The sequence below is a fragment of the Panicum virgatum genome, chromosome 9N (genome assembly GCF_016808335.1).
Source record: "Panicum virgatum strain AP13 chromosome 9N, P.virgatum_v5, whole genome shotgun sequence".
Classification (NCBI taxonomy): Eukaryota; Viridiplantae; Streptophyta; class Magnoliopsida; order Poales; family Poaceae; genus Panicum; species Panicum virgatum.
In genome coordinates this window covers 57,467,578-57,528,525 of record NC_053153.1, presented here as the reverse complement: position 1 = coordinate 57,528,525, position 60,948 = coordinate 57,467,578, and the positions used below count along the sequence as shown (strand labels likewise).

At 48.0% G+C, this 60,948-nt stretch overlaps 2 protein-coding genes, 1 long non-coding RNA gene and 1 pseudogene across 11 annotated transcripts; 1 reads left to right on the top strand and 3 right to left on the bottom strand.

Moving 5' to 3' along the window:
- Window positions 1-10,497: 10,497 nt before the first annotated feature.
- On the bottom strand, window positions 10,498-16,644 carry LOC120690691 (putative pentatricopeptide repeat-containing protein At1g77010, mitochondrial). Of its 9 annotated transcripts, none has more exons than XM_039973442.1 (9): window positions 16,350-16,644; window positions 13,972-16,228; window positions 12,994-13,879; window positions 12,668-12,771; window positions 12,440-12,571; window positions 12,256-12,375; window positions 12,027-12,090; window positions 11,639-11,739; window positions 10,498-10,712 (listed from the first exon to the last, which is right to left on the bottom strand). In XM_039973442.1, the coding sequence occupies exon 2, from the start codon at window positions 16,187-16,189 to the stop codon at window positions 14,081-14,083; it is 2,109 nt and encodes a 702-aa protein (XP_039829376.1). In that variant the 5' UTR covers window positions 16,190-16,228; window positions 16,350-16,644; the 3' UTR covers window positions 10,498-10,712; window positions 11,639-11,739; window positions 12,027-12,090; window positions 12,256-12,375; window positions 12,440-12,571; window positions 12,668-12,771; window positions 12,994-13,879; window positions 13,972-14,080. The 9 variants fall into 9 exon arrangements, with proteins under 9 accessions (XP_039829376.1, XP_039829377.1, XP_039829378.1 ...); XM_039973443.1 differs by having other exon boundaries at window positions 12,668-12,768; XM_039973444.1 differs by having other exon boundaries at window positions 12,440-12,771; window positions 12,994-13,204; window positions 13,852-13,879.
- Window positions 16,645-24,351: 7,707 nt separating this feature from the next.
- On the bottom strand, window positions 24,352-26,248 carry LOC120692927. The gene is made up of 2 exons (XR_005682794.1): window positions 25,985-26,248; window positions 24,352-25,898 (listed from the first exon to the last, which is right to left on the bottom strand). It is a non-coding gene; the product is annotated as an uncharacterized LOC120692927 (long non-coding RNA).
- A 1,084-nt stretch (window positions 26,249-27,332) lies between these two features.
- LOC120692926 (peroxidase 70-like) lies at window positions 27,333-29,899 on the top strand. The gene is made up of 4 exons (XM_039976311.1): window positions 27,333-27,676; window positions 27,758-27,955; window positions 28,320-28,485; window positions 29,350-29,899. The coding sequence occupies exons 1-4, from the start codon at window positions 27,416-27,418 to the stop codon at window positions 29,748-29,750; spliced, it is 1,026 nt and encodes a 341-aa protein (XP_039832245.1). The 5' UTR covers window positions 27,333-27,415; the 3' UTR covers window positions 29,751-29,899.
- A 414-nt stretch (window positions 29,900-30,313) lies between these two features.
- LOC120693222 lies at window positions 30,314-41,050 on the bottom strand (annotated as a pseudogene).
- Between the last annotated feature and the right edge of the window lie 19,898 nt (window positions 41,051-60,948).

Sequence of the window (60,948 nt, the reverse complement as noted above, 5' to 3'; positions counted from 1 at the left end):
ACCTTCGAATTTTCGTTGGTTTGTTCTTTTTCGTAGCTTACATTGATTTCCTTTGCTCAGAGCTAAGGTAGAGGGTGGCAGACGAGTCCGCGGCGAAGGAAGCAGTTCACACCGCGCTCACGGCGGCACAGGCGGAATTTGCTGAGCTGGAGCAAACCGCCGTGAGCGTGTACCAAGGGCTCGAGGGAGAGGGTGCCGTCTCGGGCAGTTCGGTGATCAGCCGCCTGCGCGCGCTAGGCGATCGGATTACTGAACACGACAAGAGCACCTTCCGCCTCGCCGTGGCCTCGACACACTACCTCATGGATCTCCAGAGGGTGTCGTCGGGGTACGTCGTTCTCGATGACGCAGATGCGGACGCCGCGTCGGCCATCATGGACGAAGCCGACGCAGCCGCGGAGGAGTTCACCACAATCCTCGCCGAGAAGCTCGAAGCCGACATCCCTCCCATTGCTGAATTCGACGCCACTGAAGACCCACAAGGGGGGCATGGTAGCCTGTAGGAAATCTGGGCCTCGAAGCCCATGTAATAGATTAGTGATTATCGTAGTCACACTTTGTAATCGCATCTTATGAATATAAGAGATTCATTTTCGTTAAATCGACTATGTGGCCCATCGAGGCCTTGTGCGTTCGAGCCTATGTTTTCTTTACTTTATTTCCGTGTTCTCGTATGCGACTTAGATAAACGTCTGCGAGGAATTTCGCATTCATAAGCAACGTAGGCGTGGGTTGGTGAGGGGGGTGCCGTATCCCGGAGGCGTAGGCGGCCCCACGACTCGGCCGGCCCCGTACTGTAGTTGCTTACGCCTCGCGTCCGTTTTTTCCAAGGATACAAGAAACTTAGTGGCGAGACGGAAATATTTCGAAAAACATTGGCGATTTTTGGGGACGTTCGGGGGTTCCCCCCGTAGTAGCCCCCGAGGGAGGCTTGGCTTTGCCGAGGGTAAAGCCAGGCGTACCTCAGTGTTCGTGCGCATCCGAGCCTTCGAGGGTCCGGAAGGTTCCCAAAAAAAACAAGTAAAGCGTACTTCTTTATTATTTCAGGAAATCGAAAATGCGAGTACAAACAATGTACAAATAGCTCGGAATTCTAAGGATAGAAGCGACGTAGCTGTTGTATGTTCCAAGCGTTGGTGAGGACTTCGCCGTTTTCGTTCGCCAGCTTGTACGTGCCGGGTTTGAGCACCTCGGCGATTATGTACGGTCCTTCCCATGGTGGTGAGAGCTTGTGGCGGCCCCTGTTGTCTTGTCGAAGCCTCAGCACCAAGTCCCCTTTGTTGAGGTCTCGGCGCCGGACTCTCTGCGCTTGATACCTTCGTAGAGACTGCTGGTAGTGCGCCGAGTGTAGGAGAGCCACGTCTCGAGCCTCGTCCACTTGATCCAGCGAGTCCTCACGGGCTTGCTGGTTCCGTTGCTCTTGGTATGCCTTGAGCCTTGGCGACCCGTACTCCAAGTCCGTGGGGAGTATGGCCTCGGCGCCATAGACGAGAAAGAACAGGGTAAAGCCCGTGGCTCTGCTTGGTGTCGTCCTCAGGCTCCAAATGACCGAGGGTAGCTCCGTGAGCCACCTCCGGCCAAATTTGTTCAATTTGTTGAAGATTCGTGGCTTCAGTCCTTGGAGGATCATGCCATTGGCACGCTCCACTTGCCCGTTCATCTATGGGTGCGCCACAGCCGACCAGTCCACACGTATGTGGAAACTGTCGCAGAACGTCAAGAACTTCTTGCCTGTGAACTAGGTGCCGTTGTCGGTGATGATCGAGTTCAGGACCCCGAACCTGAAGACGATGTCGATGAAGAATAGAACCGCTTGCTCGGATTTGATTTTGCCGATGGGTCGAGCCTCGATCCATTTGGAGAATTTGTCGACCGCCACCAGCAAGTGGGTGAAGCCCCCGGGCGCCTTCTGTAGCGGACCGACGAGGTCCAGCCCCCACACAGCGAAACGCCATGTAATGGGGATGGTCTGCAGAACGTGCGCAGGGAGGTGTGTTTTTCGAGCGTAGAACTGGCAACCCTCGCAGGTCCGTACGACGTCGGTGGCGTCGACGACCGCAGCGGGCCAGTAAAAGCCTTGCCGAAACGCGTTCCCCACGAGGGTGCGTGGTGCGGCATGATGGCCGCAGACGCCAGCGTGGATGTCGCGGATCAGCTCCTTGCCCTCGGGGATGGGGATGCATCGCTGCAAGACACCCGAGGGACTGCGCTTATACAGTTCATTGTCGATCAGGACAAAGGACTTGGCCCGCCTAGCGAGGCGCCGTGCCTGAGCGCGGTTTGAGGGTAGAACCCCTCGAATCATCCAGTCAAGGTACTGGTCGCGTCAATCTTGCGAGGTGGGGGCCTCGTCGACTTCCATTGCTTCGGCCTCGTCCGCGGAGGTGGTCCCGAAGTCAATGTCCGTGGGCTCAGCCTCGTCCGCCGGGGGGTTCCTGCCGGAGGGCCCGGCGGACGAGGGGCCCGGTTCCGTTGGGTGCTTGAATTCGACAGAGGGCTTGGTGATATCGCGAGCAAAGATGTTCGGGGGGACGGTGGTCTGCCCCGACGCAATCTTGGCTAGTTCGTCGGCATCCTCGTTGTACTTGCGCGGGACATGATTGAGTTCTAGGCCGTCGAACTTGTCTTCGAGGCGGCGCACTGCATTGCAGTATGCCTCCATCTTCAGGTCGTGGCAACTAGACTCCTTCATTACTAGGTTGATGATAAGTTGAGAGTCACCGTGCACGTCGAGGCGTTTGACGCCGAGCTCGATGGCGATGCGAAGGCCCCCGAGGAGAGCCTCGTACTCCGCCATGTTATTTGATGCAGGGAAGTGCAAGCGTATCACGTACCGCATGTGTTCTCCAAGGGGCGAGATGAAAAAGAGGCCGGCACCGGCGCCGGTTTTTATCACTGACCCATCGAAGTACATGGTCCAGCATTCGGCCTGCATTTGCTGTGGGGGTAGCTGAGTGTCCGTCCACTCAGCCACGAAGTCAGCCAAGATTTGGGACTTGATCGCTTTGCGGGGGGCGTAGGTGAGAGTTTCTCCCATCAGCTCCACAGACCATTTGGCAATTCTACCCTCGGCTTCCCGGTTGCGGACTATCTCTCCCAAAGGGAAAGACGAGACCACGGTGACGGGATGGGCTTCGAAGTAGTGGCGCTGCTTGCGCCGAGCCAAAACCACTGCGTAGAGCAACTTCTGAATCTGCGGATAGCGTGTCTTAGTTTCAGACAATACTTCGCTGATGTAATACACCGGCCGTTGGACGGGCAGAGCATGGCCCTCCTCTTGTCTTTCGACCACGATCATCGCGCTGACCACTTGGGTCGTTGCAGCTACGTACAGAAAGAGGGGCTCGCTGTCCGTGGGTGGTGTAAGAATGGGAGCGTGAGTGAGCGATGCCTTCAGCCTGTCGAGGGCTTCTTGGGCTTCGGGGTTCCATGTGAAGTGCTCGGTTTTCCTCAAGAGTCGATACAGGGGTAAGCCTTTCTCGCCGAGACGCGAGATGAACCGGCTGAGAGACGCTAGGCATCCCATGACCCTCTGTACCCCCTTTAGGTCTCGGATCGGTCCCATCCGAGTGATGGCCGAGACTTTGTCAGGGTTGGGTCCGATGCCCCGCTGGGAGACAATGAAGCCCAAGAGCATGCCTCAAGGCACCCCGAACACGCACTTCTCGGGGTTGAGTTTTACCCCTTTGGCCTGTAGGCAATCGAATGCGATCCTGAGATCGGCAACCAGGTCATCCGCCTTTCTGGATTTTACAACGATATCGTCGACATATGCCTCTATGTTGCGCCCGAGATGGTTTCCGAAAACGTGGAGCATACACCGCTGATACGTGGCTCCGGCGTTTCTGAGGCCAAAGGGCATCGTAACATAGCAATACATGCCGAATGGTGTGATAAAAGAAGTCGCGAGCTGGTCGGACTCTTTCATCTTGATTTGGTGATAGCCGGAATAAGCATCAAGAAAGGATAAAAGTTCACACCCCGCAGTAGAATCTACGTTTTGATCAATACGTGGCAAAGGAAAGGGAACCTTCAGACATGTTTTATTTAAACTAGTGTAATCTACACACATCCTCCAGTTTCCACTCTTTTTCTTCACTAATACAGGATTAGCTAGCCACTCGGGATGGAATACCTCCTTGATGAACCCGGCCGCCAGAAGTTTCTGCAACTCCTCGCCGATCGCCCGGCGCTTGAGCTCGTCGAAGCGTCGCAGGCGCTGTTTCACCGGCTTGGAGTTGGGTCGGATATAAAGGGAGTGCTCGGCGACCTCCCTCGGTATGCCAGGCATATCCGAGGGGCTCCGCGCAAAGATGTCTGTGTTGGCGCGGAGAAAGTCAACGAGCACCACTTCCTATTTGCTGTCGAGGGTGGCGCTGATCTGCAACGTCTTGTCGTCGGAACGATCCGGATCGAGGGTCACCTTCTTGATACCTTCGGCGGGCTCGAAGCTTCCGGCATGTCGGTGCGTGGAGTCCAAGGCCTCGCTTGCCATTCTGTCGAGAGTGGCCGCGAGGGCCTCGTCCTCCGCTTGAGCCTCCGCGTACTCAACGCATTCGACGTCGCACTCGTAGGCGTGCTCGAACGAAGAGCCGACGGTGATGATGCCCTTCGGACCCGGCATCTTCAGCTTGAGGTAGGTGTAGTTGGGGATGGCCATGAACTTGGCGTAGCAGGGACGACCAAGAATGGCATGATAAGATCCTCGAAACCCCACCACCTCAAAGGTGAGTACCTCCTTGCGGAAGTTGGCTGCCATGCCGAAGCAGACAGGCAGATCGATCTGGCCGAGGGGTTGGACGCGCTTCCCCGTCGCAATGCCATGAAATGGCGACTTGCTGGGGCGAAGCTTGTTCAGTCCAATCCCCATGAGCTCCAAGGTGTGGGCGTACATGATGTTTAGGCTGCTGCCTCCATCCATGAGCACCTTGGAGAAGCGAGTGTTGCCGATGATGGGGTCGACAACGAGCGGGTAGCGTCCCGGGTGCGGTACGTAGTCGGGGTGATCCTCGCGGCCAAAAGAAATGGTATCCTTCGACCAATCGAGGTAGGATGGCGTGGCCCCGGTGACGGTGAAGACTTCCCGGCGCTCGCGCTTGCGCTGCCGAGAGGTCATGTTCGTCGTTGGTCCTCCAAAGATGAAGAAGGCGTTCTCCACTGGGGGGAACTCGTCGTCTCCACCTTTGTCGCCAGCATCCTTTTTCATGTCCTCGTCGCGATGCGCGACGCGGTTGTAGTACTTCTTGAGCATCTCGCATTGCTCGAGGGTGTGGTTGACCGAGCCCTTGTGGTAAGGACACAACTTCTTATGCATATCGTCGAACAGGCCACCACCGCCTCGAGGAGGGCCTCAAGGTCCTTCACGATCCGGGGCAGCAGCGAAGGCCTCCTCGGAGTCCTCTGCCTGCCCCGATCCACGCTGGTTCGGTGGGACCGGCTTCTTCCCCTTCCTCCCCTGTTTCTGTTTCTTGGGGGCGTTGGGCTTGACGTTGCTGCCCTCCGCTGGCGCATCGTCCTTGCGCTTGCTTGGCTTGTTGTCGAAGATAGCACCAACAGCCTCCTCGCCGGCGGCGTAGTTGGTGGCAGCGTCGAACAACTCATTGGTGTTGGCGGGTCGACTTCTCGCAAGCTCGTGCACCAGGTTCCTGCACGTCGTACCCTCGAGGAAGGCGTTGATGACCTCGACGTGGGTGACGCTGGGGAGCTCGGTGCATTGCTTGGAGAAGCGCCGCACGTAGTCGCGCAGGGACTCGTTGGGCTTCTGGCGACACCCTTTGAGGTCCCAGGAGTTCCCAGGGCGCACGTATGTGCCCTGGAAGTTGCCCACGAAGATCTTGACTAAGTCGGCCCAGTTATGGATCTGGTCTGCTGGCAAGTGCTCGAGCCACGCTCGTGTGGCATCAGCGAGGTGAAGAGGAAGGTTACGGATGATGACAGCGTCTTCCGTCGCACCGCCTAGCTGGCATGCTAGGCGGTAATCATTGAGCCAGACTGCTGGATCGGTCTCGCCCGAGTACTTGACGAGGGTGGTGGGTTGTCGAAAGCGCGGGGAAAAGAAGCAGTTCGGATCTCCCGGCTGAACACCCGGGTGCCCGGAGGCTCCGGGGACTCTCCCCTGTCGTGCTCGGGGTCGAAGCGTCCATCCCGTCGAGGGGTGTACTTCCTGCCGCCGACGATGTAGCGTGCATCGCCGTCTTCAGCATGCCCGCGTGTGTCGTGGAGCCGCTCCCTCGCAGGAGGCCTTCCGATGCGGTCGTGCACCGAGGGTGCCTTCGCACCGGGCGCCACGGCTGCCTTGCCCTTCCCTGCTGGTGGAGTGTGTACCGAAACCTCGTGGTCCTGGTGCGCAGTCCCACCGGGCTACTCCGGGGCCTTCGAGCGCATGCGAGACGCAGAGCACTCGGCTTGCTGCACAGCAGCTTGCTCGATGAGCGCCTGTGCCTCGCGGCGCAGGTTGCGGCCCGAAGGCGTCGATGGCTCGGACATGGCTTGGAGTAGGTAAGCCACAGCGCCGAGTTTTTCGCCGGCCGTCTTCAGTTCCGGAGGTTTGTCGACGTTGTCGTCGGCTAGGATGTGCTCCCGGGCAACACGCGCCGCCGCCTGGGCATGTGCACCACGCGCGGTGCGCTGCTGCTCGAGTGCGGTGCGCAGCTCCTGTGTCTGCCGGCGTTGCTCGTCGAGCTTAGCTTGAAGCTCTTTGAGCTGTGCCAGCTGGGCTTGCCGCGCCGCCGAGCTTGACGAAGAAGAGGGGCCGCAGGCGGCACCACTGGTTGGTTCGCCTGTGCGTCCGCCCCGCCGTCCCCGTCGTCACCCGAGGCGTTGTCGTTTTGCTCGTCCGCGAGATCAGCCATGAAACACTCCCGGGCGGGATCATAATCCCCCTCGCTGGAGTCCTCAGAGCAGGTGAGGCAATAGGCCGTCGCGAGCTGGAACGAGCAGAATGCGTCGGGGTCGCGGACCCCGGAGTAATCCTCGGCCTCCTCGGCCGTGAAGTTGTTCATGAAGAAATGGATGTCGTCGGCGATTGAGCTCGCCGTCTCGGGGTAGGATTCGTCGGGGGACGACGCAATGAGGTTGCGGATCAACAGAAGGTGATGACCCGGCAGATCCTCATACTCGGTGAAGTTAGAACTGATCGAAGAAGCGTAGGTCGCAGTATTGCGCATCCCGAAGGGGAAGGGCGATGGCGAGGTCGAGCCCCCCTGGGAGGCACTGGTACTGCAGCAGATGATGGTGCTGGCGCAGACAACGCCAAGGCATGTGATGACGATGCGGTGGCCCCGTTGGCCACGATGCTAAGTTGCGACATGCCAGCCTCGACCCACGTGGGGGAGCTGTGGCGTGCCGCACGGCGCCACTCCACGCGTGCTTGTCGCGAACGGTGGCCCGAACGCCTGTCGCGCTGGGCTGGTGAAGTCGGAGGGACGGGGTTGCGTCCGGGCGAGAGGAGCTGCATGAGGTAACCGTTGCCGGTTGCTCTAAACTCGAGACTCCCGAACTAGATCACGCACCACGCGGGGAGTGGATCCGAAACGCCCATGGGGTATGGGTTGGATCTACCCGCCATCCCTGGAGATCAAATGGGAACAAAAGAGAAAATGTCACGCAGCGTCCCCTACCTGGCGCGCCAACTGTCGGTGTCCTGACCCGGGGGTCCGGATCCCAACTAGTAAATGCCGCGTGTTTCCTCGTCCCAGATGTTGATGCAAGAGGCAACACAGTAACGCACGGGATTATCCTGATTCCGGCCACGGGGCCGTACGTCCAGCAAAGGGGGTGTGCGAGTGCACTGTATTATCTTACACCCGGAGAGCTTGTAGTAGGGGGTACAAGCGGGGCGAGAGAGGGAGGGAAGCTCCCAGGTCTCTGCTAGAAGAGGGGTTTGAGCATGGCGAATGTCGATGTCGGAGCTGGGGCAAGTGCGTGTGTTCTGAGCGGTAGGTGTCTAGAGAGTCGACCGACCTTTTTAAGGGATGCCCGCCTTCTCCTTTTATAGACACAAGGAGGGACGGGGTACATGAGTAGGGGAACATGGAAGTCGTCGTCTTCCCCCGAGTGTGGGGGTGCAGTGGTCAAACACTGTAGAAAGTACACTATGGGGCATGGCGTTGGGCATGGCGATCGTCCTGGCCATCGTCCTTGGTCTCGCGGAGATCGCGCCGGCGTCCTGCCAACCCCTGCAGGCAGAGTGGTCGTCGCTGTAGGGCGTACAGTTCTCCAGATGTGGCGTTCCGCGGGCCCTGCGGGTCATGGCCTTGCGTACTCCAGCAGCGGCAGGGCACGCGGCGGTCCTGGACCCCCTGGACGGAGTGCTGATGTGCACACTAGGAGGTCCGGGAGACACGTGGAGGTCCCGGACCCCTCGAGGGGGGAGCTCCGGGACTCCGGCTGCGAGTGATGGGCATCCCTCTTCGAGGGGCCCGTGGCGACACCGGACCTCCTCCCAAGTAGGAGGTGGGCCCGAGGCCAGACGTGTGATGATGTAGAGTCCGGACGGCCGGAGTTGGCAGAATAGTACGGGGAGCAGTGCCGGGCACGCTCCATCCCGCGTCGCAGGTCCCACAGTATCGCCACAGCGCCCGGGATGGCGGAGCAGTGACCGGAGTTGGCGGATGGGACTCTGGTCACAGCCATCGTGGGAAATGGCGGTCTGACACCGTCTGTCCTGAGCACTGTGGAGGAATGGTTGGCACTTAAAGCCTCCGTACGACGGGCGGGTGAGCAGCAGGGCTGTTTGTCCCTTGCGCCGAGGGGTGGCCTCGAGCGAAGCAGAGATGAGTTACTCCCCCGAGGGTAGGTTCACTACCCTCGAGCGAGGCGGAGATGAGTTACTCCCCCGAGGGTAGGTTCGCTACCCTCGAGCGAGGCGGAGATGTGGGGCACAGTCGTGGAGTCTCGACGGGAGACCTCGAGCGAGGCGGAAACCACCCCGCGGTCCGAGGGGAGCGTGGATGGGCCGCACCGTGTCGGTGGGCCGCGTGTTTGGGCTTCTTTGAGTCCTTTCCTTTCTTCCAGATTGGAGGGAGGCCGTGGACCTTCGTGGGCCCAGTCACTTTAACATGTGTTTGCGTTTTAAAGCGATCTTAGTACCCTGATTAGGGTGTCTCTAATCGTGGTACCCGACACCAGCAGCCACGAGCCCCGCCGAGGGAGATTCGCACCCGGCAAGAGGGGGGCGCCACCGGCCGCCGCATTATAGATGCCGGCACCAAGAGCCCGCCCGCAGTGTCCGGCGAGCCGCGCAGTCCCGCCACGCCGGCGGCCGCGCACGCTCCGTTGATGGGCGACGCCGAGACCGGACGTCGAAGCCGCCACAGGCCAGGCCGAGCAGCTACCCAACGCACGCGCCACCTGCAGCCGTCCGCCCCGCCCCCCCCCCCCCCCCCCGACGCACGCCGCGCCAGGTCGACGGCGCCGCCGCCGCCAGAACGTGCAGCAGCCAGCCGCCACCGCCGCAAGACAACCTCCGCCGCCGTCGCCGCAGCCAGCTCCCGGCATGCCGAGAGCCCAGGAAGGCAGATCCGGAGGCCGAAGGGACGGATCTGCCCGGCACCAGCCCGGATCTAGCCGCGGACGGCCGGAGCACGCCGCCGCCGCCATGGCTAGAGGCCAGCTCGAAGAGAGCGCGAGGGAGGAGGAAAGGAGAGGGAGAGGGCAGTGAAGCCCCGCCGCCACCTTCCTTGCGACTGCGCGGGCTTCCAACGGCCACTCGGGTGGCGGCGAGGGGAGGGGGCGGTGCTGGAGGGCCGGCGACGCCGGGGGTTCGGGCTCCGCCCGAGCCGCCCCGAGGAGGAGCGACGCGGGGGCCAAAAACCACAACACTCATGAGAGGATTCGTACAATATACTCCCTCCTATACTGCAGATAGAGATATCACATGTTATTGAGGATATAGATGTGGTTTACAAAGGTGACACTCAAGTATCTATCTATAAAAATATGATAGTTCAGATAATATAGTAAACTATCGTAAAATGACTTTTCATGGTTAATCTAGCAATATCTATGCAATTCTAAACTTTGGTGGTCAAGGCTAAAAATCCTAAACGACAGCAATCCTAACGAATTGTACTTTGAACATAGGGAGTACTCAAGAGCCTAATTCGGCAGCGCATGTAGGACTAAGCGTTTCAATGGTGCTCATAACCCTACGCAACATACTAAACCTCAAAGCACGACAACCACAAATTCCAACAAATTCGCCCGTAAAAAACAAACTTATCAAAAAAAGTTTACTAACATCCTATCCTTCTGCCCCTCCCCTATCCCTCACAGCATAGTTTGAGCCTGTTTGGGAGGACTTTTCCAGCTACAGCTTCACTTGTTCTGCATCAGCGAGCCGTTTTATAAACCCAGGCTAAAATAAACTAGAAGCCAGATGAAACTAGTTTTCCATCTGTTGTATGGGAGGTAAAACTCTAGGGAAGAAAAGGCATGTTCCATGTTCCCCATCACTTGGGTTTAGAATGTCCCACTGGGTCTCAGAAAATCCAGATCAAACCATAGAAAAGATCAATAAATAACCAGAAAATGCACGTCATGCAAGAAGAAAACCTCAGTTACATGACCTGTATAAACATTGTGAGATAAATAGCTAAAATCTACAAAAATATTCAAATCTCCCAAGAATCTAATTCTTGCAAAAGTTAAATTGAAGAATAATCTAATATCTGACCAAGCTAATCCTTTTCAGTAAGTTTGGTCCTTGAGATCTGCAGCCAGCAATGACATGCCAAATTAAACACAACGAACTGTAGTTATAAACAAGTTGCAGTAAAATTAACTTATTACTGCTATTTATTCGGCTAAAGATGCATGCAAATCTGAAGGGAAAGCTCCGTGAGGTGTCAAAATTCAGTTTAGCACAATAACCTGAGGTAAATTAATTCTTTTGCAGCAATTATGGTCCTTAAGACATCTGTAGTTAAGATGCATCAAAAGCTTTGATTCAACATATATATTGGAGTTATTCACGTCCAATCTAAATGCACTTAAGAAATGTGTGTACATCAAGTAAAACTATTTTGAATGCTCTTTAATATCCTAAACTTCGGGGAAAAAATTCATTTCTATGTTGTTATAATCCAAAGGATATAACATTCAACAATCTTTGTTAGAACAAATTGTCCTTTCAAACTCCTTGTATAGCATCAATGTTAGCCTAAACGGTAAACACTAAATAGTCAATCGTCTACCGTTTAGCTATTTATTCGGACTAAATGGCCATTTAAACGGATATTAAACGGGGTAAACGGTTGATTAAACGGACATGGCTAGTCACTGTGTAGCGTTTACACGGCGGTGTACATGGGCTAAACGGACTGAATGCTAAGATAACAATATATTAAAATGCATATATACACTCAATTGTAAATCATTAACAGCTAAGTGCGCCTTCATATACAGGATCATTCTTAGCCGAAGTTTACAAAACATGAAATTCCATGTCTGTAGGAAGATGTTAAGATGAGGCATGCATAGAGTGCTACAACCTTGTGATCTACTGAAATATGATTCAGGTTAAGTACATGGTCCATCTTGTTGAAGAGATATGCTTGATACAAAAATAAAATGAGAAATGACAACTTCGAAGACATAACATGCTCCGCTATATTGCTATTGAAACCGAAAGTGTTACCTCAAAAAGGAAACTGAAATTGCCCTGGAACAGAATACCTCGAGTGAAAAATATCACTCTGAAGTTTGTCCGGAAGGGATGATTGAGCAATGTGGTTTTTCCTGGCCGGGGGACAGAGGCTCATTAGATGTTCTGAAATTTAAAAACTTACATAAACAATATTTGCTACATGGCATAGTCATGCGAGATGAAGTTACAAACATACATCCTCATGACAAAGGTATTAAGCAATCACATAGTAGCGCGCGCGCGCACGCACGAGAATAAGACTAAATGACATGGTTCCGACAATTAAAGCGTGCATGGCATGTGCACACATCCAAACATAGTAAATCCAATGAATTCAATTAAACTGATGCTGTGTTATGCATGCTTTGTTCTAACTTACTTCTTTCAGATGGACAATAACAGAAATAATTCATCACCCTCATCTTCCTCCTCTAACATGAATCCTGCCAAGAGTCCATTATATAGTATGCAGACAATATTGTTAATTAGCAAAAAATTAAAGATAGTCTGATCATTACTGGTTATGAGTAACAGTGACAGTAAAAACATTAGCTAGCTAGTATTGTTAACACGCTAGCTAATGTTGTTACGGTTGGAAAGAATAGTACCATGATGAGATCGAAGTGTGTGGCTGATCTCAATGAACTTGGAGGTGGCGTGATGTGCTTGTTGCAATACTCAATGGCCTTAGAGAGGATCTTGGAGTTGATGGTTCTTCTCACCAAGATCTACAAGAACTAGGTTATGAGTAGTAGAAAACCTTAGGCGATAGGAGAGGAGGAAAGAACTCACAATGCAAGAGGTGGATGTCGAGGAAGAAGACGATGTGGAGGAGACATGGGCCCATGGTGGATGCCAAGAAGGCAGAGGCCACCGCGGAGGTGGAAGTGGTCAAGTGGCTGCTGCGGTGGCGGTCACGAGTTGCTGGCAAGGGGGATTCGGATGAGTGCCAATGGAAGGCCCCAATTTTCTTGTAAAGCTCAACTCAGAACTGAACAAATGCTCTCGGTGCACCAGTACCTCTCAGTTCTCAGGATACTATGACTGCACATTATTTGACCTGATGCACCACCCCCATGTTCATCCAATGCTTGTCCAATAAGTTATTTTGTTGTCTGGACCTACTATGGCACATGGACACTTAGTTTTAGGTCTCTTCATAGAGTCAAAATATAAGAAAGAATAAATACATATGCTAAAAAATTGTAAGTTTGTCAAAAACTATCAGAAACTAACTAATTTAAACTGTTGAAACTATCACAACGTCCTCAGCGCCAAGAGCAAAACAGGAACTGGTAGTTTACGTTATACAGTGGCGTGGAGGGGTGCCAGGCAAATAATCTTACCAGATATTCCTGCATAGAGCCCTTCCATGGGGCATGGAAGTCACTGTCACATGACCCACTATCAGTAAAAATGGATTCCTTGCTGGAGAAGTTTCAAGGATCGACAAACCAGTTGAAGACATAATAACTTCAGTATGCCATAAGTTGAGCTCCAAACTACAGTTAACATGGAGCTAAGACGAGTGATTGGGTCATTGGACCCCCGTGGTTCCTTAACAAATAACAATTAATATGTAGCGCCAATAAAAAAAGTATCAGTGTAAGGAAGGTCAGCATCAGCAGCAAAGGAAGTGGTCTAAGTTGTAACTTTTGTTAAAATCTATAGACAAAACAATTTTTTTGAGTGGAAACAGTAAGACAGGCCCCAATCCGCGCTCTCTGGTATTATATTATTATGTATAGAAACAAAGAAAAACTGTACAAGTGCAAGAGGCCAAAAGAAACAAAGAACAGTGTACATCATGATAGAATTCGAGAATGAAATGTACAAATTGACCACCCTAAACAGAGTAATATGTGATAACTAAATCACTTTATACAAATTAAATCGTGCAAAAGTTTACAATAAGGTATGACAAGCAAAGTGCACTATATTAACACAGACAAAGCATAGTCAGCAATGGTCAAAGGGCTGAAGTCAGAAAATCTTAACCCTTCAGGATACTTTCTATAGCTAATTATGCAATAAGATAGCTGTACTTTGCTTATTAAAAGTCATTTCAGGATTATATAGTTGAGAACAAGGTCTAATAAAAAGATATATACTCCACCTCCTAAACAATAAGGCTTCTTTAATCTCATAATAATCTCCTTTCTAATAAACACTATTTCAGGAAGATAGAATAACAGAAGATATACCTCTAAAAGTTGAGTAGCTAGTAGGTCACTGCAACACAACAAAATGCAAAGAAGAAGCAAAAGATCAGATAGGAAACTATGATCAAAAGCACATATGTTAGCAGGATCATTATTTATTACCAATTCCTGATTAGCAGAAGAACCCGTTGAAGAAACCAAAGACAATAGTGAAGATCCTAGAAGAAAAAGGGACCGAGATGCCTGTGGGGGATGACATTGACAGTTTCCTCTATGCCCTGTCAATCCAACTGCAGCCAGCATTTTTTGAAATTCTTCTGTCACGCATCATACTCCTAATCTCTGCAGACTTGGCCCAATCCCCTTGAGCTGCAAGTGTGCTTGACAGCTGCACATACAAACTGGAATGTGGTGACACTTCCGTTTCCATCAGTTTCTTTGCCACCTTGTGCAACAGAGCCTCATTGCCCTGGGCTTTACACCCTCCAATAATAGAAGTCCAACTAAGTGCATCAGCTTTGAAAGGCATGTTCTCTATGAAATCAACTGCTTCCTCCAGTCGACCTGCACGGACTAACAGGTCAGTCACACATGCATAATGCTCAGCTGATGGACTCACGCCAAAATCTTCCTTCATCTGGTAAAACCATCTCAGACCCTCTTCCACAAGTCCAGAATGGCAGCATGCAGAAAGGACACCAACAAAGGTCCGTTCACTTGGTTTCACACCCCTGCTTTGCATTAACTTTAGAAGTTCCAGTGCCTCCTGTCCATACCCATTAGAAGCATAACCTATCAGCATTGAGTTCCACAAGACTTCATCTGGACTATCAATTCCATCGAAGATCCTGCATCCATTGACCAAGTTGCCACATTTGCAGTACAGGTCAATGAGCGAGGAGGCTACAATATGGTCAGACTGCAGGCCAAGTGCAATAGCAAGACCAAAAATCTGCTCCCCAAAACTTATAGAGCAGATGCTGCTTGATGCACTCAGAACACTGGCTACAGCAACCTTGTCAAGCTGCAAGCCAAGCCGATGCATCTCACAGAACAGCTCCATTGCATCAAGAGCATGCCCATTTTGGCTGAACCCAACAATCATAGAATTCCATGAGATGACACTCTTGCTAGGGATCTTATTAAAAACTCTTCTAGCCTCATCGGTCTGTCCACAGTTCGAGTATACAGTGATCATTGAATTGAGCACAATGGTGTCATAATGCCTAAGCTCACTAAAAGCTTGGCAGGCATCTGCCCAGAGGCTGCATTTTGAGTAGAAGTCAATGAGAGAGCTTGCTGCTAGCAAGTCATTGACAGCCCCACCCTTTAAAGCACACCCATGTGTCTGCTGCCCAGGCTTCAGCATGCCTAAAAACCCACACATATTCAGAACACTGACATAGGTTGAAGAATTAGGCAACATGCCTGACCGCAACATCCTTACGAAAAGAACAAAAGCCCAATCTCCATGGTAAGCAGGCACACAACCACTGATAAGAGAATTCCATAGTGCAACGCTGGGGTTCTCCACCTTGTCAAAAAGGCATAACGCCTCATGCAACTGTCCACAAGCAGTGTAGCCATGGACCAGAGCAGACAGTGAGAATTCATCAACATGTTCTAATCCATCATGGATGCAGCGAGCAGAGTCCAAATCCCCACACTTGCAGTACATGTCAATCAATGTGCAACCCAATACCGAATCAATTTTGATCTTGGCAACCACCATTCGAGCATGAGCTTGCCTCCCAAAATCATACTTCACCCGGTCAGCACAAGCGCCAACAACTGTAGTAAGAACGAAGGGGTCATTCCAGGGTGAGGAGATCATTTCAGCATTGCACCGGGGACCAATCCTCTTGATTAAAGCAAATGCCTCGTCCACCCGGCCACACCGGACATATTTGTGCAAGACAGCGTGGCATGCCACGGCGTCCTTCACGGGCATCTCGTCCAGCAGGTTACGGGCCGTGTCAAGATCCCCAGCCGCGGTGAAGCCGGTAATCACCGCGTTCCAGGAGAAGGTGTTCCTGTCGGGCATGGAGCGGAACACACGGAGAGCCCCGTGGAGGTCTCCCGATTTAAAGAGGGCGGTGATGAGGGAGTGGTAGGAGAAGCAGTTCCTCGTGGGCATTTCGTCGAAGAGGAGGTGCGCGTCGCGGGAGTGGAATGGGGAGCTGCGCGCGTACATGAGGAGGACGGAGTTGGTGGGCGGGAGGGAGGAGGGGACGTGGCCGGACTTGAGGAGGAGCTGGTGGAGCTGCCGGCCGGCGGCGGCGCTGCACGAGCGGAGGAGCTGGATGCAGGAGTGGACGTCCAAGGCGACGGCCATGACAGCAGCTCTATGCCGTAAAATCTGATGGATGCCAAGTTGCATGCGCAGGATCAACCGGGCCAAACAGGATTTTCGTGCAACCTTCTAAGGGATAAAGATAAATAAAAGCATAAACCGTGATGATAGGTTGAATAATGAATCAAACATTCAAAAGCAACATGCTAACAGGTTGAAATTACAGTCGATTGTGCATACGGTTTACCTTGATTTTCGTGATCGCGCCGGACCCCAAAGGGCAGGCCTGCTCACGAGAAGCACGGGAACCACTGCACCAGCCACCGCCGCTACGTCCGCGCGGCCGCGACGCCGCAAGACCTGCCCGAGTAGTTTTGGCGAGTACCCCGCCGCAGTGCCCGCGCCGCACGCTTCCACCTCGTCTCGCACTCGCGTCCTTGCCCCGCGCCTTTGCACGCCCGCACCGTAGGCCGCGGCGCTCCGCCCTCGGAGCTGCCCAGCACACGCTCCGCCGCCGGCCGCCGGTCGCCTGGGGTTGAAGGGAATGGTTGCTGGGCTTCTGGCTGTGGACTGCTACATCAAGCCCAGCCCCCTTGCTAGGCCCAATAACCGCTGGCTGGCCCAGTTTTCTCCATGGCGCAAAAAATCAGGTGAAGCCAAAAGAATACTATCACAATTCACAGCCGCATAGCCAGTTCTTCCACAACTATTTATTTATAGATAAATCCATGAACCTAACAAGGCACATTTCACATCAGTTGATCATTCTAAGAAGTGGTGACACCTACACACACGTCAAAATTCGCATGACAAAGTGACGCTGCAAGTCCTTTCTACATTGCAAATCCTTTTTTTCTTTAAATTGCTATATGGATTTAACAAGAAGCAAAAAAAAGTACTTTGGTGTCAACAGCAGGAATGAAGTAGCTCCTGTACATCAAGACGAGCGATTAACGGGCGTTCTGTATATACACTGTGCAATGATCGATCGGTGGATCTTGGAATCGGAGCCCCATTAACTTCGTAAAGGTAGCACCACGCAGCAGCGGTTTTTGGATTCCCCAGCAGATCGATGGCGCCCTTCCTTCTGTCGATGCGTTGCTGTCCATCTATCACGTAGGAGTACCTTGTCAACAGAGACCCCGCCAGCTCTGTCACGCGCGATGGAAGAGATGCGTGAACCATCCAGCTAAGCAAAGCGTGAGTTGTAAACATGGGTGTGTGGCGGGCCACCGGCCAGTGTCTGGCCTCTGAGTATATCTATTCATGACGTGTACAAGTCAAATAGATTTTTTGTATTCGCTGAGAATTAAGAGAAGACGAGACCGGGGGTCAGGGTCCTTCCCCTTCCCCAAGTATCCCCTGCTCTGCTCTACCGATTTCCTCGTGTTCACGTCGCCGGCGACCGCCGCGGCCTAGGGATACGACAGTTGGTATCAGATTCGGGCGATTCCTCGCCGTCGCTACCACTCCACCGATCGATTCTGTTCTGGTCAGCCCATTCCCTCGGCGCTCGACCTGCTCCGCCGTGAATCACGCGATTCCGGCGTCCTCCGCCCCGCTCTCCGACGACCGTCGCTAGCGGCCACCGCAAATCGCCGGTTAGCCGTTCCGGCGCCGTCAACCACCCAAATTTCCGCGCCGCTTAGGTCTGTAGTGGAATCGATCTACCGAGGCGGCGGAACTGTGTGGTCTGCATCACGGGCGCGGCATCGAACGATTCGGTGTTGTGCGTGGGTTCCGTGGCGTGATTGCTGTACTCCGGCAGCTTAGCAACCCTGCTCGAGCCTCGTTGAGGTGCCTCAATTCGAGTTGTGGTAGCTTTGTTTCTGGTGCGGTCACCACGGCTCCCCTAAGCCCTCCGTGCAGACCCAAATCATCCTCGGTCGGATGGAGGAGCACATCCAGGCTGAGGACACTCACTGGGATCAGGTTATGGAGAGCTTGGATCTTCTCTTCGCGCGCGTCACCGACATCGGTCGTGACCAGCAGCAGATTCGTGCTCAGTTTATTCAGCACACCAAAGTGTTGCAGGGGTATGCACAAGCACAAGAGGTTCTCACGCACAAGGTGGACGCTGCAAGCCAGGCTGTTGCTAAGTTGACTTCAGATTTCGTGGGTTCCGATTCGGCGAGGCAACTTTCTTCTCCGCAGCAGGGTCCTTCAGGTGAGAACAATCACCAGCGCACCCAGTTTCATTTTGCCCGTCCGAATCATGATCAGTCGGGGGGGAATCGTAATTACATCCCTAAGCTCTCGTTTCCGCGTTTTGATGGCCGTCATCCTAAATCTGGCGTGATAAGTGCATGGATTATTTTCATATTTGCAATGTTCCTGAGTATATGTGGGTCACGACTGCTTCGTTACATCTGGATGATAATGCGGCCCAGTGGTTTCAAATGTACAAGCTACAACATGGGGGGGTTGGTACTTGGTTACAGTTTGTACAGGCAGTCGAAGATCAGTTCGGTTCAGATGATTATAGAGCCGCCCTAGATGAGTTTGTTGATGCTAAAACAAAGTGGCACGGTGGAAGAATATGTTACTGAGTTTGAGTCTTTGCAGTTCCAAGTCTCCATGCATAATTCTAGTTATGGTGAATTATTTTTTGTGGCTCAATTCATCAAAGGGTTGAGAGAGGATATTCAATCTGCTGTGCAGCTTCAGCTGCCTGATAAAGTTAACAAGGCCATTCTACTGGCTAAGATCCAACAGAAAATGATTGACAGAGGCAAATATAAAGCACAGAGATCAGTGTATTAGGGCAAACCTCAGAATTTTGGTGGGAAGTCTGATGGCAAACAACACTTGCAGACCTCTGCTTTGTGGAAAGAAAGACACGAAAGGGACTATAGAAAGGCACATGGACTATGTTTCTATTGTGCTGAAAAGTTTGAACCAGGCCATGCAGACAAATGTCCCAAATGACCCAAGTCTCAGCTCAATGCTTTGGTGGTGAATGATCTGGATGTTCAGTTAACTGATGAAATATTGCACCAACTAGCTGTTGAAGATTCTTTGCAGCAGGAATTCGGTCAGTTATCACTGAATGCTCTTTCTTCTGCAGTCGGTTCTGAATGCATACAAATTCGTGGACGAGTTCAGAACAAAGTGTTTCTATTGTTGCTGGATAGTGGTAGTTCCAACAGCTTTGTCAGCTCTGCATTTGTGCACAAAGCTGGGCTATCCACTATTCCCACCAATCCACAACAAGTCAGATTGCCCAATGGGGAGGTTCTTATCTCAGATCGACTGGTTCCTTCCTTGTCTTGGTGGTGCCAGGGCCACACAATCTCTACTGATATGAGAGTCCTAGATTTGGATGTGTATGATGGCATACTGGGATATGATTGGCTTAAATTGCACAGCCCTATGACCTATGATTGGACTAACAAGCAAATTCAGTTTGAGCAGGGAGATACACTAGTTACTATTCAGGGAATGCAGTCCCCACCTTTACAACTGTCTCCATTGTCTGCTGACAAATTGGTCAAATGCTGCAAGGGCAATGATGTTTGGGCTTTTGCCATGGTGGAAGCCTCAGACTCTGTCACACATACAGAGATTCCTCCTGCTGTACAATCATTACTGGCCACCTATTCAGATTTGTTTCATGTTCCCACTACTCTTCCTCCTTCCAGAGTTCATGATCATGCCATTCCATTACTCCCTGAGGCTGTTCTTGTCAATGCTAGGCCTTACAGGTACTCTCCCACACACAAGTCTGAAATTGAGAAGCAAGTGAAGGAGTTATTGGTAGCTGGTCTGATCACTCACAGTTCTAGCTCTTTTGCCTCTCCTGTGCTTTTGGTACAAAAGAAGGATGGCAGCTGGAGATTTTGTGTGGATTATCGAAGACTCAATGATCTCACTATCAAGAACAGATTTCCTATGCCTATCATAGAGGAAATCTTGGAGGAACTATTTGGTGTCAAGTATTTTACAAAGTTGGATATGAGGGCAGGTTATCATCAGATTAGGATGGTGCCCAATGATGAATATAAAACAGCTTTTAAAACCCATCATGGCCATTATCAGTTTAGAGTGATGTCTTTTGGTCTCACTAATGCTCCAGCTACTTTTCAGTGCCTCATGAATGATATTCTGGGTCCTTTTCTGAGAAAGTTTGTTTTAGTGTTCTTGGATGACATTCTCATTTATAGCCTTTCATTGGAGTCTCATCTGGATCATCTGACTCAAGTCTTTGACAAATTAAAGGACAATCAGCTATACCTGAAAGCTAGCAAATGCTCCTTTGCTCAGCATACACTAGAATATTTGGGCCACATTATTTCTGCTGATGGGGTGGCTACAGATCCTTCCAAAACCAGTGCTATGTACAACTGGCCAACACCAACCAATTTTACAGAGCTCAGGGGATTTTTAGGCTTGACAGATTACTGAAGACGTTTTGTCAAGCATTATGGTCTGCTAGCAAAGCCACTTACCAATTTGCTGAAGTGCAAACAATTTTTGTGGACTTCTGCAGCACAGCAAGCTTTTGTCAAACTCAAGGAGGCCATGGTAACTACTCTAGTGCTGGGTTTGCCTGATTTCACCACTCCTTTCATTGTTGAAACCGATGCTTGTGATGATGGTATTGGAGCTGTTCTCATCCAACATGGCCAGCCTTTAGCGTTCCTCAGTAAAGCTTTAGGGCCTGCCCACAAACACTTGTCCATTTATGAGAAAGAGTTTTTGGCTCTAATCATGGCTATGGAACGTTGGCGTCCATACTTGCAGCTACAAGAGTTTCTCATCCGGACTGATCACAAAAGTTTAGCCTATCTTACTGAGCAGAATCTGCATTCTGACATGCAGCGTAAAGCTATGACTCGGTTGATGGGACTTCAGTTCAAAGTGGTGTATCGACAGGGCAAGGATAATGTAGTGGCTGATGCTCTTTCTCGTGTAGGTCACCTCATGGCACTTCAGGCTGTGTCAATGGCTCAACCAGTATGGCTCCAGGAAGTCTCCAATTCATACAGAACAGACTCCATGGCTCAACAACTACTCACCCAGCTTGCTATTCACAGTCCTGATTCTTCGGGATACTCATTGCATAATGGCCTGATTCGATTCAAAGGTAAATTGTGGATTGGGAATAATTCTGCCCTGCAAACCAATATCATTGCAGCTTTTCATGCTAGCCCTATTGGAGGACATTCTGGGATTACTGCCACATATCATCGAGTTAAGGGTTCTTCTACTGGAAAGGGCTGAAACAGGCTGTGGAGAGCTTTGTTCAACAATGTGAGATATGCCAACATGCTAAGCACACAAATGAGCACCCAGTAGGTTTACTTCAACCACTTCCAATACCTGGTGGTGCTTGGCAGGATTGGTCTATGGACTTCGTGGAAGGACTGCCTGTTGTGGAAGGTTATTCAGCCATCTTAGTGGTGGTAGATCGACTGACCAAGTATGCTCACTTCTTACCGCTCAAACATCCCTATACTGCCCAGTCTGTTGACAAGTTGCTGCTCGATCAAGTCATCCGATTACATGGGTTTCCTACTACCATTGTCAGTGATCGTGATAAGATCTTCTTGAGTTCATTCTGGCGGGAACTGTTCAAGTTGCATGGGACTCAGTTGTTGATGAGTACAGCTTATCACCCACAAACTGACGGGCAAATGGAGCGGGTGAATCAGTGCCTCGAAATGTTTCTACGTTGCGCAATATATGATCAACCTAAACAATGGAAAACTTGGCTACCTTTAGCAGAACTATGGTATAACTCCTCGTATCACTCTGCTATTGGTTGTTCACCATTCAAGGCACTCTACGGTCATGAACCGGCTATGCCTACTGTCCCACCTGAAGCTTCAGACGCTTCTCCTCAAGTTGCTGAGTTGATCACAAATCGTGCAGACCATCTACTCATGTTGAAGGAACATTTGGCCAAGGCTCAACACCGCATGAAGACTTATGCTGACAGAAACCGAGTTGAACGTCAGTATCAAGTCGGTGAGCAAGTGCTGCTGAAACTCCAGCCCTATGCTCAGACGTCAGTGGCTAATCGTCCGTTCCCTAAGCTGGCCTTCAAATACTTTGGACCCTATACTGTTACTGAGAAGATCGGCACTGTGGCTTATCGTTTAGCATTACCTGTGGATTCAAAAATCCATGATGTCTTTCATGTCTCACAGTTGAAACCATTTACTGCTAACTATTCTCCAGTTTACTCAGCTGTTACCAAGATTGTCCACCTCGACACGGTCACACTCCAACCAGAGAAGATTCTTGAACGTCGCTTGGTCAATAAGGGAAATGCTGCAATTCCTCAGGTGCGTGTCAAGTGGTCTCATCTGCCTGTCGATTCGGCAACTTGGGAAGATTTTCATGTGCTCCGTCAGTGATTTCCGGCATCTCCTGCTTGTGGACAAGCAGCACCTCTGGCGGGGGGGGGGGGGGGGGAGTGTCACGCGCGATGCGGCGGACACGGTGGAAGAGATGCGTGAACCATCCAGCTAAGCAAAGCGTGAGTTGTAAACATGGGTGTGTGGCGGGCCACCGGCCAGTGTCTGGCCTCTGAGTATATCTACTCATGTTGTGTACAAGTCAAACAGATTTTTTGTATTCGCTGAGAATTAAGAGAAGACGAGATCGGGGGTTTGGTCCTTCCCCTTCCCCAAGTATCCCCTACTCTGCTCTACCGATTTCCTTGTGTTCACGTCACCGGCGACCGCCGCGGCCTAGGGATACGACAAGCTCGTGCACGGGTCTCATCACAGCTGGAGCCAGTTTGGCCGCGACCGCGACAACGTCGGCTTCGGTCGTCGTCGGCGGCGATCATGCAACGAACAGCCACCGAGCGCGATGCCTGAGCTAACCGGGACGACGGCACGACGCATCGCGATTGAGCGCGCGGAGAATAAGCATTTGACGCGTCGTTAACAAATAATGAATGCAGCCCACTGATTGGTGAACCTTTAGGATTGTAGTCACGAAACCGACCGATGATATATATAGATTTCTCACACATACACAAGTACTGTAGCAGATTAGCAGTATAGCTTCAGGCCGAAGCGACTTGCATTATTGAATCCCAACTAACAACGAACAGCTCGATCGCATGTGTACTTTAGAGGGGGAATGTGATCCATCCATCCATCCTCGTCTTCTTCTTCCTCTTGGTGGCTGCTCGTGCATGTGCACTTGCTGGGTGTATTTATTGAGGCGCAGGACTTATATGCAAATGCAATAGTACTCTATGCGGCCACCACGGCAATCGGCAACACTCAACCTTCCCTCCCCTACCCAACAGAACCCTTTTTCCGTGCGATGCATGGGTGGTTTTTTTCCAAATGCAGAACGGCAATGAGATGGAGCCATTATATTCCTCCTCTCCTCCATGCACCTTATTTTTAGTTTGAGTGATCCTTCCATTTCCTGTCATCTTTAAGACTTTATAATCTCTATGCATCATCTTATTTTTAGTTTGCCTGATCCTTCCATTTCCTGTCATCTTTAAGACTTTAATCTCTTACACAGGTTTCCATTTTAGTTCGCAAACTAAATTAAAGATGACGGGAAATGACAGGCAAACTAAAATCAGTGCCATAATAAGTGTACCTAGAGCAGCTCTAGTGCGGTTGAAAATCGAATTGTGACCGACGTAAACCGAACTGAGCACAAAGTAAGATTCGACTTGTAGTATCAGAAAATAAATCGAATCGAGTTTTCGGTCGAACTGTGAACCACGAAAGCAGGTCCCATGAAGTTAAAAGACAGAGGGAAGAGAGCAAAGTGGGTCCCATGAAGTTAAAAGACAGAGGGAAGAGATGGTGAGGGAAGAAAGCGCTGCATTTCTTTGTGTACTTTATTATTATTATTGTTGTGGGTCTCTTGAAAGCGATTTTGCACTGCAGCATCCAAATCGTAACCAGGTCATCAACCTCTGCTAGTTCAATTCGACTGTAGCACTGGAGCTGCTTTTAGAGATGATGCAGCCGCGCTAATTCTTCCATACATTTTTTTCGAAACACTGTACGGACGCACGTGCTCGTATATATATGTACGGACACTCATCTCTATAAACACACGCACACAACCCACATCTATGAGTATCTTTGAGAGACTGAGTCGGCAGATCCTCAATATTGATAAAAGTCACCATAGATGTCTCGCTATTGACGAGCACATCACCTACTACTGAAAGAATAACGCTAATTAAATTTTAAAATAAATCTAGAAAAATGTGAGGCCTCGTGCCAGTCTAGGAATCAACTTATGGAGGTGGCACCTTTTTTTTTAACATAAGGCAGGAGCTCTGCCTCAATTAAGACAATAGAAAAATATTTACAAGAAAAGTTAGCACAACAGGAAGCCAAAGGACTTACGAAAGCTAACCAACCCACACGACGCTGTTGAGCACAAACACGACACATTGCCATAGGTCATCATTGCCGAGCATGGAAGCAAAGCCGCCAGCAGCTCCGACTTCCTGTGGCAGACCACCCACGAGCCACATACTGATGGTTCCGAAGCAAGCGGCCACAACCGATTATCTTTGCCAAGCTCAAGTGAAGAGCAGCTCCGACTTCCGGTCAAAACCCACGCCTCACCCAAGCAGATGAAGACCCCCAGCGGAGACCCAGACTACGGCGGAGGAGGGGTTGCCGCGCGTCATCGTTGCCGGGCCGCGTCCCCTACGCAGCAGCTCCAACTTCACGTTGCAAAACGCGCCACCACACGTCGACCGGACGCCGAGAAACAAGAGCATCCACACAGGAGACTTCGAAGCCACGACGAAGTCCAAATGCAACGCCTTCAACAAGGGAACGACAACAATGCCGCCGCCGCCGCACGTTCACAATGGACTGGGTTTTCACCCATGGACATCGGCACTAGGGGGATACACGGACGCCCCAGCAGGGAAAACGGCGCCCAAAGACTTTCGTCCAAGACCCCACTAGCGCCAATGCCGAGCCAAGAAGCCGGACCCCTTGCCGTCCAACACCTTCAAACGCCACTGCCCCGCCGCCCCATGAAGGCTTCATCAGAGAGCAACGACGCGCCAGCTGCACGTGGCAGCCGCACAGCTGCGTCGACCGCCACCCCCTCCGAGCAGGCCGCACATGGGGGCCGGACCTGCCTCCACCGCTCGCGTGACACCGCTGCACAGACCGACGCCGACTGCCGCCGCCGGTACAAGCACCTGCAGTAGTCGCCGACGACGTCCTGACCGCAGCCATGGGCGCGCGCCCCACCACCAAGGGCACCACCCCTTGCGTTGAGGGCGCCAGCCCCGGCCACCGGGGCACCGGCCCCTAGCCTCGGCGTCTGGCCACCTGCCGGCGGACGGACCCCGACCAGATCCGCAAGGGCAGCACCGACTGCAGGCGAGAACCGGAGCGCCGATCCCGCCGCCAGGCCACGGGAGGCCAGATCCGGAGCGCCGGCGCCCTCACGGACCCGCGCCCAGCCTGCTGCCGAGCCTCAGCACCGCCGGCCGCCCCCAGCATCGTCCCCGATGTCGGGCTCTGCGCCCCAATAGCAGCCACCCCGCGCCTCCTCGCGCTCCACCGCGACCACCGGATCCGGCCTCACCGGAGTCGCCAGCTCCGCCACCGCCCGTCCCGAGGCGAGCTCCCCCTGGCACCTCTTGCGGCCGCGCCCGCCAGGTGAATCGCGGGGGCCTCCTGTCATGGAGCTGGCACTTGATTCGTCCTCTTTGTTTGGTTGTAATGCATGACGTTTTAGGAACCTGTTAGTTGCCAACACGTTAGCTAGCTACCTCCTTTGTGGTGGCTCAGTAGCACGTACTCCCTCCCCCAAAATACATGTCACCCTAGAAAATTTCAGACAGATTAGTGAAGGAGTATAATGACCATGCAGCCACTGCATGCAAAAGCAGATCCCACGCGCCATAATCACCGTAATCAATCAATTATGGATATCTGCATGGCTGCATGCGGACACCACCCATCGTTGGGTCTTGCGTCAGCGGTGGCTCGGACGGCGCACCGGGGCTAACGGCGCCGCGCACAGAGCGGCACCCACGCAGGGCCGCGGCGCACGTGCGGCCGCAGCAGCGGCGCTGGGGCGCACACGCGATGGCGATTTCGGCGGCGGGGGTGCAGGGGAATGCAAGCGGCAGTGCTAGTGGCAGAGGTGCGCGCCGACGGCCGGAAGGGGACGCGAAACGAATTGATTATGGTAGTTGGAACGGATGGGGTGGAGGGCGGAAATCACGGGGCTTTGTAGATGGATTTTGCATCATTTGTGGGTCCATACCATTGTCCAAAAGGTAGGGTGACATATTTTTTAGGACAAAATTTAAATGCTAGGGTGATATGTATTTTGGGACGGAGGGAGTATGTAGCAACCACACCCGTCAAAGTCGTGCAGGTTTCATGCAGAGTTTTTAGCACATCATCGGAATGGAAAAGTTTTGGACAAATTGCAAAGCTGCCTTTGCTTTGAAGTCCAACTACACACTTACTCCTGTTTTTTTAACATTGCATGTTTGCCCTATTTTTAGTCTTCCAGTTGTATGGTCGACTCTATTTTATTGCAAGAATGCTCCTGTTTTGCATGTTTTTAGGGGTAACCATGCAATTGGAAGACAAAAAATAGGGGCAATCATACAAAGTTAAAACAACAGAGGTAAAAATGTAGTTGTATTTCAAAATAAGGGCAGTTTTACAAATGACCCAAAATTTTTCGCTGATATGCTTTTATGAAGCTGATAGACTTGAATTCATTTTAGAAGGTTAATTGTTTTTGAGCATGTTAACCATTATTCCCGGTATACTTGTACCTCTGACTTGTACATGAAGTTGATTGTGGTACTTACGTGGCTTTAATGCAAAAAATAATAGTGCACCCAAGAACGACGTAAGTGGGAGTGAGTCCCTGCAATACTACAGAGGAACCGTTTCCGACGTAAGTTAAGCAAACAAATCTATTTCCCTTTTCCTATGGCTGTGTGTATATATTCTGGTGCGAGACCAGTAGTCTCTGCCATTATCCAATACAAAAAAAATTCTTGGACTTAGTCCCTGTATTCATCATTGATCATTGTTTTTAACCTACATAAGTTCAATATACCATCTGAAGAATAGCAGTAGTATAATATATAATGTCATGAACAAATCTAGCTGATGCTCTGTTTTTTCAACAAGAGGGGGTGGCGTATGGATATGGTGTCATGCATTGTTAAGGGGCTGACAGTCTCTGTCTGTGCACCCTCTTGCCTATAAATATGTTGTCTATGGCATTACACTGCACTGCACTGCAGGCTAGTTCCAAACCAGGACTGGACGGTGAGAGCGTACGTGGCGCCACTTTTACTGCGACGACGACATGGCTCCTCCAGCTTCCCGCAAGCACCACCACCGCTCCCGGCCTCTCCCTCGCCGCGTGCCGGCGGTCTTGTTGGTCCTCACACTGCTGGCGGCCGCCGCCACGGTGGCGAGCGCGCAGCTGTCGTCGGAGGACTACTACGACGCGTCCTGCCCCGCCGCCCTCCTCACCATCAGGTCCGCCGTGGCGACGGCGGTGCTGCTCGACCGCCGCATGGGGGCCTCCCTCCTCCGGCTCCACTTCCACGACTGCTTCGTGCAGGTAATGATCGATGAAGAGCCATCATATATACATAACTCCACCGATCATCTCCTTGACCGCATATATATGCCCGGCCGGCAGGGCTGCGACGCGTCGGTGCTGCTGGACGACGACACGACGGCGGGCTTCACCGGCGAGAAGGGGGCGGGGCCGAACGCGGGGTCGCTGCGCGGCTTCGACGTCATCGACAACATCAAGATGCTGCTGGAGTTGCTGTGCCCGCAGACCGTCTCCTGCGCCGACATCCTCGCCGTCGCCGCCCGCGACTCCGTCGAACAGGTAAGCCATGCAGCCGCTAGCTACCTACCTGGCTACCTGCTGCTGCTACCTCCTCTCTTCTGCTAGTACGCAATGCAAGAGCATGTATATATCGATCAGCTATAAGTTAAATGAAGGCACGCCTCTATCTGACTTGCAGCATCCCGGTGCAGTGCTTATTAGATAATTTCTTTATTTTTTTACTTGCACTACACAAGTGAGAGAATATGATCGAGCATGATGGATCTGTCAGCTGTGGCCTATCATGGAATTGAACGGACAGTGACGCATGTCTCTAGCTAGCTACTTGCTCACATGTGAAAAATAAAAGAAAACGTCAAAGAGGAAAAGGAGGTTTCATTGTACGCCGGGCCTGTTGGTGCAGCTGGGAGGCCCATCCTGGACGGTTCCCCTGGGCAGGCGGGACGCGACCACGGCGAGCGCGTCCCTGGCCAACAGCGACCTCCCTGGACCCACCGCCAACCTCAACGGCCTTATCAACGCTTTCTCCAAGAAGGGACTCAGCACCACCGACATGATCGCCCTCTCAGGTACGGTACACGCACGATCTGCACATGCATGTTACGCTTGTAAGATGATTGCAATCCTATCGATCTCCCTTTTTTTCTGCATTGTGCAACGCACGTATAGATAGATTCGCAGCAGGCAGGCTAAGATGACGGATGGCACGTCCCATCCTAGATCTTGCATTGCTCGCACTGACTGAATTCGACATGGACGCAGATCATCATCTACAGCTCTGTAGCTAGATAGATCACATGGCATGTCCCGGTAAGAAAAAAATATCTAAAAAACACAGGGAGGATTGAAATCTACACGGCAGCAATGCAAACTAGATCTTGCATCCTCCTTGTCGTCAGGTAGCTATCAAGATTGAAGATTCACAGTAATTAAGCTATAGAGAACACCACTCGATCTCGTCATGATCTTAAGTTCTTATACTGCACACGGCGACATACGTGCACACATCCTATATGTTATGTGTCCTAGCTAGTATATACATTGTATACCAACGGAAACATGATGGCACTAGCTACCAATACATGCATGATGCATCATTGTTCATCTGTATGCACCGACCAATTCAACCTGGTGATCGATGTCGTGCTGTTGTCTCTATTCTCCTCACCACCACCTTTTTGCATTGCTCGCAACCTGACCTGCCAACATTGGACGAGCCCGCGTCACCTACCTATCTACAAGCCCTAGCCACACGTACCTGCGCGATCATCTCGATCGATCACGCGACCGCCCAACCACCAGCTGCGTGCTTTCTTCCGCGGCGCAATCATGCACACGCATGCGACACAGCAAGCAAGGCTTTCCGTCCCTCCATCCATGCCATGATCGCCTCACCGGCCGTCGTCACCACACGCATATATATGTCGTCGCAGGGGCCCACACCGTCGGGCGGGCGCAGTGCAAGAACTGCCGGGCCCGGATCTACAACGACACCGACATCGACGCCGCCTTCGCGGTGTCGCTGCGGGGCAGCTGCCCGGCGCGGGCGGGGGGCGCCGGCGACGGCGCGCTGGAGCCGCTCGACGGGTCGTCGCCGGACGACTTCGACAACGGCTACTTCGGGAACCTGCTCTCCCGGCGGGGGCTGCTGCACTCCGACCAGGCGCTCTTCGGCGGCGGCGCGACGACGGACGGCCTGGTCCGGGCGTACGCGTCCGACGCCGGCCGGTGGGGGAGCGACTTCGCGGCCGCGATGGTCAAGATGGCCAGCATCGGCCCGCTCACCGGCACGGACGGCGAGATCAGGGTCAACTGCCGGAGAGTGAACAACTAAGCAACTCTCGCGATCACATTGATTGCTCGATCGTGGGGGTGGCATAGTGTGTGTGTGTGTGTGTGTGTACATTCAATTTGAAATGGCGTATACGATCATATATGTATATCATATTGTTTATTTATTAACTATAATTCATATACTGCATATTTTATATTATCATGCCCGTTCTACTGATATATCATCAGTTACTTTTTCACGAAACTATAGCACACAAGCCCCGTCTCTCCATGGAGGCCCCAAGCCAAGCACCGCCGCACTCTGTCTTCTATGAAAAGTTTATAGGTGGCCCACGTAACATGCCTGTCTGCACAAAATTTTCAGTCATTTCATTTGATTCCCGCCCCCAATATTTCCTAAACCTAAATCGAAAGCTCTCTGTCTTCTTGCATGCCTTTTCTCGTAGAAGTTTGCTGGTTGAGGAACGGAATCATATGTATTGGGTCAGGGGATGGAGGGCTCACCTTGCCTTCGTGCAGGCCACAACATTAAACCTGGCAACTCTCTTACTATTAGTCTCCAGATAACTCCACAACAATTTTTTTTCAGACTGTCAGATTTTGTTAAAGGCTATTGTGCTGCTTATGGTCCAATTGCCAAACCAGGGCACTGGATGACTGGCCTCTTCTGTTTTAACCAAAATTGCAGAGTTCATCTACATATACATTCAGGACGGGACAGGAACAAAGGAACAAACAATTTGGCAAGACAAGTAACTCAAATGGCAAATCCAAGATACATAAACTATTATGAACCATGTAACCTTCCATGTTATTGATGAACTCAGTTGTACTTCTTGTTGATTGCTCTCCATCCCAACAGATTAGGCAAACTCCTACCATCTTTTTCAAAGAAATAAAAAACCTTCAGGTTTTTATCTTCCATTTGGTCGTCATGATGCATGCATAGGCCATTTACCTTGAAATATTCAGGTTTCATAGTTGGACAGGGGAACCAAATGTTCCCCCACAAAACAGAGTACTTGCGTTCCTGGGCCCAATCACAGTTTTTTTTTTCTTTTCTAATGATCAGGCAGCAACTGACTCTAGGCAAGAAGGGTGCCAACCATGACAGTAACAGCTTCTCCTCTGATTCGGACTCTATGAGCTTCCTCATCCCATTGCAGATAGAGTGTACCAGTCCTTGGAGACGCCTGACAAGTGACAGCACATAGACAAGATGTGTATATTATGATAAGTTCCAATCTGAAGGATGATATCAATGTATCGACTACTTTAAAAGCTTGTCCTCAATACCATGAGGGCTATCATGTTTTCTTTCCCGAGCTTCTTGCCCCAGTAAGGAGCCAAGGAACAGTGTACGCTAGCACATACAGGATCCTGACCAAGGAAAATGGAAAAAAAAACAGGACATCAGAAAAAAAAGAAACTTTGCTTTTTATCAGTGACAATTACATAAGATCCAAAGCAGAGAGGGTTCTTCGATAATCAACTAAAGAAAAAGATAGGGTTGTTCGATGCCATAGTAACTTATTTTGAGTGAGAACTAAGAACTGAGTCGTTTTCCAGGATGTATAGGTGATATAGGTCGAGGCCGTGTCCTAATGTCTGTCAAAAGCACGAATGTAAACTTTAACTGACAACTTGTGTGTGTGTGTGGAGTGTATTTGTAAGGGGTTTTATTCCCTCTTTTCTTTTTTAATACAACAATACACAGCTCTCTATGTTCGAAACAAAATATGGTCATAACTTGTCATGAAATATATAATTATCAATATGATAAAGTTATGAAGGGACTAGTTGACCAGAATCTGTGGATGCTGGATTCCTAATTCAAACATTCATTTTGAAGAGAGGTGAAAGATTTGTTGCAAACTAAGATGCAACATCCCCGAATAACAATATTAGCATGATACAACGCATGTTCATATTGCATTATTACCTCATTTATTCCATATTTTGGGCTGAAGAAACGGGTGACAAAATCATAAATCGATCCTTCACGAGCTGGCCCTGTAACGGCGACACCTCTTCCAGGACACTGGACTAACTCAGCAATGTTAGGACAAACATTATCAACTTCATCATATGAACTAACTTCCACCTGAAAAGGAGAAATTTAGTTTTTCAATATATTCAGTGCAACTGAGGATTAGAAAATAAAGAAAAAACATAAGTATGAGGGTTTGCAGTCGAAACAAGATTTTTAATTATGAAATAAAATGGGGGATTGAATTAGTGGAGGATGAGAGGAATTACAATGAGATCAGAAAAAGCAGAGCCAGTTTGCAGTTCATTCATAACCGAAGCGCCATTTAAAGTATCAGGAATTGGTAATATCTCTGCAGAATTGCACCTTGCCACCGGGATAACAGGAAAATCCAATTATATCATGAACTTAGAACTTGCATCATTCGATACAGTGACTTTCTTAGCTGTTAGACGTTCAGATTTTGCCACGAACTCTATAGCATCACACTCCACAAGGCCAGATGCTATCAAGTAGTGTGCAGCAGCTAATGTTCCATGCCCACAGAGTTCACTCTGCACAATTAACTAAGTAAAGTAAGTTTTCTCTAAAATTGTTATAAAAACAGGCTCTCCATGTATGGAACTATTAGAACCTATGATTGTTTTGGATGTTAGTCTCACATGCTGTTGTCTTAATGGGATACATGACAAGGGAAAAAACTCTTCAGAACATATGAAGACTAGAGGGATATCAAAAGTTGCAAGGCAAACAGAATGTTACAAGGAAGTCGCAAGAGTACTACTCTAAAAAAAAAGAGTTGCAAGAGTACTTATTAACACTACAGCTCCATAACATGTCTCATCAGTCAGAAACTAACATTTTTTAAATAATAATTAGCAAATAAACATATGCATCTCTTGTATAGCCTCTTATAAAGGCCGCCCATAGTGCTGAAAATGACCTCTATATTCTAGATGCATTGAAAACATTCGATCCAGAAATTATTGAATGGGATCGCACAGGAGCATCGCATACCGGTTCCTAGACCAATCAGTAGGGATGCAAGTTAGATAATTTTTGGGTCATTGGGTCAACCCAAAAAGTTGATAAAATGAACTAGAATTGCATTATACGTAAATAGTTTGAGAGAAGAAATGAACTAGAGTAGCATCACATCGTAATTAATTAGCTGACCCAAAAAACACCATTGGGTACCCACTTGCATCCCTACAATCAGACAACATAAAAAAAAAGGCACAATGTTACTCTAGAATACATTCCAATTCTGCCAGTCCTACTACTAACTGCTGTCACAGAGCTACGCATGTATGTGAACGCATGCCATATCGCTTCTCTGTTTCATGACACGGCAGCTCATGTTGCTTGATTCCAGTTCACCCAGTCACCCCAAAGTCAGAGCAAGGAAGTGGAAGATTTGTGACGGCAACAAATCACCTCACGAACCGGAGTGAACCAGCGGATACGGAACTGGGCAGCGCCGGCGCCGGCGGCGACCCCGATGGGACTGGAACGGACCAAGAACGCGGTGATGGGGGTGTTGAACTCTGCCGCCACCGCCTGCATCCACCGCTCGTCCAGAGGCTCTCCTTCGTCGCCGGCGCCATCCTCCAGGAGGCAGACGGCCGCGGAGTTGCCCTTGAACGGCTCGTCCGTGAACGCATCGACCTGCAGAGATCAAGGCGTTGGAGGAACAGAACGAGCTTGCTGGTCGGTGAATGGTGATAGGATAGCGGATCCTTGCGACCGTAGCAAGAAGCAAGGTTGACTGACCACAGCGTATCTGAAGGCTCTCTTCGGCATCTCGTCGAGCACCTGGAGCGCGGATGCGGAGGCGCCGACGTGATACGACAAGAGCCCATCATAATACGTTTAAAGGTCCAATTGGAGCCCATCATCACAATACGATTTAAAGGCCCAAGAAGATATTGATCCAAGAGAGATTAGAGTTACTAATAATTATATGAGATAGAAACTCATTAATACGACATATATATACGAGGGAGGGGCTAGGGGACGAGACACCCTGTGAGCCGCCCCACCTCCCTAGCCACCGCCCCTCCCTCTCTCTCGGCCGCCGCCCTTGCTGTACGTGCGGTGCTAGCACACCGACGCCCGACGTTTCATCCCCGTACGTGTGGACTCTGTCGAGGCGCTGCTGCGACTGCTGCGCTGATCGGCTGCTGGAATCAAGTACGAGGAGCTCGGTTCGTGGGACGTGATCGACTACTTCCTCTACATCGACGGGCGACTTCTTCCGCTGCGCTGCGCGTCTAGTGGTAACGATCAATGATCTTCTACTCGCAAGTATCTTGGGTATATGCGGTAGTGATGCTAGCGTAGCCTACCTGTTTCCCTACAGTGGTACCAGAGCCATATTGCGTATTTTTTGGTCTGGATCATTTGCATATAGGTGATATGTTGTTGTAGTAGATTGGATCTATTACTTTTGTACGGTTTGATTAGATCAATTGGTCATAAGGGGTTAAAACTGGAGCGAGTTGATTGCGCGGCATGTGACAAAAGATTAGTTTGTATTCTTTCTCTGTTATGCATACGACATGTCCCTACCGGCTGGAATCACCATCGGGACTAACTGTGTGCATAAGTCAGCAGATTGGACCAACAGATCGAGGTCATGTGTAGATGCAGTCTTCTCAAGTGCAAAGTTTGCACGGTCAATGTGATTGACCTAGTGAAAATTGAGGCATTATGAATGGCTCGAATTTGAGGTGATGCGATCACTCTGATGAGATTTCATAGGGATTCCATAGATGCGATCTGTGTAATTTCGTGAGGTTTTCAGGGACCGCCGTTGCTTTCTCGTTATAGCGGCTTCCTAAGCGCTACTTTGGTAGAACACGTCGTACGCCTAACTTGTTTTTGCAGGGTGTGATGTGAATGGTATGGCCTCAATGTCATGTGATGATGTTTGTGATGATTTGTGCGGCCTGCGTGTCGCAAGTTAACACAACCGGGTTGAGGTTGCACCATTACTGTATAACGATCTGCATGTCGACTTGTGATGTTTGAATCCTCATGTAATTATTTCACTAGCTATTAGATGTAGTAGCTTAGTATCTTTTCAAGGAGGCTTCAATCATGATGGCGATGATGATCACCACAAGACAGGACGGATGGCAATGGAGGTCACCTTGGAGCCATGGCGATGGAGCCCATTGTGATGCAAGAGGCCATACTATTCACAATATAATATGATTATATGTCTGTGATGTTTATTTTTCTGTCATACTATTCTTTCATGCTTTTACATATGGTGGATGTTTTAATCATGATAGAATAGCTTTCCTCAGAAAATGTTGAGTTCTGATGCCTTTTACCAATAGCTGCACCTATAAATTTTGATCGTTGTGTGGTAGGTTTATCAAAGTAGAGTACCCTCAGCTATCACTTTTGTATAGGGTGGATGTCAGACATTCACAAGCATAGTATTTGTTTACTCATCAAAGCTATCAAAACAGTTTTGGGCTTTAAGGCATAGGGTTGGGGCCGGAGCATTGGATGCCACCTAACAAACAAAAGTCGCATAGAGATGTGATTAGCAATTTGTTGCTTACCTGTATCACTACTTTTCTAGCTGTGATGCTAAAGCTCACTAGGATTTTAGTGATTATGGATCTTGAACCATTATATGTCATTAGAGGGAAGATGACTTTGATATATTAGGTTGTCTTTTGTTAAATCAGTTAATGAAAGTCTTTTACATAAACTTAGTGCTGAAATCTTGCTTTACTTTAATGTTGTAGATCATGTCTGCTAGTAACAATTCCGCTTTCAATTTGCGTTCTGTTCTTGAGAAAGAAAAATTGAATGGAACAAACTTTATTGATTGGTACCGCAACCTGAGAATTGTTCTCAGACAAGAGAAAAAGGAGTATGTTCTTGAGCAGCCATATCCTGATGATCTCCCTGACAATGCAACTGCTGCTGATCGCAGAGCTTATGAGAAGCACTGCAATGACTCACTTGATGTCAGCTGTCTGATGCTCGCCACCATGTCCCCTGATCTGCAGAAGAAGTATGAGCATGCGGATGCTCACACCATGATCGAGGGGCTGCGTGGGATGTTTCAGAACCAAGCCAGGACTGAGAGGTTCAATATCTCAAAGTCCTTGTTTGCGTGCAAGCTGCAAGAAGATAACCCAGTCAGTCCTCATGTGATCAAAATGATTGGTTACATTGAGACTTTGGACAGACTTGGTTCTGAACTTCACCAAGACTTGGCTACTGATGTTATTCTCCAGTCGCTACCGGCGAGCTATGATCCTTTTATCATGAACTTTCAGATGAATGGCTTGGATAAAACATTGAGTGAGTTGCATGAGATGCTAAATACAGCAGAAGAGAGCATTAAGAAGAATCTCAATCATGTGATGATGACTCAGAAGGGGAACAAAAAGAGGAAGCGTTAGACGCCTCCTAATCCCAAAGGTAAAGGCAAGGAAAAGAGTTCATGTGGTGAGTCCTCGGGCTCTAAGCTAAAGCCAGCACCTAAGGCCAAATCTGGCCCTACTTCTGAAGATGAATGCTTCCACTGTCATGAAAAGGGACATTGGTCTAGGAACTGCAAGAAGTACTTGGAAAAAAAGAAGAAGAAGAAGGGAAGTGAGACTTCCACTTCAGGTATAAATATTATAGAAATTAATATTGCATTATCTTCCAGTGAATCATGGGTATTTGATACTGGATTGATGATTCACACTTGCAAATCGTTGCAGGGTCTAAGTGAGACTAGAAGATTTGCAAGAGGCGAGTTGGACGTTCGTGTCGGCAATGGCGCAAAGGTTGCGGTGTTGGCGGTCGGCACCTACCACTTGTCTCTACCCTCCGGATTAGTTTTGGAATTAAATAATTGTTATTGCATTCCTGCTTTGAGCAAGAACATTATTTGTTCTTCATGTTTGGAAGAAGTTGATGATTTTAAGATTGTAATAGAGAACAAACGTTGTTCTATTTTTTGCAATGGTATTTTTTATGCTCATTGTCCATTGGTGAATGGATTATACGTTCTTGATCTTGAGGATAAATCTGTCTGTAACATTAATACTAAGAGGCTTAGACCAAATGATTTGAATTCCACTTTTATTTGGCATTGTCGCTTTGGTCATATAAATGAGAAGCGCATTGAACAACTCCATAAAGATGGATTGTTAAGCTCATTTGATTTTAAATCATTTGGCACATGTGAGTCTTGTTTGCTTGGAAAGATGACCAAAGCGCCTTTCACTGGTCATAGTGAAAGGGCGAGTGACTTATTGGGACTTGTACATATCGATGTATGTGGACCAATGAGCTCAATAGCCAGAGGTGGTTTTTAGTACTTCATTACTTTCACTGATGACTTTAGTAGATATGGCTATATCTACTTAATGAGGCACAAGTCTGAATCGTTTGAAAAGTTCAAAGAATTTCAGAATGAAGTACAAAATCAATTAGGCAAGACAATTAAATTTCTGCGATCTGATCGTGGAGGAGAATATTTGAGCCTTGAATTTGGTGATTATTTGAAGCAATGTGGAATTATTCCGCAGCTAACTCCGCCCGGAACGCATCAATGGAATGGGGTATCCGAACGGAGGAACCGAACCTTGTTGGACATGGTTAGGTCCATGATGAGCCAAGCTGATCTTCCATTGTCATTTTGGGGTTATGCTCTTGAAACTGCTGCGTTCACACTGAATAGGGTTCCAAGTAAGTCTGTTGAGAAGACACCATATGAGATATGGACTGGGAAGCGTCCCGGATTATCTTGTCTCATAGTTTGGGGATGTAAGGCTTATGTCAAACGTTTGATGTCAGATAAGCTCACTCCAAAGTCAGACAAATGCTTCTTTGTGGGGTATCCTAGGGAAACCAAATGATATTATTTTTACAATAAGGCGGAAGGCAAAGTGTTTGTCGCTCGCAATGGTGTTTTCTTAAAAAAGGAGTTTCTCTCAAAAGGATTTAGTGGGAGCAAGGTGCAACTTGAAGAAATTCAGAAAACACCCGAAACTATTTCAGCACCCACTGAAGATCCACGGGATGTGCAAGATGTTGCACAACCCGTAGTTGAGGCAACAGCCCCACGAAGGTCTATAAGGGCACGTCGCGCTACTGACAAGTTCAACCTCCTTATTACGGAGGAGCGCCACGTATTATTGATGGAAAATGATGAGCCCTTGACCTACAAAGAAGCAATGATGGGACCCGACTCCGACAAATGGCTTGAAGCCATGGAATCCGAGTTAAAATCCATGCATGATAATCAAGTTTGGAACTTGGTCGATCAGATTGACAGTGTAAGACCTGTCGACTGTAAGTGGATTTTTAAGAAAAAATTAGACATGGATGGAAATGTTCACATCTATACGGCACGATTGGTGGCGAAAGGTTTCCGACAAATTCAAGGTGTTGACTATGAGGAAACCTTTTCGCCCGTCGCAATGCTAAAGTATGTTTGGATTCTCCTAGCAATTGCCGCATATTATGACTATGAGATATGGCAAATAGATGTCAAAACTGCTTTCCTTAATGGACATCTAAGTGAGGATGTGTATATGACACAGCCTGAAGGTTTTGTCGATCCTAAAAATGCTGGGAAAATATGTAAGCTTCAGAGGTCCATCTATGGATTGAAGCAAACATCTTGGAGTTGGAATATTCGTTTTGATGAAGTAGTCAAAGGGTTTGGCTTCATCAAGAATGAAGATGAGCCTTGTGTTTACAAAAAGGCTAGTGGGAGCGCACTTGTGTTTCTGGTCCTATATGTGGATGACATATTATTGATCGAAAATGATATTCCAATGCTTGAAGCTGTTAAAACCTCATTGAAAAAGAGTTTTTCGATAAAGGATTTAGGAGAGGCGGCTTACATTCTGGGTATTAGGATCTATAGAGATAGATCAAAATGGCTAATTATATTAAGCCAAGACACGTACATTGACAAGATATTGAATCGGTTCAATATGTAAGATTCCAAGAAAGGTTTCTTGCCAATGTCACATGGCATTGCTCTAAGCAAGAGTCAGTGTGCTACGACACCTGATGAGCAAAAGAGGATGAGTACGATTCCTTATGTTTCAGCCATAGGGTCGATCATGTATGCTATGCTTTGCACGCGCCCGATGTTTCCTTTGCTCTAAGTGTTACGAGCAGGTATCAGTCAGATTTCGGTGAAGCTCACTGGACAATTGTAAAGAGTATCTTTAAGTACTTAAGAAGAACTAAGAATATGTTCCTAATATTTGGAGGCGAAGATGAGCTCCTTGTAAAGGGTTACACCGATGCTAATTTTCAAACAGACAAAGATGACTCCAAATCACAATCCGGTTTTGTTTTCTGCCTCAATGGTGGGGCAGTGAGCTGGAAGAGTTCCAAGCAAGATACGGTGGCTGATTCGACGACAGAGGTCGAGTATATTGCAGCTTCCGAAGCTGCAAAAGAAGCTGTTTGGATCAGAAAGTTTGTTTTTGACTTGGGTGTTGTTCCTAGTGCGTCCAGTCCAGTGGACCTCTATTGTGATAATAGTGGTGCCGTTGCACGAGCAAAGGAGCCTAGAACAACTAAGAAGTCCAGACATATACTGCGGAAGTATCACCTCATCCGTAACTTTGTTGAGAGAGGTGATGTGAAGGTTTGCAAGGTGCACATGGATTCAAATGTTGCTGATCCGTTGACGAAACCTCTCCCACAACCAAAGCATGAGCCGCACATGAGATCTATGGGTATTAGATACTTACATCAGTAATTCTAGTGTGCATGGGAGATTTTTGTGTCATGAGTATGTTTGTGTAATGATGAATAATTATTATTTGTTCCATGGATGATTATTTTACATTGATTATCAAGTACGTGACTTGTTCGTGAAACTCTTTGTTGACAATGATATGATTCTAAATTATCCCTAGTTTATGTCGTTATGTGGGACAACAACGACGTTGAGACTAGCACATGCATTAATTGATGATCATGTTTCACGGATCATGGATATGGAGATATCGGATTAATGATGTGGACACATGTTGGTGAACATGGTGTTGGATTGACCCACTCCAAGACAATGTCGGGATTGTTATTTTGTATGTGCCATCAGTTGTTCTTGAGTGTTGTACCTACTGGATCCTTAGACCTGAGATCGACATTGTTTCTCACTGTGTGTAGTGGTGCATCTTGGGGCTGCTAAACGCTACTCCGTAACTGGGTAGTTACAAAAATAGCTTACAGGTGTGTCATGAAACATGGAATGGGATGTGAGCAGATCAAGGTGGAATTTGCCCCTCCTAGATAACAGGAGAGATATCTCTAGCCCCTCGAGATAGTTGGATTTGAAAGTGCATGGCCATGCCAAAGTGATTAAAGAGTTAATCATTATGACTAAAGGTTAGTTATTAATAGAATTCACTATTAGATCGAGAGAATGGTCGAGCTATCACAAAGGTGGCACGCATCTCGCCTTGAGCTTGACTGGTATCGTGTGGCAAAGGGATCGGTGTATGAGTATATCTAAGGTTCGGCCCATATGATCTTTATGTGTATTTGTGAGTCACTATGCCCTGCTAGGTGCCGCTATTGACTTGTGATTCGAAAATGATTTCCGATCACGACCACCTACACAGGAACCTAACGGGTCACATACTTAAGGGGTTTGGAATGTTGGAAAGCTTGCCTGTATGATTGTCTCTAGTGCAAGTGGGAGATTGTTGGTGATATGCCCAAGAGCCCATCATCACAATACGATTTAAAGACCCAAGAGGATATTGATCCAAGAGGAATTAGGGTTACTAATGGGCATATGAGATAGAAGTTCATTAATACGATCTATATATACGAGGGAGGGGCTAGGGGGCGAGACACCCTGTGAGCCGCCCACCTCCCTAGCCGCCGCCCCTCCCTCTCTCTCGGCCGCCGCCCTTGCTGTGCGTGCGGTGCTAGCACACCGACGCCCGGCGTTTCATTCCCGTACGTGTGGACTCCGTGGAGGCGCTGCTGCGACTGCTGCGCTGATCGCCTGCTGGGATCAAGTACGAAGAGCTCGGTTCGTGTGACGTGATCGACTACTTCCTCTACATCGACGCGCGACTTCTTCCGCTGCGCTGCGCGTCTAGTGGTAACGATCTATGATCTTCTACTCGTAAGTATCTTGGATATATGCAGTAGTGATGCTAGCGTAGCCTACCCGTTTCACGCCGAGTAGGAGCCAACGAAGTGACAGGCAGGAGGCGGCTACCATAACCGTGGATTTTGATTGTTGGATATAAGTTGTATGGGATTTCTCGGTCAACAGCACATGCTTTTGATCCTTTGAACTATTGTTGGACCCTTGTTTCGTTGGACATTTGCACTTTCGACGAAACTAGCACGCCAAGCTCTTGATATTACTTATGGGCGAACTTATAGTCAGCTGATACCATTCCTTATGGTGAAATCTATTTATCTATTCATCTGTATTTGGGTATTCGACTCGGCACATGTACTCGTATTTTCTAGATTTATTTCAGATATTAAATTTATCCTTCCAGTGGCAAACCATGTGGCAATCAACAGTGAGATGTTTATGGTAACTTTTTTAATCTTAAGATTTGTAAGCTCAACGCTCATAAAATTTCATGCATGTATTTATATAGATAAATATACGTGTGTGTGTGTGTGTATATATATATATATATATATATATATATATATATATATATATATATATATATATATATGCGCGCGCGCTGAGAGGGACGACGATGCGTGAGATGCGGCAAAAGGGAGAAGTTGGTTCGTGGGCCGTCGTAGCCGCGAAGAGGTTTTCTGATAGAATGGGCCTTACCTTGCTGCTCTCCTGCTGCAATAGAGTTTTCTGATAGAATGGGCCTTACCTTGCTGCTCTCCTGCTGCAATAGAGTTTTGCGCACCACGTCCACGTATGTAAACGCAAACGGTAATGGAATCGATTAAGGCTGTGACCTGAAAACAGTAACGAATTCCTGCGATTATTTGGTGCTCATCTGATCTGGTAATGGAAAGGGAAACATCCAGTGGAGTAGTGGACAAACAACAAAGGCCCTTCTTCCTCTACCCAAGCAGACCGCGCGTGCTCGCTAGTGCCAGGCGCGAGCGATGAGGGATTGGCCAACTGCGAGGAGCTAGCGCAGGCAAATGAGAAAGCGGGACGGGATCTATTTCACCTCACGATGGAGCGTTAAGGCCTCGAACTACACGGGATGCGATTCCACGGCATCGTGTTACGGAGCACTCGAAGAAAACACGAAACAAAGTTATCCGTCTGCACGGTAATTGATTTGCGCAGCAAATTAGATGAACCAAACACTACCCTAGCATCACTGGTTCAATGGATTGTAGATATGCGGGATATTTATTTAGGTATATATATGTATTAGGAGGCGCATTTGTGTGTGTGTTTTTCAGCCCAACAGGACGTTAATTGAGGATTGTAGAAATGCGGGATATTTATTCACAGGAATCTTTTCCTGTGAAAAGTAGCCCAAACGGGCTGAAAGTAGCCCACTAGCCATTTAGAAACAAAAAATTCATTCATCCCACTAGATGCTTCCTACATTTTATAATCTAATTTTGAAACAGTTATATGTTACTTTCTTGGAACATATTATATTCCATTTTTGGTTTGGAACAACCGAACAAATTTTTATTTGACCAAAACGTTTTGATTTTCTTTTTCCAAAAACAATGGCTTATTTGGTGTAGCAGTTTTGCTATATTCTTGGAATATTTCTCTTCTTCTTTGGAAAAAAATTATTCCATTTTTATAAAAACTAGGGAGGTGACCCGCGCATTTACGTGGCTAGTATTGATATTCTAAATATATCTTGCATTTTAATCTAATTATTATTCATAAATTTAAATTTTTCTCATCATATAATACTTATTTCAGTAGTTAAGAGTGCTTCTCTGCTGATAGTGCAGTGGTGCCTATGGCAAACGCACAACCCTAATCCTGTCACGACTGCCTATCTCCTCGATCTTAACTACTACCATTCACTAGTAGTAGTAACATATTTCTTATCTGTCAGCCCTTGCAGTAATGCTGTTACTGCTCAATTCAATTGACTCAGTTGTTCTTTTGCTAACTTCCCTATCCTCTTAGTCGTTTGTTGCTACTATATTTAATTCTATCGTCTGTTGCATGGCGACATGCCTCAATGGCCTAGTTTCTGTTGGGAACAATTGATCCAATTTTTTTTTTGCTTTTTGGAAGCCAACAATTCTCTATAGTGCAGATCACAAGATTCCGTTCAGAATTTGAGCAACCTATGTTCATGTTCAAGCCTGATGAGATTACTATACCAATCATGGTCTGATCGATATTGTCTGGTTCCTGATCTGCTTGTGGTGTTAATTTTTTTTAGCTTGTGGTGTTAATTGTGAGGTGCGGTAGTGTCATGTAGTAATATCGGTAACAATTGAGCCTGCGGACATGCACGTTCAGACATCACCAGTAGACAGTAGGATGGACGTGCAGTGGTCTTCTGCTTGCATTTAGCCTGCGGACATGCACGTTCAGACATCACCAATAGACAGTAGGTGATGGACATCTCCAGACTCTACTGAGAATGAAGAAGCTTGCGGCGCAGCGCTTACCCTTGCTCTTAGCCTCCAACTCTGTGATCCTCATCACTGGCCCAACTTTGACCACCCTCTCATCATGATCACTGCAGGTCAGGTTGTAGTCTAATATAGTGCAAAGTCTAGAATTATCTTGTTTATTTTGACTAATAATAAAGTGCATTTGAGGATAATATAATAAGATATAAGTGTGGTAAAATATGTTAATAGTTTGTGTAGCTAGTATTATATAGGTACGCACCATATGTAGCTTGATATACAAAATGATGGATAAATTTATATTTATAAATAGAAATATATTTTAATAGCACTGGTGAATAATTTATAAATATGTATATGTGTATTATAGGTTAATTTTTTCGTAATAGCAGTGGTGGGTAATTTTTTTTTTTTGATTAACGTGGGAATTTTTAAACCTTCAGCAAACGAAGTGCGTCTCAGTTATGGAAACGTGATGACGACAACCAGCAAACGGAGTCTGTCTCATTTATGATACATAGGAACTCTTTTCTTGGACTAATGGCCTAACGTGAGAGTACTTAGTTTCTCTGATGGCTCCAACAATGGCAGATGCCACAACTCTAGCCTCGATGTAATCCTTGCTCCTCCATCCGACCTCAACTGAACCACTATGTTTGTCATAGTATTCCTTATCTATCTGTTTCTCGTATTATTTTATTTTATGTGAGGGACCGAAAAGACGACCAGAGGGGGGTGAATGAGAGCCAATTAAAAATTCACGAGCAAAACCAATTTGGTCAAGTCCCAAGATTACACCCAAACCCTCTCTTCTAGAGTGTGCAAAGCGTAGCTATAGCTGAACTAGACACCAAGCAAAAACTCTAGGAGCAAGCCGCGAAGAGATCGGATCAAGCAAAGATAGCACGGTATATGAACACCGGTTAAACCGACGTGCGAAGAAGATCTTCACCAGTTCAACCGACGTCACAGAGCCGGCAGCAGATAAGAATCACTCACCGGTTAAACCGACGCTACGGTTTAAACAGCGTCGGTTAAACCGGCGATAGTACACCGGATGATCCGATAAAATCAAACACAAGCGTCGGTGCAGTTGTCCAGAGATGTCCCAAAACGAACTACTCGTTACACCGGTTGATCCGATGTAGATGAACTTCTATACGCCGGTGCAACGAGCAAAATAGCACGTATGCACAGCAGGTGAAGCTTCATCGGTTGAACCGATGCACGTGGAACTAATGCACCGGTGCAACCAAGCAGAAAGGCCAAAAACCATAACACACGAAAAACCAACTCACTGGTTGATTCAACGCAACATATCACAAGCGTCGGTTTAACCGGTGACAGGAAAAACTCTGCCCGTGCCCAGAAATGATTTTTCAGCCCACGTTCTTTGAAAAACTTGATGATTGGAGAATCAAATCAAGTCAAAAGAAGCTCAAAATTTGTAGACACGATCACAAAGACCTTGTGAACATATCTACGGAAAGAATCGACAAGTCACTCCATGATTTGAAAGAGCTCGTGAATCCTAGGCGTTTTGTACTGTGTAAAGAGCGATGGATTCACCACAAAGAGCTCAGAGAAGTACTACGATCTCGTGCTTCATGAACACATAAACGAAAACCAAATTTCATCACAAACAAAGCACAAGATGTACGAGATAGAAACGAAATCAAAACCCCGGAGGGCACAAGGAGGGAAGGCCCTCCTTTCCCATTCAATCTCAGTACAAAGGCTCAAAAATCCATGGTTCAAATCCTACCGTAGAGAAGAGAGGGATGAAGAACAGGAAGGGATAGAAAGAGAGATGCCTGGGAGGAGAGGGGGCAGCGCCTAGACTGGGAGAAGAGGGGGGAGGAGAGAGTGGGTGAGAGATATTTAAGCCCACTAACTCTAGTACTAAAAGACTAAACTACCCTTAGACTTAACTAGACACTAGAAAGCCCATAGGGGCAAAACCGGAAAGAGATACAAGGACTTATCCGATGGCCAAGGTTCTTTCTTCGAGTCGAAGTCTTCTCCACGATGCCACCATGGGGATGAAGATCCGGTCCGCAGTTTTGGAGGGTCCGCGAAACCCGGGTAGGTGGCCGGTTTTGAGAAAACCGCCAAAACTCCACGCGCGGGAAGATTCCCGCCTCCACGCCGTGGCCCTGGACGCCGTTCCCGCCTCGGCCTCCTGATGGCCCTAGACGCCGCCTGACGCCCATCACCTCATCGACCGCAGCGAGGCCCTAGACGCCATCGACGCCCGTTCCTCCGCCAGTCCCGAGACCGACGCCCGTGCCTCCACGACTTGGCGTCTTCAACCGCCGTCCGCCAGCTTGGTTTTGTGGCACAAACCAAGAAACCCGCCTTCCGTCGGCGCTTGCTCCCTCGATCCAGGAGTGGATGCCACAGTTGCCACCCGGCCCAAGCTCCGGTCCCGGCTGCCCTTCACCGCCGTCCACCGCACGGTCTATAGGCCACAGCACCTCCACGGCAGCTCTCCGTCGACACTTGACCCCCGTGTACCTGCAACCAAAGGCCAAGCACACGATCACACCGCACGGTTGAAAATTCACTCATCACAACCAGGAGTGAGTACTCCACATTCCTCAATTTCCCCCTTGATGAGTGCATTGTCAACACACCACAATCGAAACAAAAATGAACTAAGAGAGAAACAAAAACCAAGAAGAACAAAGAAGATGAAAAACTTGAACAAGTGACAAAAGCTCGAAAGAATCAAGAACAAGTCACTTGACCAAGCAAAGATCGATTCCCTAAGACAAGGGCAACGGCTCGACGCAATCGATCAAACACAAGCATGACTCCTCAAAGACTGAGGCAGGGCTCGACACAGTCATGCCAGAAGCAAAGAGAAAACCAGGAGCTAAACAAAGCAGAAACTCCCACTAAAATGCATTTCCCCCTTACCAATGCAACTCTCACCACATGTATGCACTCTCAAAGCCCTGTGCACAACAAGTTTTTGAAACTCTAAAAAATCAAACAATTCTCCCCCTTGTTCGATCACTAAACTTCTCCTCCTTGTTGGCACATGCACACATCAAGGCTAAACAGACCTAAAACTCCCCCTGAAACTGAGACTCCCCCTGAAAATATGCTATGCAATGAATGCAACGCAGGCGGTGTAAGTGAAAGCATTCAGGGATACAAGGATATGAGCAACATCTAATCACAAGCATGTATGCATCCATAAACAAGACCTACATCTAACTCAACAGGGTATATCAAATCATGTTTAGAGCTTAGCAAGTTCAGTTTAGCAGAAATAAAAGCATCACCCATGATCTAGCACTAACAAGTTGGGAATGGAAATCAGTGCTAATCAAACTCATACAGGTGAGCCAAAAACAGCCAAGGCATGTTGCAAACATCCATTATGCAATCAAATTATATCAAGCAAATGTTAATGCCAGGGGTTGAAAGCTTGTCATGCTTTACTTAGCAACGAGACCAAACCTATGCCAAAGGCAATCAGAAGCTTAAGACACTCGTTTCAGTCATGCACAGCCTTGCCCGGGTTCTCACAAGTGCAAAGTGAGCCGTCCCGAAGGCTCGATCAGTGCGACAAGCAATCCCACTTGGATCTTCCCATTCCATTTCAAGCACAATTCAGGCAATTTTATCAATTTTTAGATCATGTCAAATATAAATTACTGAACCAGGATGAATTGCAATAAGTTAAGTATCAAGAAGCTACACTAGCATGAATAAGATAGCAAAGCATATCAACACGCCCTAACATGCTAGTAGCCAAGACAGGGTGACCATGTTTTCTGATTTTCAAAACAAAGGCAGCTATACTCAGAGGATGTAATATACACAGAAGAGGAAGCTGAACATGATCACATTTATAAACTCACACTAGCAAGCACCAGGAGGTCATAGCAATGTATACAAGAATGCTAGTGCAAGTGAGGCAATTCAAAAATAGTGAAATGTACAATGCAAGTGCAAAATGCAGCTACCAAACCTAGAAAAACAAAGAGAAAAAGAACCAAGACCTACAAAGCTAACCAAAGAAAAACTAGCAACTAAAAGGGGTAACAAACCCCAAGCTCCCCTCGCAAGCGAGCAAAAGTCTCATGCTCAAGCGGTTTGGTAAAGATATCTGCTGTTTGCCTCTCGGATGGTACATGGATCATGTCTATGTGGCCTCTCTCATGGTTATCTCGCAGGAAGTGTAACCTGATGTCTATGTGTTTGGTTCTGGAATGGAGCACTGGGTTCTTTGCAATGCAAATGGAAGACATGTTATCTACAAAGATGGGAACCCTACCAAAACTCAACCCATAATCATGCAAGGTTTGTTTCATCCAAAGAATCTGAGAGCAGCAGCTAGCAGCGGCAACGTATTCAGCTTTTGTGGAAGAGAGTGCTACACTATCTTGCTTGCGAGAGGACCACGAAACCAGCGATGTACCGAGAAAGTGACAAGTACCGGAAGTCGACTTGCGATCCAGCCGACACCCGCCAAAATCGGCATCCGAAAAGCCAACCAAGACAAGAGATGAATTCCCAGAATACCAAAGACCGAACTCAGGAGTGAACTTGAGGTACCTGAAGATGCGTTTCACCACTTGCTTGTGGAAGGTGCGCGGCAAAGCCTGATACCGCGCATAGAGGCCGACATCGAACTGAATGTCCGGCCGCGTCGCTGTTAGGTACAGGAGGGAGCCGATCATGCTCCTGTATTCCTTTTGGTCCACCGCCTCGCCGTCCAAATCCGCATCAAGCGCCGTCAATGTGCTGATCGGAGTCGGATGAGGAGACAAGTCACTCATATCGAACTTCCGCAGCAAGTCATTGGTGTACTTGGCTTGATGGACGAACGTGCCCTGGGAAGTTTGTTTGATCTGCAGCCCGAGTAAGAACTGCAGCTCACCCATCATACTCATCTCGAACTCCCTAGACATCTGCTCAGAAAACTTGGAAACAAGAGCGTGAGAAGAGCCACCAAAGATGATATCATCCACATAAATCTGAACCAACAAAAAGTCAGAGCCAGAGCGCATGAGGAACAAAGTTTTATCAACACATCCCATTTTAAAACCTTGAGCAAATAAGAAATTTTTAAACCTATCGTACCAAGCTCTAGGCACATGTTTCAAACCATAAAGAGCTTTCTGAAGTTTGTAAACTCGGTTTGGAAACTTGGGATTTTCAAAACCAGGGGTTTGTTTCACATAAACTTCCTCTTCAATTAACCATTTAAGAAGGCAGATTTCACATCCATTTGGAAAACTTTAAAACTCTTGGAAGCAGCAAATGCAAGAAAAATTCGAATCGCTTCTAAGCGTGCTACTAGGGCAAAAGTTTCGTCATAATCTATCCCTTCATTTTGGCAAAACCCCTGGGCTACAAGTCGAGCCTTGTTCCGCACTACCAACCCATCTTCACCTTGCTTGTTCTTGAAAACCCACTTGGTTCCAATGGGGTTACAAGCAGGCGGAGGCTCAACCAAAACCCAAACCTGATTCCTTTCAAAATTTTCGAGTTCCTCATGCATGGCATTGACCCAATTGGAGTCAGAAAGTACGTGTCCAACATCTTTGGGCTCGAAAGAGGCAACAAACGCTGAATGAGCAAAGCCAGCGATACTTGTTACCTTGGACCGTGTGACTCAGTCGTTGAGGTCACCTAGCATCTGTTGAGGTGGATGACGACACTGAATGTGTCGCGGTGCTTCCCTTGTCGAAGTCGCCTCCTCAACCAAAACTGGTGTCTCCTCAGGTGCAGCTGGTGAAAGCTGAGTCACCTGCTCGATCGGCCCCGGGAAGTGGATGTAGTCGGGTCAGGGCCGTCATCATCGTTCAAGCTCGTGGCGGAGGCGACTGGGTCCACAACACGCGTGGTAGCCACAGCATCACCCTCCGCAGCTTCTTCCTCCTCATCTTCAAAGATGGGGGCGCCGAGCTCATCATCTCCTGCAACCTCAAAGACAGAAGAATTGCACGGTGCAGTCTCGTCGAAAGTTACTTCACAAGTCTCTCTGACGATGTTAGTATCAATAATCAGCACACGGTAAGCTCTAGAGTGAGAATCGTAACCGATAAAAATACCGTCAGACGATCGAGACTCAAACTTATCAAGATTTCCTTCCTTCAGCACAAAACACCGGCAACTGAACACTCTGAGATGGTCAACACGGGGCTGGCGTCCAAATCGCAACTCATAAGAAGTCTTGTGCATGAAAGCACGCAAGAAAATACGATTGGACACATAACAAGCGGTGTTAACCGACTCAGCCCAGTACTTTCTAGGAGTCCTATGCTCATCGAGCATCATCCTAGCCATCTCAACCAGCGTTCGATTCTTCCACTCTACAACCCCATTCTGTTGTGGAGTGTAGGGGGAAGAATAATGGTGTTCAAGACTTTGATCACTACAAAAGGTGTCAAAACGAGCTGTTGACGCTCCTTAGCGCCCCCGATTTATATACCGCAAGCGTACGGTTTCGTGTAGCTTTTCCCTTAGAGTATTCCCCCAAGGTTTATCAATCCACGGAACCAAAGAGATAAGAAACAATCTACTAGCAAAGAGATTCCTTTGTGTTGAGATGGTGAAAACGAATCTAATCTACTAAGAACACGACAAACGCCGAAGGTAGCAAGAGAAAGTTAGAGATAACCAATCTAGATCACCTAGATCATGCATATGTTGTAGTTCCAGCTAGATAAAGTGAAGTAAGATAGATGTGAATCTCAATGAAAAGCCTCTTTAAACCCAAAATCTCCAATCCGATCCCTCGATACCCAACCTACTAAGTGGCAACGGCCTGTCACGACGCCACCCCTTTCAACGAGATACCCTGAAGCAAGTCGAACCCCCTTTGGTAGTTCCGCCATGAACCTCTAGCCACCATGACTACAAGATCATGCTAAGTGATCTATCTCGATAATAGATCTAGGATGAAGCAAACCCAAAGAAAAGAACGAAATCGAAAGAGGAGAACATGGTCGCTAAACATTAGGAAACACAAATAACTTCACCATGAATGATAGTACATCACAAGATCACAACCGGGGCCCTACCTTGATCTTGATGATCCTAGCTCCAGAACTCCGAAGTGGTCTTTCTTGCAAGGTTCCCACGTCGGCTAGGGCAAACCCTAGACAACTAGCACGACCATCGGCTCTCCGAGAGGTGTCCCTCTATCTTCTCTGCTCCTTGGTGTCGTCTCCCGAATTGATCTCTGCGTGAACCTTGGAGAGGGGTCTTTAAATAGCCTCAGGGAACCCTCGGTCAAAGGGGAGGTCGAACCGACCTAAAAAAGGTTTGGGCCGGCCGGCCCAATGAGCCTAGGCCGGCCGGCCTGGGACTTTCCTTCACCGGCTTGTGCTCAACTTTCTCCCCAAGTCTCCTGGAGTCTTCTAGAGTTTATGTCTTTCACGATTGCACCCCTTTAGACGTCATTATCTTTGAGATTTCTTCGAGGAGAAGGATAGGATGGAAAATCCTTCCTTAAATATCTCTTTGCTTTGCTTAGCCCCGAAGTATCTCGATCTTATCTTGTGGGCTTTGTCTTTTGGGCTTCATTGGAGGGTGGATGTGCATGAATGGGCCTCTAATCATCATGGCCTTCGATCCTTTGTTCGGGCTTTGGCCTTTGTCTTTCTTCGTGTCATCGCGTGATCGTGGGCCTTGCCATTTCATGCTCCAAAATTGGTCAAAAACCTGCAAAAACGAAGTACCTCCAAAATATATGTGCAAACGCGAAAATGACCAATAATTGGGCTGAGGTTAGGATGGTTAGTGATTCTGATATTAAATTCATGCCATTATCAAAGTTAAACAGGGGATAAAATAGATACTTAAGGAGCGCCAACATTCCCCCCATGCTTAAACCTTGCTCGTCCTCGAGTAAGTCTTTGATAAAAAAAATCAGCGCTGCCTATCAGTGTCCAATCCCTGCACTTGATCATACACGAGAAAACACAATGCTCCCAAAAAATATTTTGCAATTAATAATTCAAGTTGTAACCAGCTTTTTCAATGTGGAAGGTAGATACAAGTTAAATGCTTCCCCACAATTATTAAGCACATGCTCTCAAAATTAAACAAGTCTCAGAATTAAGAAAGTAAGTTCCATAAGTAATGCTAAACCAAGATCAATAATTCAAACCTCATTGCAATTTGCTCATGGAAACTCTCAGCTCATCTTGTCTCTCAATCTTGCTAGAACTCTCTCCTTTCTTTCTCTCATATGTATGTGTGAGGCTTTATCTGGAGCTATGGAAAGGTTAGTCCTAACAAAAGATATTATAATCAAGATATTATCAAAACAAGAAATACTTCTTATGTATTTACCGAGACTCGTCAAAAAGACCATTGGAAAATAATTTCTTTGTGGAGAGGGAGAGAATGGAACACACACTTTAGATGGTGGACATGTGCAAATGGCAACGGTTGATCCCAAGGCACGACTGAAGTCCTTGTTATCGGATTGCACATGGTTGGAATAATTGAGTATAGAATAATATTCAAAGTACCTGGAGTTTAATGAAGCTAGAGGAACCGAGGAGCTTTTCATCATCATTCATTTTTTTCTTTTCTCTCTTCCTCTTTTTCTTTCTTTCTTTCTTTCTGCTCCTCAGAACCATTGGCAACACAATGCACTTACTCCACCTCCCCCCATGCTTGAATGTTTGCTTGTCCTCAAGCAATGAAGTGATGATAACTTGATGGAGTGAGTGCACAAAACCTTTATCAATTCTCTGGACTCAAATTTGGAATTCAATGGAGCATCTCCTCGTGAAAGATTGAAGCCAACAGAGGAGGAAAAGGGGCAGGCCGGCCGGCCTAGGGGTGTTGAGCCGGCTGGCCTACTGCCTGTAGGCCTCCACTTCTTCGGATTTTTCTTCTGCGAACTCTTTGATGCTTCCCAAGCTTATGTTTTACTGAATTTTGCTCTTGATTCCACTGTTTTGCCGTCGAAATAAATATGTATACTCAATATATAGGTTGTGGTCAAGGAGGTGTTTCACAAAAAGATGTTTTTGGTTAGGGGTGGATATCCAACGAGGTTTGCGATGTTTCCGGTATAGAAACTCACAATGCATGGATAGAATGGCTAGCAAAAGAGAGGTACGAAAAAATTCCGAATGGTCGGCTTCTTAGTCTCGTACCAAAGAAGATAAATCCTAAATTAATTCACTCGAAAATAATTCTTGCTCTATGGTTTGTTATGATATATCATTTAGGATTGTAGAAGGGTAGAGCAATTGCAAAAGGTATCATTGACAAGGTTAGCTCAAAATTAAATCCAAATTAAATTTTCCTTGACAAGCTTAAGTAAGAGAGCAAGAATAAAAGATATGGGTCTTAATTTATCATAACCTCCACAATTGAATTAGCCGGCATTTAATTAATTTTCAGATCATGTTAGAGAGAGCATTAGTTTAATCATGCATAAACCAAGCACAAGAAAGTAGACAAAGCGGCAACGATCATCATATTTTAACATGGCACAAACTTTCTATCATCATTACTACCCATAACATTAAAGCGTAGGTGATGCATTTATTTATCATGATGATGAAGACAAAAGAAAACAAATTGCACACATGCTGAAATAAATAAAACAGAAAAATTACTACGCACACACAAGCTTGCACACATGCTGAAAATAAATGAAAAGAAATAGAAAATCCAAACCACACATGCGAGCATTTTATTCATGATCATGCCGTCGATCAATCTCCTTGATTGGCTCTTGCATTGTATCCTTGATCATAATACTGCTGAAATGCTCCTCCATTAAATTGTTCCGGTGGCGCCAGGCCTAGAAGTCCCATTTGATATGCAATTCCTGCAGTTTCATCTTCTAGTTGGGTTGTATGCCTTCGGATGGCATCTATATCTTCCATGTTTCTTCTCGCATAAGCACCCATAATTCTCATTCCTTGTTCTGGTTGAGGGAGGTCAAAATATTGTGCTCCAAATGACGGGTCGGGCATCTCTCCTTGGTATGACGAGGGTGGGTAACCGTAGTTGCTAAATGGTGGGGGTGCCGCCGCAGCGTGCCCCCATGCTTGTTCTTGGCCTCCTTCCCATTGACTCGTCCATCCTTGCGGGTATCCCTGTCCACTTGATGCACCTTGAAATTCATTCCTCCAATAAGTAGAACTTGGCGGTGGAAGGTTTACTTCCAAGTCTTCTTGTTGTGCCGATGCCGATGTACCTTCAATTAACTTTCCTCTTTTTGATTTCTTCACCTTTTTCCAATATTTTCAACTCGCCAATCAGTCCTCCCTCTTGCAAATAATTTCAGCCTTTGATCGGGGAGGGAAATATCCATCTCAGAAATAGTAAATCCCTTCTTTTCATCCCCTCCGATATAATGGCCTTGCCTTAAATGATCAATCCCAATATCTCTTCCCGGGACATAAAATTTTTGGATCACTCGTAACCTCGGATTCATGGCTCGGGCTATCATTGTGAGATAACATCTCGAACGAACTTCTCCCGTGCCGGATGATGCTTCACAAAGCCACCTTTCAACCATGATGTTGGTGGGATCAATTACTTGCTTCTTCACCAATGCAGCATACATCCAATTTAATTCTTGGTCGGTGACCTTCGATTCTCTCATCCTCCCGAGAATTCTCTTGCTCAACCAAGAGTGGAATATTTGGAGGGTCACATTACTTATACTTTTTCCTTTGGCGGTTGACATCTTTTGCTATCTTTCTCCAAAATTCATCAAGTTCTCCATCTTCAACTTGCACCATTTCATATGCATTACTTTTAAATCCGAGCAAGCTTCCTATTTCACCATAGGTGATTACTTTCTCTTCATTCTTGACCCTAAATTTCAGACATGGAACTTCTTCATCATCCACCACTTCCGTTGATTTTTTCTAATGTCATGAACATCTCAAGAGCCACTTCTTCTTGCATATCAACCGTGACACCGTCGGAAAATAACTTCCAACCGATGTTCTCCAATAGCTCATAGATGTCATGATGAAATCCCAGCTTCACCAATGCTTCTTCATCAAAATCATAATTTGCTCGTAGTCTTCCCTTCTTGAGCTTGAGCCTTTCTTCTTCTTCCTTCGACAAGATAATAAACCCATATTCTGAATTCTTGGGCTTGTATGGTGGTGGTGCGGATGACCTTATCGAACGCCGTGGAGGAGGTGGCATCCCTTCGGTGAATCTCATGGAGGAGCTTCTCGGGTCTCTCATCCCACCAAGGAGCAGCATGTCGCTCCTCGGTGCGGGGTTGTCTTCCTCCATGCTCCGCGGAGACTCGGAGACCGAGTGCCTCCGCGAAGAACTTGCCGATGCGTCGGATGTTGATGAACGCGTCCTTCTCCTCCCGGCGATGAACTTCATGAGGCCACTCATGGTGACTCCTTGCTGCACACACTCAAAAACAAACACATCGGGGGTTTCTTGCCGGCGGGAGAACAATATATCGAAGAGTGGAACAAACTAGGAATTGTGGTGAATTTTCTGAGATTTTTGGAGTAGATTTTGGTGGACGAATTTTTTAGGGCTCTAACTGATGTTTCTGGGCAAAGAACTTGAAGAACATAAGCAAGGAAATCAGTGAGGAGTATACCTACCAAAGGGGAGCACCAGAGGGCTTAAATAGGGGCCAGGCCGGCCGACCTAGGGCATTTCTGGCTCCTCTCCACTTCAATTTTCTCTGGTGGCTTCCTGGTGCAATTATTTGTTTCTGTCCAGTACATCTTGTATGCTTTGCACCGCCCAAATCATGTGAACCACTCCTTCTTTGCCTTTGATGTCCACTTGCAACATTATTTCTCCACTTTGTGTCATTCACCTTGTCCCATGCTTAATCATTCATCACATGGTGCCATCTTTGCTGAAAATCACTTGTCCTTCCCATGCATGGCTGCTCCCTCCTTTGAATTATTTGCATGTGGTGTTAGGAAGAGAGCACTACTCTTTCCCGTGAACTCACTTTGATCAATGGATGTTAATCAAGCACATAAACCCTTTCCAAATCATGCTTAGATGTTTAATCCTCTTCTAACTTCGAAATTTCAGAATTGACTCAAAGCATGCAATGAGTTTAAATGAATAATCAGAGGGGAATTGAAACATCTTTACATTTGTAAGTCGAAAAATATTTTCCGACTACATTAATTTTGGTTGCACCGGAACCGTTCACTTTCATGAATTGATAGCGAACAATCTCGAATCCATCCGTGGGTCTTGGGTATATGTTCTAATTTTTGCCAAAATGAGAGAGAGAATTTTGAAAAAGAGAGTAATTTAGGAAAATTCTAGTCCTATGGTGATGAAACTGAAAATTTTCTCTATGTTTGTGCGAACCTACGCATCAAAAATTTAAGTAATATAAACATAGCGCGGCTCTACTCGTATGTTTTATCTTTACTTGGTCCGGCCGTCATGGACAGGACGGTCGCCAAAAATGGGTATGGAATTTTGGATGTGGCTTTCTCAAGAAGAGGCAGATAAATCATAGGATGGCTCATGTCATTGGTTAAAAATAAGAAACAACATCGAAATGACCAAGCGAATAAAATTCAAATCGAGATGTTCGACCGGACGACCAATTGTTCAAAAGTGTATCATGTTCTTGCGTAGCAAAATTCTCGACTCACTTACCTTAACTTTTCGCGGGTTGTCCTCCCGGCAGCTTATTCTTGACTCGACGAACGGGTTGAACTCCCGGCAGCTTTATTCTTGACTCGACGAACGGGTTGAACTCCCGGCAGCTTTATTCTTGACTCGACGAACGGGTTGCCTCCCGCAAAGCGCTTCATTTATAGTCTATAGCTACACTTTCTTCTTCTTGACTTCGGACCAACGCTCGGTGATGGCGCTGCAGTCCTGGGTACCCACTTCCGCACAATTCTTGGTGCGGGTTTGTCTTCTACGTTAGTCTTCTTTTTGGTCTTCACAGGCGGGCTTTTAGCTTTCTTCTTGACGGGTGCAACGATCTTCTTTGTCGCGATGGACGCGACGACTTCTATCTCCTTCTTCGCTTCCTTCTTGTTCGGCTCCTCTTCTTTCTTTGGCTTCTCCTTTGTGACATGGCGGTGAGGCGGAACATATTTGACATTGATCATGTTGCATACCTCGAGGCGTGGACGAAACTTGAATTTGCTTGTGGTGCCATTGATGTCGAACTTTATCTCCCCCATGCTAACGTCGATGTTCGCCCTTGCGGTCTTGAGGAAAGGCCTCCCAAGTATGAGAGGCACCTTGCTCCCTTCTCCCATATCGAGAATCACAAAGTCAACGGGGCTGGCGTCCAAATCGCAACTCATAAGAAGTCTTGTGCATGAAAGCACGCAAGAAAATACGATTGGACACATAACAAGCGGTGTTAACCGACTCAGCCCAGTACTTTCTAGGAGTCCTATGCTCATCGAGCATCATCCTAGCCATCTCAACCAGCGTTCGATTCTTCCACTCTACAACCCCATTCTGCTGTGGAGTGTAGGGGGAAGAATACTGGTGTTCAAGACTTTGATCACTACAAAAGGTGTCAAAACGAGCTGTTGACGCTCTTTAGCGCCCCCGATTTATATACCGCAAGCGTACGGTTTCGTGTAGCTTTTCCCTTAGAGTATTCCCCCAAGGTTTATCAATCCACGGAACCAAAGAGATAAGAAACAATCTACTAGCAAAGAGATTCCTTTGTGTTGAGATGGTGAAAACGAATCTAATCTACTAAGAACACGACAAACGCCGAAGGTAGCAAGAGAAAGTTAGAGATAACCAATCTAGATCACCTAGATCATGCATATGTTGTAGTTCCAGCTAGATAAAGTGAAGTAAGATAGATGTGAATCTCAATGAAAAGCCTCTTTAAACCCAAAATCTCCAATCCGATCCCTCGATACCCAACCTACTAAGTGGCAACGGCCTGTCACGACGCCACCCCTTTCAACGAGATACCCTGAAGCAAGTCGAACCCCCTTTGGTAGTTCCGCCATGAACCTCTAGCCACCATGACTACAAGATCATGCTAAGTGTTCTATCTCGATAATAGATCTAGGATGAAGCGAACCCAAAGAAAAGAACGAAATCGAAAGAGGAGAACATGGTCGCTAAACATTTGGAAACACAAATAACTTCACCATGAATGATAGTACATCACAAGATCACAACCGGGGCCCTACCTTGATCTTGATGATCCTAGCTCCAGAACTCCGACGTGGTCTTCCTTGCAAGGTTCCCACATCGGCTAGGGCAAACCCTAGACAACTAGCACGACCATCGGCTCTCCGAGAGGTGTCCCTCTATCTTCTCTGCTCCTTGATGTCGTCTCCCAAATTGATCTCTGCGTGAACCTTGGGGAGGGGTCTTTAAATAGCCTCAGGGAACCCTCGGTCAAAGGGGAGGTCAAACCGACCTAAAAAAGGTCTGGGCCGGCCGGCCCAATGAGCCTAGGCCGGCCGGCCTGGGACTTTCCTTCGCCGGCTTGTGCTCAACTTTCTCCCCAAGTCTCCTGGAGTCTTCTAGAGTTTATGTCTTTCACGATTGCACCCCTTTAGACGTCGTTATCTTCGAGATTTCTTCGAGGAGAAGGATAGGATGGAAAATCCTTCCTTAAATATCTCTTTGCTTTGCTTAGCCCCGAAGTATCTCGATCTTATCTTGTGGGCTTTGTCTTTTGGGCTTCATTGGAGGGTGGATGTGCATGAATGGGCCTCTAATCATCATGGCCTTCGATCCTTTGTTCGGGCTTTGGCCTTTGTCTTTCTTCGTGTCATCGCGTGATCGTGGGCCTTGCCATTTCATGCTCCAAAATTGGTCAAAAACTTGCAAAAACGAAGTAGCTCCAAAATATATGTGCAAACGTGAAAACGACCAATAATTGGGCCGAGGTTAGGATGGTTAGTGATTCTGATATTAAATTCATGCCATTATCAAAGTTAAACGGGGGATAAAAATGGATACTTAAGGAGTGCCAACACGAGCATTTTTCAATTATGTGCCATTGTCACTGCGAATCGCTCTCATGGCATGGGGTAGCTCATTTTTCAACCTCAAGATCAAGTCTTGAACAAACTCGAAAGCCTCATCCTTGGTTCTCATGAAAAAGACCTAAGAATAGCGAGAAAAGTCATCCACGATCACAAAAACATACCACTTCCCACCAACCGACATCACCCGAGAAGGACCAACTGTGTCCATATGTAGCAACTCTCCAGGGTGAGTGGTCATCACTTGATTAATCGGCGGATGAGAGGTGGCAACCATCTTCCCGTGACGAGGAGGACCATGCACTCGAGCAGAGTATATGTCCGAGTTACGTCTCTCCTGCTCATGCCACAGCTCGCTTCCTCCTGAAGCAAAACTCCTCCAAGTGACAGTCTCTGTGATAGAACTCGCAGTGGTACCTCACCTCTCTCTTGGGAGGTGGAGGCCCAGCCTTTGGACGGGAAGGAGCAGCCCCCTTCTTCTGGGCAACCTGGGCTGTGGTAGCAGGGAGCGTATCGAGGGGATTCCTCAGCTCATTGGGCTTTGGAACCCAAACCTACTTTTGTGGAGGTGTTTTTTGTGGTTCTTTCAGCACACCATTCACAGGGTCAACAAGCGAAGGCTGCGTGCTCGTACTAGCAGTGTTTAGAGCACTTGGAACTCCAACAGCCTTGCCGATCTTACCATACAGCATGTCAAAGTCTGACTTCGTGTAGGTGTAACCGACGCCAAACCCATCACCACGCTTAAACTGCTTGATCATCATGCCCAAGTGCGGCTCACTACTAGAAACCCAACTAAGAATCGCCCTAAGATATGTGTTCTCATTCTCCAAGTTGGCTTTCTCTATCGCAAGATTATCCAAATCAGAAATCAGACCAGGGCAAACATGACAATCAATAGGTGGGCTAGACTCCTCGACCTTAGTCTTCCCAAAAGACTTAATCAAGGCGTTCTTCTCATCTAGCTCCGACCTAAGCGTGGGACAAATCTTACAAGCACCAAGCAGAACAGGCCTAGACCTAAGCTCCTCTAGCTCACACACAACAGTAGCAAACTTAGACTGCAAAGAAGCTAGATCAGACTTAAAGATGGAGCACTCATCACATTCAAGCACATCACTAACGATAGGAGCGTCCTTGGCCAGTTCAAGCTCATGCTTGGCCCTAGCTAGCTTGTGAGACACATCAGCCAGCGAGATCTTGGCAACATCCAAGTTCGCTACGTTCTCATCATGCTTGGCACGGAGAGCAACAAGATCATTCATGTGAGATATGCAGCCGGCGCACTCATCCTCACCAGATTTCTCTCTAGCACACGCCAGCTCAGCCCTAAGCCTCTTACGCTCTCTAGCTGCTTCCTTAAGCAGCGTTTTCTGATTGTCGAGAGTGGCGTACAACTCCCTAACCTCAGTATCAAGCAAGTCGATAGTGGAGTTTACCTCTGAATCACTCTCGGATCTAGGAGAAGAGTCGTCGTGCGCCGGTGTAGCATGTCCACCTGGAGACGCACGAGCACCATTGGCCTCACCCGCCATGGTGCAGAAACTCTTGCGCCGACCAGCCACCAAGCAAAGGCCGATGAAGCCGGTGGCTTCCTTGTCCCGCTTCTTTTTCTTCTTGTCATCATCCTCGGAGGTCAATGAAGAAGAGCGGTCGGTGTCGGAGCTCTTGTCAAGGTCGCTGAGCTGCGCCAAGAAAGCCTTCTCCTGCTTCTTGGCCTTGTACTGGAAGCGCTTCTTGATCGACTCATTGTCAAATGGCCCTCCCTTGTCCCGGTCACGGCTGCGGTACTTGTGGCTCCGACGCTCCTTGTTGGAGCCTCCCTCGTCGCGGTGGCGGTGGCGGTAGTAGTCGAAGTTGTTGTTCTGGCCACCGCCGGACTTCTTGGGGCAGTGGTAGCACCCGGGGTTCTTTTGCCTCTGCCTGTTGTGGTAGACACGCTGGAACTTGCTGATGAGGAGGCATAAGTCGTCGTCGCCCGGTGTCTCCAACTGCTCATTTGTAACAGAAGGCAAAGAGGCAAGAGAAAAGCCAAGAGCAGAGTTAGCGTTAGAGCTTGATCCACTTGGGCCAGTTACAAAAGTGATGCTCTTGGAAGGAAGGGCACCATTGAGCTTGGCTCGTGTCTGGTTATCCACCTCAGTGGCCTTGAGCTTGCTGAAGAGCTCATTCACGGTCAGAGTCTCATAGCCTGCAGACTCGATGATCGTGTTCACCTTGAGATCCCACACAGAGCGGTCAAGTGCGTAGAGCAATTTGAGAGCCTTCTCATGCTCTGTGTAGTAAAGGGCATCAGCAGATCTGTTAGCACTGACTTTGTTCACTATCGATTGAAACCAACTGAACATGTCGCCAATACTCTCACCCGGGCCCTGTGTGAAGTTCTCATATTCACGCCGGTGAGTCTCGAAAAGTCTAGCCTTAACCTGAGGTGTGCCCTCGTGGTAGTTCTCAAGGCACGTCCAAATCTTATGGGCTTCCTGAAAACCCTGGACACGTGAGAACTCCGCACGAGAAATGCCAGCGAACAAGGCATTGCTAGACTTGGCGTTAGCCTCGTGCTCGGTCACTTGAAGAGGAGTGACCCGAACGGCAAGCATCTCGTAAGCCTGATTCTTGGTTATATCCCAAACCTCGGCTCCTAAGCTCTGCAAGATGGCCCGCATGCGAACCTTCCAGTAGGCATAGTCCTCGCAGATAAACACAGGGATCTTACCAAGACTTGC

Excerpts from the sequence above, each read along its gene's own strand:
- LOC120692926 (XM_039976311.1), top strand. The coding sequence starts at position 27,416 with ATGGCTCCTCCAGCTTCCCGCAAGCACCACCACCGCTCCCGGCCTCTC. Across the intron at positions 27,677-27,757 it reads TCCACGACTGCTTCGTGCAG|GGCTGCGACGCGTCGGTGCT; the intron begins GTAATGATCGAT and ends CCCGGCCGGCAG. Across the intron at positions 27,956-28,319 it reads CCCGCGACTCCGTCGAACAG|CTGGGAGGCCCATCCTGGAC; the intron begins GTAAGCCATGCA and ends CTGTTGGTGCAG.
- LOC120690691 (XM_039973440.1), bottom strand. The coding sequence starts at position 16,189 with ATGCAACTTGGCATCCATCAGATTTTACGGCATAGAGCTGCTGTCATG.